The 60,404-nt window shown below is 40.2% G+C and overlaps 1 protein-coding gene across 1 annotated transcript; it reads left to right on the top strand.

The window, feature by feature from the left end:
• Window positions 1-31,997: 31,997 nt before the first annotated feature.
• LOC124286806 (cytochrome P450 3A13-like) lies at window positions 31,998-53,856 on the top strand. The gene is made up of 14 exons (XM_046723239.1): window positions 31,998-32,103; window positions 42,961-43,048; window positions 43,799-43,851; window positions 46,294-46,390; window positions 46,596-46,712; window positions 46,887-46,975; window positions 47,332-47,483; window positions 48,199-48,335; window positions 48,565-48,679; window positions 48,906-49,063; window positions 49,660-49,748; window positions 50,602-50,739; window positions 51,057-51,207; window positions 53,685-53,856. The coding sequence occupies exons 1-14, from the start codon at window positions 32,030-32,032 to the stop codon at window positions 53,760-53,762; spliced, it is 1,536 nt and encodes a 511-aa protein (XP_046579195.1). The 5' UTR covers window positions 31,998-32,029; the 3' UTR covers window positions 53,763-53,856.
• The last annotated feature ends 6,548 nt before the right edge of the window (window positions 53,857-60,404 follow it).

Here is a 60,404-nt window from a genome sequence, read left to right as displayed (position 1 = left end):
CATTCCTAATTAGGACTGCCTGTGACCTGTTTGTGAAGTACGACCCAAACCACTGAAGCACTGTCCCTGAAGGTGTTCTCGAGACGAGCAGTATTATGCTGTGATCTATGGTATGAAAAGCAGATGACAAGTCTACCAATACCAGCATAGCAATAACCACTCTGTCAACAACATGTGTACACTATTCATCACACAGTTCAATGCTTTTTCCTTAATGTTGGCCTATCTGTATGCAGACTGCTACTTGTGAAGTAGATCATTTGAGGTCAGGTCGTACTGTCTCTTTACTATCTTCTCTAGGATTTTGGAGATGAACGATAGGTTGGAGACTGGCCGGTAGTTCTTGAGTAGGTGTGGATCTAAATGTGACTTTTTCAGTTTGACATTGCTTTTTAAAAGTAATCCGGCACAACACCCGTGGATATACTGACATTGATTATGTATGTGGTGGTGGGTAGGAGAACATCCGGCCAGGACCTTCAATATGAACTTGGTGGGTACCGGATCGGCTTGGCCCCCAGGATGGTTTTACGGACTTCATGTTCTGCTACAACCCGGAATGAGCTAAACTTGGTGCCTGTGTAGAGGGGATGAGATTTCTCACAGATTGCCTGCAAGCTTTGAAGATTTGTCTCTGAATCTCCAGCTGGGGGAATTCCTCCACTGGCTTTCTGCTGCAATCCGTATGCTTTTGGCTTCCCTAATCTCTGCCGTGTGCCATTGGGATATTATCCTTGGTCCCGAACTCTGGTCGTGACAGGAGCATGTTTATCAACAACAACTCGCTGACCAAGGTGTTTACATCGTCCGGGGTGGTCGTATCTTCAACGCTTTCGAGAAATCATTTGAAAAAGAGTTTATGTCAGCAGATTTGAAGTGTCGAATATTCACTGTTCCGGCTGCTGATGTGGGCTTATTGAATTGAAGGGTAAATTTCAGAAGAAAATCATCTGAAATTTTGTGATCAGTTACTTCCACGTCTTGAACAGTATTGTTCGCAGACAGAACCAAATCTATCACATGACCGGATCTGTCCGTGGTTGATGTGACATGCTGATCATATCCATGAACGTAAAGGAGTTCTAATACGTTCTTGGTCAATGAGTTTTCGGCGTTGTCATAGTGAATATTGAAGTCACCTAATATGACTGTATGATCTCCTGTCCTGTCGAGGATGCTGAGCAGATCGGCAAATTCCGTGCAGAAATCTGAGTCTGATACTTTTATTACCACGTGATGGAGGTGGTCTGTAAATGCATACAACCTTAAGTGATTTCTGATGTGAGGAGAAAATACATGTCATTAGTTCAAATGATGAAAAAGATTGTTAATGAACTAGATTCACTTGCAAGCCGTCTTTAAACAAAATGGCTAAACCACCACCTCGTTTAATTGGGCGGGGAGCATTTGATTTTGTATCCTTTTGGTGTCATTTCCTTTATTTTCGACTCATCTCCAGAATGGCACAACCAGGTCTCAATCACCGTCCTGGCTTGCGGTTCGATGTGAATAGCCCTCTTTGAGAAATCCACAGAGTGGATATCAATTTCACATATCACAATTGCAAAATGCCACAAAGTCAACATTCTGAATGAAATTTCACAATTTTCATCATAACGTCTGGTTTTAGGAATCCCAATGCAGTTGTGTATCCAAAATACAGGTTGAAAATAATTGAATAAACCAGTGAAAACTCAAAATTTCTGAGAGGATGTGGGGATGTAATGTCCTTGGTCTCTGTTTATGGCCGGTCGGAGCCTCTTGGTGTCAATCACGTATGGTGCCCTGTGCAATTGTCGAATTGTGAAACCGAAGCGTTGTCTTGAAAAAGTAGAACATTACGTGTTAACATTTCACAAATCTTTTAGTAAATTAAATTAGCTTTCTACTGTACATGTATTTGTAATTTTCGGTGGCAAATAATCAATCAGTAATATGCCTCTTGCAACCCCAAATTTGGTGAACATTACCTTGCCAGTCGATGGTTGAGTGCGTAACTTTAGAGGCGGAGAAATGGCATGCTTTCATTGCATGGATACCAATTTAGTTTCTGGGCCCCAGTCCAGTGGTGGATCCATGTCTCATCACCTGTCACTAGACGAGAACGAAATCCGGCTTCATCAGCAGTATAGAGATCCAGGAGCTATCGACAACTGTCAGCTCTCTGATGGCGAACTTGAGCTTGGAGGTTTCTAGATACCCATCTTGCAGATACCTTGGACATACGAAGATGCTATTGAATAATGGTTTGAACAGTTCCACCTGATATTTGAATTCCCTAGAAAGTTCAGGCATATTTATTCGTCAGTCAGACAATTATTTCCTTTCAATAGCGGCTATAGTTACCGATTGGGTGGCATCTGAAGGCCTACGTGACCTTGGGTCATCGTCTATGGACTCCGTGCCCATTTTAAACTGTAGAGACCAACGGCAAACTATGGAATGGTCAGGATCATCTTTACCCATCACTTTACACATGCGATCATGTATTTCTTCTGCCTTTTTCCCTCCTTGGTAAGGAACTTTATACAGCTTATTGTTCATGTTTAAGAGAATCCACAATTGTGACCACCTTTAGGTGAATGAAGCTATCATATCTAATTTTTTGTTGCGTCTGAAACACGCGCTGGTGCTATGACTAGTGTCACACCTGCCAAAAGTCGACATTGTTTGTGTAAACACAAATGCCCAAGTTGCAAAACTTATTAAACGCCCCTCGTAGCCTTGCCTGCAGTATTGTGCATCAGTCGCTTGATAACAGGGTTAGTAGATACACTGAAACGTCGCTCATATTAATATATAGTTGTATATCCACAGAACTCTCCTCGTTGTTTATCACCAACTTCTAAATGCCACTCAAAGAAAAAACATGTAACACTATACTGTCACGTATCTGATGCAGATCTGTCCTTTTGTCATTAGATGTATTATATCTACCATTTTCATGCAGGCATGTCTGTGTCTGTCTCATTTAATGCTTCTATGTATGCCGGTTTTACAATACTACGACCAGTCTGTTGGTATTTGGGTTATCACTTTGGATTCTAGATGTGCACTGCCATCCACGATTGCTCAAAGACCTCACAACTAACTTCTCTAAAGTCATTGGGAAAAAGGAAGGTGTGATCGTGAAAGAGTAAGTATCTTGTTGACATGTCAACTGTACTATATGTTCGACAAAATGCGAAGGAATAGATATGTTTGCCCTCGATTATCACATTTTCAAGCACAAATGCTTTTAATATTTTAAGCCTTTGTATTTACGATTTTCTTGTACATGTTTCTTTCTTAATGTGAACACCTGTACAAACGATTAAAACATCCAATTTCATCTTAAAATTTTGTACGCTATTCCATCCCCGTTGTTAAACTCTAAGTACTTGTTGCAGAACATGGACTTGGCAGTTTATAATGTTAACTTGGTGCTGTGCGATCTTGTATTTTTCTCGTTCAAAAACATAAATCTGTTGCAATATTTTTCAGCTACTTTGGAGCTTACACCATGGACGTGATTTCACGGACTGCCTTTGGTATCAAAGTCGATTCTCAGAACGATTTGAACAATGCATTTGTCACTAATGCTAAGATTATGTTTACAAAGTCAAATCCAGGAAGACTACTCGCAATACTAGCACGTAAGTTACATACTTCTTACAGAAATTTCTTTTCATTCAATGACCTTGCTTAAAAATTCTCTTGTTTGAATTTTGGGCAGTGGGCGAATATATCTGTTTTTAACAGGAAGGCATGGGGTATGCACTTACAACGATATATGTTGTTAACACGTAGGTACGGGATATCTGTTGTTAACACGGAGGTATGGGATATCTGTTGTTAACACGGAGGTATGGGATATTTGTTGTTACTGCGGAAGTATGGGCTATGCACTGATAGCGATATTTGTGTTAACACGAGGATATGGAATATGTACTTAAATCAACACCTGTTCTTTAACACGAGGGTATGGGTATACACTTACAACACTATCTAGTTTTTAACACGAGGGTATGGAATATGGAATTACATCAATATATGTTTTCAACACGACGGTATGGGGTATGCATTATAACAGTATCTATTTTAAACGCGAGGTAGTGGATATGCACCTATAATGATGTCTATTTTTAACACGAGGTAATGGATAGGTGACATATCAAACATTGCCACAATTTATGCAACCAGTTATAACACCAATATCAAGTCACACAGAGTACACTTTTTATCATTTACTGGGCCTCGTCGCCATCTACCTTACTCGACTGGAAGAAAATGGTTGGAAGTTATTGTAATGCAGAATATTTAGGTATTGTTCAAAATTGAAACATGGTTTTTCACAATTTATTAGTGGTTGCTTTAGACGTCCACGTTTGCTGATGAATATCTTTTAATCCGCTTTTGATAAGCGTTTAAACCAAAATATTCGTAAAATATTTTGGGATTTCCAGATAAAACTGAATCTAAGATCGTCGAAAATTCTCTTAAGGTAGATTATCCATTTATGTTCACATTTGCCAAATACATAATCGTTGAATATCAATTTATATATTAAGAAGCACAATTTTGACGATTGTCAAAAACAGACTTGACATTCTGCTTTTAATTAAGAAATAAAGTTCGCTCTACCCCAATGTGTTTTGTAATAAAGTATAGTTTTGCCCTGAACTATTATAATTAAAGCACGAGGACGGTAGTCCGAGTGCTTTGATGTTATAATAGTTCAGGGCAAAACTATACTTTATTACAAAACACATTGGGGTAGAGCGAACTTTACATCTTTTCTAAGATGCTAAATGACATTTACTGGTATCTTCCTGATTTTAATTATCTTGAAAAGCAATAATTATTGTTCGGATCGTATATTATTAATCCATGAACAGGGCCAACTGACCGCTTTTCCATTCATAGAACCCACCCCTACGGTAAAAACATCTTTTTTTTGTTTAAATTCGATAGATTTATTTTTGCGATTGAATTTTGTCATTGATTTAATACGGGATTTTATTTTCTTGTTAGTTTTTCCCTTTTTCCTCCAAAAATATTAAACACAAACACCGCTGTTTTTATAAACATTTTAATTTCAAACACTCATGTCGTGCGATCATGCAGTTCATTCTACACTATCCATATATGGATAATCACGTGACGTAACATTCCAAATTGAATTATGGGTAATGTTTTGGTAGGAAGCATGATGATGCACTCAAAACCGACTCAACTAGATCTAATGCTTGCTGCTGTCATAGAAATTGAAGGAAAAAGTACCCCCGCTAATATTAGCCGACTCCAGGAGCTTTACACCATGAAAAGGGGTACTTACTGAACTGGTTGAACTGTATGACACAGCACCAGGCAGAGACATTTTACTCGGACCGACGTCGCAAATGCTCCGGGGCTCCGTGACCTGACATGAAACAACGTTGTCACTCGACAAACATGGCGGAAGAGCATTGATTGCGCTGTTGTTGCCCTGCAATATGTTACTGTATGCCCTTCGTTGAGCTACCGATGGCGTGGTAATATAGCTTTTAAGTGATTGCTCATTCCTGTGGCCTGTGACTGACATGATTCCAAGTGCCCCTACCCCTGCTTCAGACAGCCTTGTCGCCGTGGTTGCACGTACACAGTGGTTAGTGTAAGTTTGCGACAAACCAGCCGCCCTAGATATGGTCGACATCATTTTATTCAGGGTGTTTTCGCCTATTGCCGATTGTGCAAACCAGCAATCGGATTTTGGAATGGCAAGTGGACGCTGAAAAAAAGCACTGACTGAATTGTTTCGCTTGGAAAGGTACAATTTCAAACTTTGTACAGGACAATTTATACCACCAGTTTCATACATACGAGGCTTTTTGGATTGTTCCCTACTGTCTACCCCATGATGAGTTTTGTCAGCCTCATTATAGGCCATTTGGAAATACTCTGCCCCAGTGTCATCCTGTAACAGAACAAACGAGTCCCCGCGTAGACCCCGAAGACCCTCAATGCCACGCCTCCCAAAATGAAGGGTCACCTCGAACCACACTTTCCTGACAAGTGAGAGAGGGCACTTATCGAACAAAGAACCGCTGGAGTATAAACTCTCAATGTCGCCAGATGAAATAGGATCATGGAGTAACATCCTTGCCAGCCCGCTTCATCTCTTTAATCAGACCTACAAACACATGGTTCGACGACATGAACTCTTTGTCCTGCATAATGTTTATTTGCCGATGAAATGGAGGTGATGTCAGATGTCTATTGATTGCCGCACGAATTGACATTAGAGCCGATTTTGAATATTCCTTCCCATTTCTTGTTCGAACTTCTGCGTAAAATCGTCTGAGGGTTCCATTGAGTTCAACAACGGGTCTCATCTCAAATTCCAAGGGCAAACTGTTGCTCTGAAGCCAATCTGGAAAAAATATTGTGTTTGTGTCATTTCTATGATTGGATATTACTGGTTGGGAAGTCAGAATATAAATCTTCGCTTCAGGTAAGTTTCCTCTTTAAACTCTTCAGTGGTCAAAATATAGGTTTCTATTCTATTTCTATATTGTTTCATTAAATTACACAAATTGTTATTTTAATGATATCATTTCAAAATGATTTAGGTGTTCAGTTACCGACTGTTTATATAAAGTATAGGCTACTGAAATATTCGCAATTGTCCGTACCTCTAAATAATTTTAACGCCCATTTAGTGCTGTTCTCTGTTGACTTTTCATTCCTACTTTTAGCCAGTTGTTGTAGCCTGCTCTCGTCTGCACTTGCAAACCTTGTTGTTATATCCTCGGCAGGTATATTCGGCTCCGGTAAATCAAACGCAGGTGTAATTTCAGGAACGTTAAGTAACATATCATCGTCACTGTCATCGAAGTCAAGTTCGTGTTTATAAACACTCCTACGACACCCAGTTCTCAGGTTTTCAATAATGAACTTCCTCGCCATATTTCTTCCTGGTAAATGGAACTCAACAACTCGACATAGTTCTCCGTTGAAAGAAACATCATCGCCAAGCGATAGGTGATAGGGATGCGCCATGTTGATTTACAGAACAGATAGATCAAACGTTACCATGGACACACGTGACTACGAGGGGGCAGCGGGGAACAGCGGGATAACGTCATTCAATTGTTACGTCATCAAAAACTATACCTTTATTGTCTGATAATGTTTGTTTTTTCGATTGTTCTAACCACTAGGCATCTTAGAATAACATTTGCAAGTGGGAATCTACCAAACTGGGCCATATAACATAAAGTTAGGTGTACGTTTCCTGAGTGATGCTAAATATTTGAGAAAGCGTAGGTTGACATTTTCAAAACAGGACGTATTTTCAAAACCCCAGACCTCACATCCATATAAAAGAATTGGGGTGACAGTCAAACAATCCAGCCTTCCAATGATGAACCGTCCTGATATGTTGAGTAGAAGTCCATCACGTCTAAATTGTGTACATATTGAAGATTCAAAAAGAGGCCATACCTCCAGTCTTACCATTTGATAATGCACAGACGATATCGACAGAATTGTACACTGTGTTAGGCTTATAGAACATATGTCTTACGATTGTGGAAAGAGTTTTGTTGCTTATAATTCGACCCAATCAATATTTCGGTATCCCACATTATTGTTTTATTTGTTGTTTTACGCCGTTCTGTTCTTTTGGAAACATTTGTCTATATGACGGTGGTTTAAATACATTCGTGTCTGGACCAGAGAGGTCAGTGACTGACATCATGAGCATCGATATACAGAGTTGGGAAACGGTGACATACGTCAATCAAGACCGCCCGATCCCCTCAGTCGCCTTTTACGACAAGCATGGTTTGCTGAAAACCCTGATCTTTACGGGGTCTCCTCCCACACTAAGCTGTCACATAATTATTTTTCCAAGACCACAATCATTGAGACAGAATTCATTCGTCGTTATCTTTTGCAGGTATCTGTCCACCATTGGTGTGGGTTACCCGGAAATTCGGAGTTGGGGTATTTCCAAATAGAGTCATACACTTTTTTCAAGCAAACATCTTGGAAATGATCAAACAACGACAGAACGACTCAAAGGAAAATCGAGAGGTAAGATATAACTTAGGAACACTGGCGCTTTCTGATGGTCTATTTCTGATAATTTGTGTTGATATGATGTGCAAATCATTTTCTCTTGAACCCAGAACTTAGACATTTCTGATAAAACATTTGTAATGAAAGATTACATATTTTTTTGGTCATGTGTCGTGGCCGGGAAGCATGACAAAGTCATATCTGGTAAAACAGTGAAACATTTATTTGCTCACTTTGTCAGTTGACGATATATGTTATATCGTTGATTACACTTTTTAAGTAAAGTACAAATTGTAGTACTTTTGTGGGGTTGAGTCCCACCCCACACCCTCAGAGTCACGGCCGAAAACTATGAATACACAATGCCATTTAGAAAGTGGTGAAATTCACCATATGCTATATTTGTGATTACACTTTCTAAGTAAAGTACACATTCTAGTACTTTTGTTGGGTGGAGTCCCATCCGGGATTCGAACCGATACCCTCAGAGTCAGGCGTGGGAGCTGTGCCAGTATACACTTCTCAGAGAGGCAAACAGAGTCCGCGGTCTAGATTACCAGATGTCCGACTTCCATTTTTCGTGGAAGCCATGGTAGCCGAGTGGGTTAGGTGCTGGTGATCAGGTGCCTGACTCTGAGGGTGAAGGTTCGAATCCCGGATGGGACTCAACCCAACAAAAGTACTAGAGTCTGTACTTTACTTAGAAAGTTTATAGCATATGTTAGACTATCTTCTTTTTTTAAAAATATTTTATTCATTCTATGTTAGACTATCTATATCGTTAGACCACTCGATACAGAATGTGTTAGGTAACGAATCGGTAACTAGGTTGACTAAATAGAAGCAACTATAGAGACAATTTCCATGACGTTAATACATATATGAACATTTCTCCAGCATTGAACTTTGTAATCGTAGATCAGTATTACCCAGTGATTCTATTCCACAGTCTGCTTGTCTCGTCATGGTTACCGCAGATGGGTATCACTGTCCATTAATTCCAACCTGTATTAGATTTATAAACATTAATTCAGTATCAGATGAGCGCTCACGCTGGAGAACAGATCTTTCAGATTGGTTTCGTGATAATGCGAGTCCCTTGCAGATGTAAAGTCCACACAGTCGAGCAGAATATGCTTGACGGTGAAAGCCTCATCGCAGGAGAGACATATGGGGGGTCCATCCCCATCCGTTTTTAGCAGATAGTCATGAGTAAATCGACTGTGGCCAATACGACATCGACGTAAAATTACTTCATCACGTCTTGACAGGCAACCCAAGTAGGTATAACCGATTGTTGGCTTCAATTCATGGAGTTTGTTTCTTCCTACCTGAGTGTCCCACCTTTTTTGCATCAGGTCCCGAGCATAGCTTTTGATAGTGGGTTTGAAATCACTGTACGGGATTAGCAGTGGAGATAGGGGCTTTTCAAGAGCTGCTTTTGCTGCAGCATCGGCCTTAGTGTTACCTGCTATGCTGACGTGACCCGGCAACCAGCAGAGGACGATGTCATATTGGCCAGTAGAAAGGTCGTTGTAAAGTTCTAATATGTCCAGGATGGTTGGGTGACTTGAAGTCACGTTTAGAAGTGCTTGAAGGCAGGATAATGAATCTGTAAGAACGATGAAGTTTTTGGACTGATTTTGCTGTTGAATGTAGGTCAAAGCTGAGATACAAAGTCTGAAAGGGTATGTACATATTGTAACTTAAACAATAGGAAGGTCCGTACCATTTCTTCTTTATATGTCCACCCTTACACATACCCACAGTCATCCCTAAAACGAAATGTACCTTCATGAAAAATAATAACTCTAAACAAAGTTAAAGTCCTGAAATCGAAAATGAATGTATGCATGTTATACGTTGCAAATAAGAAATTTGTGTTTTCTAGTCTTCACTGTTTCAAGGTCTTCACTCAACCTCGATTTCCTTACTGCTGTCAAGACAATTTCAACCGACCACGGGCTCATAGTGACATGTACGAGTATAATTATGTAAGATCATTATGCGAAAACGTTGAGCTCAAGATTCTTGGGTCAAAATGAAAAGAAACGCCATTTCTGTTTGTGTTCTTGCCATTACCAGGGATTTCCTCAGGAAATCTGCAGCAGTTCGGCAGTGTTTCCGACAATATCATGTATCGTGTGTGAATGTCAAAATGTGTCGTTCATTCACTTATGACAAAGTGAAAAAAAGTTTTATTGGATAAACATTGTCGTTTCATTGGATATTTGTTGATCATCGACCATTAATGTCAGTGACGTCAGTCGGAGATGGATCTAGTTTTTTTCAAACAGGTTATTGTGTGATAAAACGCTAACATAGGGACACACAAAAGGGATAGATACATTGTGATAGGCATATTTCAATGCAATATTGTCAGTTATATTTCAAGCGGTTTTGTTTAAATAGATTTTCAGTTTATTTCTTTCTTCGTTTATGTTTGTTGGTGTGTGCAGTGTATGGTAGTCTGTGATAATGATGCATGGTTTTGGTCAAGAAAAATAGAGTGCTTATTGTAAGCTAAATACCAGTCGCTCCAGTCCCTAGATTTATTAAGGACGTATATGTAACAACCCTAAAGGCACTAATAACTACACTAATCATCACTAAACATTGTGCAATTAATACATAATATTAACTATTATCAATTTGTGAAGTACTTTCTATGCAGACACTGGTGCACACACCCACAGTCACCCCTAAAACGAAATGTACCTTCATGAAAAATAATGAGAACTCTAAACAAAGTTAAAGTCCTGAAATCGAAAATGAATGTATGGATGTTATACGTTGCAAATCAGAAATTTGTGTTTTCTAGTCTTCACTGTTTCATGGTCTTCACTCAACCTCGATTTCCTTACTGCTGTCAAGACAATTTCAACCGACCACGGGCTCATAGTGACATGTACGAGTATAATTATGTAAGATCATTATGCGAAAACGTTGAGCTCAAGATTCTTGGGTCAAAATGAAAAGAAACGCCATTTTTGTATGTGTTCTTGCCATTACCAGGAATTTCCTTAGGAAATCGGCAGCAGTTCGGCAGTGTTTTCGACAATATCATGTATCGTGTGTGGATGTCAAAATGTGTCGTTCATTCACTTATGTGTCACGGTCATATCACCGACCACTCGTCCAATGATAAAACTGTATGTCATGTGAAGCTCACATTGTAAAATATTCAGAATTGATCGTTTATTCCAGATTAAGTCGCAGAGCTTCTGAGAATATTCAGATCAAAGGCATGACAATCTTTGAGGGTCAAACTGTCTTCGTGCCTACAATTGCACTACCGAGAGACCCTAAACTTTTCAAGGATCCCGACTCCTTCAAACCTGAAAGGTATGCCACCCATCAAACGTATCTAATGACACTGCTGTAGTGACTCCACAAACCAGGCAGTTGCTCATCCATTCTCTCACTGGCAATGTGACCTGCTCGGACACACAATGACGCTGTTCACAGTTTGTGTCAGATGTTTTACAGATCCCCTTTCTTAGCTCAGTGTGCTTTGTTTCAGTTCAGGCTGAGACTGAAACACTGAATACAGAACTTCATTTATCTGATGGTGTCAGCAAAGAGGATGTCGTTAAAATAAATATAATTAAAGATTATGCTTTTTCATTTCCAGACATATTGTGTCCCATCATATTAACCCATCAAAAGTTTAGACTCACTTAAAGCACTCACTATATGTTATGTATATATATGTGGTTACATCGAAGATGAATGTCCCCACTAACCTCGGGGAACCAACTGCAAAGCTTATGCAGATGAATTGCACGTGGATCTTGCACCAAATTGCTGAAAAGCATGTGCAAATATCGTGCATGTGAACAGCTGCGTTTTGAGTGAAGTTTTGTTAAGAATTCGCCAATTTTCACCGAAATTCATCATTTGTTTAACTCATTACAATAATCTTTTCAACGTTACAAATTTGTTTTACAATACATCAGTTCATATGTTAAACAGTACCTTTAAACAGTATGGAACTTTTGCAAAATCTTGTTTAGAACAGTTGACTGAAGTAAGTGTCTACATTTACACTAATGAGTCTAAACTATTGATGGGTAGTATATTACTGAAGATGCTATGCAGCCCACAGATTTCAGTATCGTGTTTGCTGTGACATTTTTCAGACATGATGAAAAATCCAACCCATTGTCCTTCTTGACGTTCGGGTACGGTCCGAGAATCTGTATTGGGATGCGTCTGGCTCTGGTTGAGGTTAAAATAGCGTTGGTTAATGCTCTGAGAACTGTGAAGTTTGAACGTATGCCGGACACACAGGTATACATTTTGTATTCATCATCATCATCATCATCATCATCATCATCATTATCATTTTGTCATCCGCATCATTGTCAGCACAGGGAATCCAAACTCCGAAGGCATGCAGATATAATTATCTCATCTGATCTCAGACGTTTGGAACAATCGAGACTGAGAATTCTCTGGCGTTTCGTACTTTTAACAGTATGCGTTTTCTCACCTAACATTCAGGATGACAAATATTTGATGTTGTAGACAAATATATATATCCACTGACGTGAAACCCTGTAGTTGTAATGTAATGATCAACTTATTCCTTCTTTATTTTTTTTTCGGAGAGAGCACTTCTTACTCAAAGTATCACTAAATCCTTACAAATTGCACTTGCATGATTCAAAAGTAGCTCACAGGATCTCTTTATCAGGTCGGGGGGATTGATGTCAGTTTTGTGATTTCAACAAATATCATTTCTTACTCATATGTCCGTTGTATCCTGATCCCAGAAAACAGTTAATTGATAAACAAAACCGTTTTGTAGGAACGACAGCACTGCCATTGTACATGCTATGACGCCCCAAAACTATCTGGATGCACTGAAAAACAGAATGACATAGAATGTTTTTCTAAGCCTAAAGAGACAAGAATATTGTGTTCCTCACGCAATTAAGTGTGTTTACGTCACCTTTAGTAATATTGTTGTGATGCTTCACACACTGTATCCATGTGAACACATATTCGGCTTTCCAAGTATTTTGTTCTGTTCTGTCAGAAGGGTAAATCCACAACTTAGTCTGTTCTTCTCGATGCAAGTACCTAAATACTTCATCACGATGCACGTACCTACTCTGTTCATCACGATGCACGTGCCTAGTCTGCTCATCTCGATGCAAGTACCTAGTCTGCTCATCTCGATGCAAGTACCTAGTCTGCTCATCTCGATGCAAGTACCTAGTCTGTTCATCACGATGCGTGTACCTAGTCTGTTCATCTCGATGCACGTACCTATTATGTTCATCACGATGTGCGTACCAGGTCTGTTCATCAAGATGTACGGACCTACTCTGTTGACCACGATGCACGTACCTCGTCTGTTCATCTCGATGCAAGTACCTAGTCTGTTCATCACGATGTGCGTACCTAGTCTGTTCATCACGATGCGTGTACCTACTCTGTTCATCACGATGTACGAAGCTTGTCTGTTCATCACGATGTACGGAGCTTGTTTGTTCATCATGATGCACGTAACTAGTCTGTTCATCACGATGCACGTACTTAGTCTGTTCATCAAGATGCGCGTACCTTGCCTGGTCATCCCGATGCACATACCTTGCCTGTTCATCACGATGTGAGAAGCTTGTCTGTTCATCACGATGTACGAAGTTTGTCTGTTCATCACGATGTATACAGCTTGTTTGTTCATCATGATGCACGTAACTAGTCTGTTCATCACGATGCACATAGTCTGTTCATCACGATGCCGTACCTGGTCTTTTCATCTCGATGCACGTACCTGGTCTGTTCATAACGATGTACTTACCTAGTCTGTTCATCACGATTCACGTATCCAGTCAGTTCATCACGATGTCTGAATCTTGTCTGTTCAGTGCAGTGTACGAACCTGGTCTGTTCAGTTCAGTGTACGAACCTATTATGTTCATCACGATGCACATACCTACTCTGTTCAGTTTAGTGTACGAACCTAATCTGTTCAAGTATAAGTACCTAGTCTGTTAATCACGATGCACGTACCTACTCTGCTCTTCACGATACACGTACCTAGTGTGTTCACTACGATGCACGTACCAAGTCTGTTCATCACAATGTACAAAGCTTGTCTGTTCATCATGATGCACGTACCTAGTCTGTTCATCACGATGCGCGTACCTAGTCGGTTCATCTCGATGCACGTACTACTCTGTTCATCACAATGTATCAAGCTCGCTGTTCATCACGATGTACGAAGTTTGTCTGTTCATCAATATGTACGAAGCTTGTTTGTTCATCACGATGCACGTAACTAGTCTGTTCATCGCGATGCATGTACCTACTCTGTTCATCACGATGTACGTGCCTAGTCTCCTCATCTCGATGCACATACTTATTATGTTCATCACTATATGCGTTCCTGGTCTGTTAATCACAATGTGCGTGCCTACTCTATTCAAAATGATGCACGTACCTAGTCTGTTCATCACGATGCACATACCTAGTCTGTTCATCACGATGTACGAAGTTTGTCTGTTCATCACGATGTATGAAGCTTGTTTGTTCATCACGATGCACGTAACTAGTCTGCTCATCACGATGCGTGTACCTAGTCTGTTCCTCTCGATGCACGTAACTATTATGTTCATCAATATGTGCGTACCTGGTCTGTTCATCACGATGTACTTACCTTGTCTGTTCATCATGATGCACGTACCTAGTCTGTTCATCACGATGCGCGTACCTAGTCGGTTCATCTTGATGCGCGTGCCTAGTCTGTTCATCACGATGCACAGAGCTAGTCTGTTCATAACGATGCACATACTTAGTCTGTTCATCACGATGTACGAAGCTTGTTTGTTCATCACGATGCACGTACCTAGTCTGTTCATCACGATGCGCGTACCTAGTCGGTTCATCTCGATGCGCGTGCCTAGTCTGTTCATCATGATGCATAGAGCTAGTCTGTTCATACGATGCACATACCTAGTCTGTTCATCACAATGTACGAAGCTTGCCTGTTCATCACGATGTACGAACCTACTCTGTCGATCACAATGCACGTACATAGTTGGTTCATCTCGATGCACGTACCTAGTCTGTTGATCTCGATGCACGTACCTATTATTTTCATCACGATGTACGAAACTAGTCTGTTCATGACGATGTCCTTACCTAATCTGTTCATCTCGATGCGCATACCTAGTCGGTTCATCTCGATGCACGTACCTACTCTGTTCATCACGGTGCACATACCTAGTCTGTTCATCACGATGTCCGAAGCTTGTCTGTTCATCACGATGCACATACCTAGTCTGTTCATCACGATGTCCGAAGCTTGTCTGTTCATCACGATGTACGAAGTTTGTCTTTTCATCACGATGTCCGAAGCTTGTCTGTTCATCACGATGCACGTACCTACTCTGTTCATCACGATGTACGAAGCGTGTCTCCTTCATCACCATGCACATACCTAGTCTGTAAATCACGATGTACGAAGCTTATCTGTTCATCACTATGTACGAAGCTTGTCTGTTCATGACGGTGCACGTACCTAGCCTGTTTATCAAGATGTACGAAGCTTGTCTGTTCATGACAGTGCATGTACTTAGTCTGTTTATCAAGATGTACGAAGCTTGTCTGTTTATCACGATGCAAATACCTAGTCTTTTCATCACGATACAAGTACCTACTCTGTTCATCACGGTGCACATACCTAGTCTGTTCATCACGATGTCCGAAGCTTGTCTGTTCATCACGATGCATGTACCTACTCTGTTCATCACGATGTATGAAGCGTGTCTCCTTCATCACCATGCACATACCTAGTCTGTAAATCACGATGTACGAATTATCTGTTCATCACTATGTACGAAGCTTGTCTGTTCATGACGGTGCACGTACCTAGCCTGTTTATCAAGATGTACGAAGCTTGTCTGTTCATGACAGTGCATGTACTTAGTCTGTTTATCAAGATGTACGAAGCTTGTCTGTTTATCACGATTCAAATACCTAGTCTTTTCATCACGATACAAGTACCTACTCTGTTCATCACGATGCACATACCTAGTCTGCTGCACATACCTAGTCTGTTCACCACGATGTATGAAGCTTGTCTGTTCATCAATATGCACGTACCTAGTCTGTTCCTCACGACGTACATACCTACTCTATGTACAAAGCTTGTCTGTTCATCACGATGCACGTACATACTCTGTTCATCACGATGCACATACCTAATCTGTTCATCACGATGTACGAAGCTTGTCTGTTCATTACGATGCACGTACCTAGTCTGTTCCTCAGGCTGCACGTACCCACTCTGTTCATCTCGATGCACGTACCTAGTCTATTCATCACGACAGACGAAGCTTGTCTGTTCATCACGATGCACGTACATAGTTTGTTCATCGCGATACGGGTACCTGGTCTGTTCATCTCGATGCAGGTACCTAAAATGTTCATCACGATGGACGTACCTAGTCTGTTCATCACGATCCACGTACCCTTGAAGAGCAACCTCCTCGTGGTGGGTGCTGGGTAACGCCAATGGCTCTTCGACCCCGTGTGGACCCGGGGTCGAATAGGTTCAGAGCACCCCATTGCTGGTCGTAAGAGGCGACCAAATTGGGCAACCCGTTTGCCGTGGGTTGCATCCCTGTGTAGTCAGAGGAAGGGAGTCTGGTGGTTGAGGATGACAGAACCGGCAATAGTGTTCAATAATCCAACACACCACTTCGACCCTAACTTTGCCTAGACGGGTGGTAGAATAGGCCCGATTCTACCAATCGGCTGGTCAGGCCTTGCCCTGTGCATGGAATGTCTATACAAAATTTGGTATTACATAACACTTTTGGCAATGTTCAAAATGTTAACTAATATTCTACCAAAACAAATTAGCCTCGCAGACCCATGCACAGAAGGCGGTGGCTCATGGGCCAATCTGGTGATGCTGACCTCCGATTTCTGTACGTCTCCAATTGATTGTCATGGACAGAACCATCCTGACCTTTAATCTGGTAGGCAGCTACATCATTTCATGTCAAATTCGCTGGAGTATAACACCCCCTTATCCCTGGTGTTTGCAGCTTGGAGATCCGCTGCAATATAAGATCGTCCTTGTTGACACTCCACGGTGGGTGGGGAGAGGGGATGCCGAAGCACATTACTCACGACATGGCTTCCCAATACCCCGGTTCAAAACGAAGACACATGGATACTGACAACTCCTCGTCTGACGAGTAGCCCCTCCGACCTGACTACTGGCCACGCTTCCTGATCATTGAGGCTTGTGACAAGCAACCTTTGCAATTGAATCCTTTTGCAATCTCCAAAGGTATCGCTGGTATCTGCGGAGAGGTTGCCAATGTTACAAAGCTCCGATCTGGTTCTCTCCTGATAGAATGTACCCGGAAACAACAATCCTTGAATCTCCTCAAAATACAAGGATTTGTCAATATCAAGGTCGCTGTCTCAGCACACAAAACACTTAACTCGTGTAGAGGCATTGTACGGGACAGAGCTCGATGCCTGTCTGACATGACTGAAGAACAAATTGTCTAGGAACTCTCTCAGCAATCCGTCACAGCTGTAAAACGATTCACCTTCAAAAAGGACGGTGTTGTTCAACCAACGAACACCTATCCCTTCACATTCGCGCGAGCAAACATTCCTGACTCGATTAGAGCTGGTTATTGTAGCATTGGTGTGGAGGTGTATGTCCCCAATCCACTCCGGTGCTACAACTGCCAAAAGTTCGGACATGGATCCAAGTCCTGTCGTTCCTCTGCTGTTTGTTGTCGCTGTGGTGACAAGCACGAGGGCAACGACTGTACTAAGGAAGTGAAGTGCACAAACTGCGGTGGTAACCATATGGCCTCTTCCAAGTTTTGCCAAGTGTGGCAACGTGAATCCGAGATCCTAAAGATCAAGCACAAAGAAAATATCTCCTTTCATGAAGCAAAGAAGAGGGTTGCAAGTTTAATTGCAGCCCCTTCAACCATCACCTACTCTTCTGCTGTCTCCCGTCCTTCTATCACTACTGCAACCATCTCATGTCCGACCGACCTGACATGGATCATGTCTTCTCAGCCAACTCAACTCAACACAACTCAGCCCATCTCAGCCACTCCATCTCCAACGCCAAAAGTCAAAACCTCTGAATCACAAACACCAGAACAAATGCCAAAACCAGAAACAGAAACTGCATGCAGAAAAGGGGAAAAAAAGATGCTAGAGAGACTAAAGCAACTTGAACAACCGCCAAACACAAAACCAAAGGCCACCTCTCCCCCAGAGGTCCCCATCGAGGTCCATAACTCCTTTGGCCCTCTGGATATGGAGGTAACTCCATCTCCTCCAGACACCAATAGAAGTTCATCAAACGCTTTCTCACGTTCACGTGACATGTCACCAGTGGAAGCACCATGAATCCACAAAACATGATCCAATGGAATTGCAGAGGACTTGCAGGAATAATTATAATGAATAACAGTTATTGATTCAAGACTTCAAACCATCCGCGTTTTGTCTCCATGAAACCTACCTAAAAAGGACTGATAAATTTGACATCCGTCGGTACTGTTCCTACCACCCCTTTTCTCCTCCCGGTGTAAAAGCTACAGGAGGCACTTCTGTCCTGGTGAGGCAGGGCATCCTCCATAGCCCTGTCCCACTTAACACCAACCTACAAACTGTTGTTGTCCGCATGACTCTGAACATAGGGTTTACACTATGTTCCCTCTATCTCCCTCCCACCTCAACTGTTCGCCTTTCAGATCTTCAGAACTTATACGATCAACTCCCAAAGCCCTGCATAACCATGGGCGACTTCAACGGCCATAACCCCCTAGGGGGGAGTACTGATACAAATAGTAAGGGAAAGGTCCTTGAAGAGTTTCTCTCCAATAATGATGTATGCATCTTCAACGATGGATCAAACACCTACCTCCATCCTGCCACTGGATCATACTCTGCTCTCGATCTATCACTTACAGATTCTAATCTTTTAAATGAGTTTGAATGGTCGGTCCATGACGACTTTTGTGGAAGCGACCACTTCCCAACAATTCTTACTCCTATCAACCCCACGGATGAACCACCATCAACAAGATGGAATTTTACTAAGGCCAACTGGCCTTTATTCCAAACCCTATGTTCAGAAAAACTTAAGCCAGACAACTTCAGGAATGTTCCTGACCCCATGGAACTATTTTCAGACGTCCTAAATGCCATCGGAGACAAAACTATTCCTAAGTCCTCTGCAAACCCGCACATACGCAAACCATGGTTTGATACAAACTGCAAACAAGCTAGGAAAACTAGGAAGAAGGCGGAAAAATATTTCCGACAACATCCTACAGTGCATAGGGGCGGTGGGGTAGCCTAATGGTTAAAGCGTTGGCTCGTCACGCCGAAGACCCGGGTTCGAATCCCCACATGGGTACAATGTGTAAAGCCCATTTCTGGTGTCCCCCGCCATGATGTTGCTGGAATATTGCTAAAAGCGGCGTAAAACCAAACTCAGTCAGTCAGTCAGTCCTACAGTTCATAACCTGAATGCTGTTAAAATGACAAATGCCAGGGCAAAACGTACCTTCAAACAAACTAAACGCCGGTCATGGAGGAAATATGTGTCAAAAATCAACTCCCGCACACCCATGTCAAAGGTGTGGAACATGATTCAAAAGATTAAGGGCAAAGGGTCAAAATCAGGAGTTCACCACCTGAAAGATGGTGACTCTCTCCTAACAAATAAATCTGAAATTGCAAACAAACTTGGCGAAACTTTGGCAAACCACTCCGCCTCATCAAATTATAACCCTCAGTTCCAGAAATACCAAACACAACAAGAAAAGAAATCAGTCAGTTTTAACTCTGATAATGGGGAGGATTACAACGAAACGTTTTTCCTCCATGAATTACGTACTGCCCTAGGACAGGCTCACGACACTGCGGCAGGAGCTGATGAAACACCATTATCAGCTTCTGAAACACCTCCCTGACTCAGGCTTGGAAACACTACTAAATCTATTTGATGACATCTCGACATCCGGACACTTTTCCCCTTCGTGGCACAATGCCATTATCATCCCTATACCAAAACCCTGCCGCGATCATACTAATCCCTCAAACTACCGTCCTATATCACTAACTAGCTGCGTTTGCAAAACCATGGAGCGCATGGTCAACAATCGATTAATCTGGTACTTGGAGACCAATAATCTCCTCAGTGACCTCCAATGTGGTTTCCGAAAACAACGAAGTACCACTGACCATCTGGTGCGTCTGGAATCATTCATCAAAAACTCCATTGTCAACAAACAACATACAGTATCTATCTTTTTCGTCTTAGAAAAAGCATATGATACAACGTGGAAACATGGTATCCTAAAAGATTTACACGAGTTTGGATTGAGGGGGTAGACTACCTCAATTCATATCTAAATTTTTAAACAACAGACAATTTCAAGTTCGGGTGGGTTCCACACTGTCTGACTATTTCCACCAAGATCAGGCCGTCCCCCAAGGCAGCATCCTGTCTGTCACACTTTTTAGCATAAAAATTAACAGCCTCACTAACATCCTGAACAGTTGCGTTGATGGGTCCCTTTACGTGGATGACTTCAATATTTCATGTCGTGGTAAGAACATGCACACAACAGAAAGGCAGCTACAACTCTGCCTTAACAAAATCCCAAAAATGGGCCAATGAAAATGGTTTTAAGTTTTCAACATCTAAAACAAATTGTATTCACTTTTGTCGTAAATACAAACCACACAAGGATCCAGACGTATCTTTAGATGGTACTCCCATCAAGGTAGTAGAAGAGGCCAAATTCCTTGGACTCATATTCGACCGACAACCCGCTCTATCAAAACTTGTTTCCTAAACTGCCAAGCCTGGTTCCACCACTTGGAATCAGGATCAAACCACACATATCTGCAGCTAAAATTGATCCCAACATCATCGCACCTTACCGACTTCTGTCCTCACCACCATGGCAAATGGTGAAACCACAGGTCGATCTTACCCTCACCAAAATCCTTTGGTGTTCCAACAGGAATACAACCATTTACGTTCGAAGTATAACACCCATAGATCCATTTTCACAGACGGATCCAAGGACGATGGCCAAGTTGCCAGCGCTACAGTCATTGGATCCAAGACTGTCTCCTCTAGGATCCCCGACAACAGTTCCATTTTCACCGCTGAAACCAAAGCTATCTTCTCAGCTTTGACCTACATTCAACAGCAAAAACAGTCCAAAAACTTCATCGTTTTCACAGATTCATTATCCTGCCTTCAAGCACTTCAAAATGTGACTTCAAGTCACCCAATCATCCTGGTCATCTTAGAACTTTACAACGACCTTTCTACTGGCTAATGTGACATCGTCCTCTGCTGGTTGTCGGGTCACGTCGGCATAGCAGGTAACACCAAGGCCGATGCTGCAGCAAAAGCAGCTCTTGACAAGCCCCTATCTCCACTGCTAATCCCGTACAGTGATTTCAAACCCACTATCAAAATCTATACTCGGGACCTGATGCAAAAAAGGTGGGACACTCAAGTAGGAAGAAACAAACTCCATGAATTGAAGCCAACAATCGGTTATACCTACTTGGGTTGTCAGTCAAGACGTGCTGAGGTAACTTTACGACGATGTCGTATTGGCCACAGTCGATTTACACATGACTATCTGCTGAAAACGGATGGGGATGGAGCCCCCATGTGTGTCTCTTGCGATGAGGTTTTCACCATCAAGCATATTCTGCTTGAATGGGTGAACTTATCGTCTGCAAGGGACTCACATTATGATGCAACAAACCTAAAAGATCTGTTCTCCCGCGTGAGCGCTCATCTGATAGTGAAGTACCTGAAGGAAGTTGATCTGTATCATAAATTGTAACTGCGAAATGTAACAACCATAAATTGTAACTATGAAATGTGACTAACAAATTGCCTGCCTTTAAATTTGATGCTATGACTTTCTCTGCTTTTAAATGACAATGTAATCAATATATGTCTTTGAAATAAAACTCATTCCGATTATGTACTTACAATGTTTACTAATGCAAACTTGTTCTCATCACTATATGGCTTGAATAATGCCGATGTGACGTAAAGCCCAACTCAACTCAACTCAACTCAACCTACTCTGTTCATCACGATGCACGTAGATAGTCTGTTCATCCCGATGCACGTAACCTATTATGCTCATGACGATGTGCGTACCTAATCTGTTCATAACGCTGTAGTTACCTCTTCTGTTCATCTCGATGCAAGTACCTAGATACTTCATCATGATGCACGTACCTACTCTGTTCATCACGATGCACGTGCCTAGTCTGTTCATCACGATGCACTTGGCTAGTCTGTTCATCTCGATTAAAGTACCTAGTCTGTTCATCTCGATGTGCGTACCTAGTCTGTTCATCACGTTGCATGTACCTACTCTGTTGATCACGATGCAGGTACCTACTCTGTCCATCTCGATGTACGTGCCTACTCTGTTCATCACGGTGCAGGTACATAGTCTGTTCATCACGATGCACGTACCTACTCTGTTCATCACGATGCATGTACTTAGTCTGTTCATCACGATGGACGTACCTACTCTGTTCATGACGATGTACGTTCCTGGTCTGCTCATTATGATGTACGTTCCTAGTCTGTTCATTTCATACGATGTACGCACCTGGTCTGTTCATCACGATGTACGAAGTTTGTCTTTTCATCACAATGTACGAAGCTGGTCTGTTTATCACGATGCACGTACCTAGTCTGTTCATCACGATGCACGTACCTAGTCTGTTGATCATGATGTACGTACCTGGTCTGCTCATCATGATGTACGTACCTAGTCTGTTCATCACGATGTACGTACCTAGTCTGTTCATCATGATGTACGTACCTAGTCTGTTCATCACGATGTACGTACCTAGTCTGTTCATCATGATGTACGTACCTCGTCTGCTCATCATGATGTACGTACCTAGTCTGTTCATCCTGATGTACGTTCCTACTCTGTTCATTACGATGTACGTACCTGGTCTTCTCATTACGATGTGCGTACCTGGTCTTCTCATCATGATGTACATACCTAATCTGTTCATCACGATGCACGTACCTAGGATGTACGTTCCTAGTCTGTTCATTACGATGTACGTACCTGGTCTTCTCATTACGATGTGCGTACCTGGTCTTCTCATCATGATGTACATACCTAATCTGTTCATCACGATGCACGTACCTAGTCTGTTCATCACGATGCCCGTACCTAGTCTGTTCATCATGATGTACGTACCTGGTCTGCTCATCATGATGTACGTACCTAGTCTGTTCATCACGATGCACGTAACTATTATGTTCATCATGATGTACGTACCTAGTCTGTTCATCACGATGTACGTACCTAGTCTGTTCAAAACGATGCACGTACCTATATGTGCATCACGATGCACGTACCTAGTCTGTTCATCACGATGCACGTACCTAGTCTGTTCATCACGATGTACGTACCTGGTCTGCTCATCATTATGAGCGTACCTAGTCTGTTCATCACGATGTACGTACCTGGTCTGCTCATCATGATGTACGTTCCTAGTCTGTTCATTACGATGTACGTACCTGGTCTTCTCATTACGATGTGCGTACCTGGTCTGCTCATCATGATGTACGTACCTAATCTGTTCATTACGATGCACGTACCGAGTCTGTTCATCACGATGCCCGTACCTAGTCTGTTCATCGCGATGCCCGTACCTAGTCTGTTGATCATGATGTACGTACCTGATCTGCTCATCATGATGTACGTTCCGAGTCTGTTCATCATGATGCACGTACCTAGTCTGTTCATCATGATGCACGTACCTAGTCTGTTCATCATGATGCACGTACCTAGTCTGTTCATCATGATGCACGTACCTAGTCTGTACATCATGATGTACGTACCTAGTCTGTTCATCATGATGTACGTACCTAGTCTGTTCATCATGATGCACGTACCTAGTCTGTTCATCATGATATACGTAACTAGTCTGTTCATCATGATGAACGTACCTAGTCTGTTCATCATGATGTACGTAACTAGTCTGTTCATCATGATGTACGTACCTAGTCTGTTCATAGTCTGTTCATCATGATGTACGTACCTAGTCTGCTCATCATGATGCACGTACCTAGTCTGTTTATCATGATGTACATACCTAGTCTGTTCATCATGATGTACGTACTAGATATTTGACGAAATAAATACTGATAAATGTAATATAAGTGTCACGTATTACGCCACGATGAGCGTACCTAGCCTGGTCATCATGCTGTACGTACCTAGTCTGTTAATCATGATGCACGTACCTAGTCTGTTCATCATGATGCACGTACCTAGTATGTTCATCATCATGTACGTACCTAGTCTGTTCATCATGATGTACGTACCTAGTTTGTTCATCATGATGTACGTACCTAGTCTGTTCAACATGACGTACATACCTAGTTTGTTCATCATGATGTACGTACCTAGTATCAATGGATAAGATCAGCGAAGCGCAGGCTGGCTTCAGACAGGGATATACGACAAAGTATTTTTCAAAGGTATTTAAACTCTAAAGGGGGAAAATTTGTAGATTTGTCAAAAGCTTTTGATTCTATTTAATACCCACGGTCTCAGTGGTAAATTGAGTAAACTTTATGCAATATGTATGAAAATGTTAAGGCCTGTATTAAAAGTAATCATAATTTTTCAGAAACATTCGACTTGCAACTTGGTGTAAGACAAGGATGTATACTAAGCCCATTTCTATTTTCCTTTTTCATAAATGAGTTAACACGACAAGTCGAAACTAATTGTGTACACGGGATTCGACTCCACCCTGATATAGTTCATATTTTCCTATTGCTATTTGCAGATGACATTGTTTTGTTCTCAAGCACGATTAATGGCTTACAGAATCAGATTAATGAACTTGAAGACAGTTACTGCGATAAATGGAAATAAACTGTAAATAGAGAAAAAACGAAAATTGTTGTATTCAAAAATGGAGGCAAACTGTCTAAAAAGGAAAACTGGTTAAATAAAGGTATGAAGCTGGAGTGTATTGGCTTTTATAAATATTTGGGACTTTATTTCACAAGTGGCCTGTCATGGACGATGCATGTAAAATATTTGTTGCCAAAGTCAGTCCAATTTTATCATATGGGTCCGAATTTGGGGAATAACAAACATTGACGAAATTGAAAAAATCAATTTTTTACGCATGCAAAAAATTCCTCGGAGTTAAACTTAACATTATCAACGCAGTGATTTATCGTGAAAGCGGTAGGTATCCAATGCACATTCTTACAAGCATTACAGTTATTAAATACTGGCTTAAACTGTTGACTATGTCTTCAAATCGCTAACGCAAGAAGTGTTATAATATGATGTTGTTATATGATAAAAGTGGACAAAAAACCTGGGCAATTAATGTAAAAAACTTTCTATATTCTGTTGATTTTGGAATTACATGGAATACACAATATATCGAATCGCCTACATTATTCATACAATCCTTAACGACAAGACTAAAAGATATGTATATTCAAACATGGTGTGAAAGGATATCCTTATCAAATAAATGCATGTATTATTCATTGTTTAAAAATGCCATAGTCCTTGAGTCATATCTATCCTGTGTTAATGTTAAAAAGTTTAAAATAGCACTGGCACGATTCAGATGTTCTTCTCATGATTTGTTGATTGACAAAGGCAGATATATGAATGTAAAAAAGAAAATAGTTTATATACACTTTGCAATTTAAACAAAATAGAAGATGAATTACATTTCCTCCTAATATGTCCATTTTATGATTTGTATTCGTATATCATCCCGTAATACTGTTTCTAAAACATGTACACTCTGTGACAAACATGCGTATGATTGCGATTGACATGTGCTATTGCACTGTGAGAAACTTCTGCAAAGCAGAAACAGATTGTTTTTCTTATGTAATAGATCACCTAGATGTTGAAACCTATGTCAAATTTGAAATGCTGGACTCTCAAATAAATAAAGATTATTATTACCTTGACAGAAAATGAAATGAATTCTGAATAAATATTCTTGCACCTTCTAGTGTCAGTGCCCTGTATGTGTACTGAATGCCAGATAGGGTAAACATGTTGAATACCAATGCTACATTTAAACTGCGGTTTTTTACCGTGTTTGTCGTACATGTAACTATATATGCTTATTTTGAATAAACTCGATTTTGCGCTTAGCAGAGATTTGTTCTGGATGTGGAAATTGCCTTTTCGCTTTTATTCGCTTTGTCAATTCCATCTAAACAACAAGTGTATTGAACACACCCAACTATATGCCAGGAGTCTGGACCAGACAATGTAGTGATAAACCAGGGATAATCTACAGCAGGGATAGGTCACTCGCTTGCTTTCTCTACCATTTCTACTACTTAGTGTGTGCCTCGTCATGCTCCAGCGCACACAGTGACTTGGTTCGTTCCCAGCGCAACTTTGGTTGCGGTTAACAGAACTTCAGCCAGTTTATTATATCAGTCGGAAACTATCGGCATACTTTTTGCAAGCATAAGCTATACTGTCAATATGATCATGCATGTTTCCTTAAATATGTACACATATGTGTACAGTGCTATTATGATATATGTTTGAATTGATCTGTTACGCAATTAAAATGTCCCACTATGTTTCAATGCTTTTCTGTTTATGTTGAACGCTTATGAGTTCCCCTTGCCTCTTTCAATTTCTAACTTATCTTCCAAATTTTGCAATGAATGAATGAATGAATTAATGATAGCAAGACTTAAGAGCAAGAATTATATGTGAATGAATTAATGAAAGAAATAAAGAACAAAAGAAAGAAATACATATGTGAATGAATAAAAGAATAAATGATAAAACCCGGTCACTCCTCCCCAAACATTTTAAAGAATACAAAACTATCGCTAGAACACATGTGTTAACATCAGCTGTCAAATTTTTTAAAATCTACTTTGAGACGATTTTCACATTAGTAATTTAACCTTCAGATATCTTCCTGCATGTGTGGAATGGCTTGGACATTGACAGAATGTTAATTGAATCTGTCACACACACACCTCAAATACAGAAGGTTTAAAACTATCACAAAGCATTGTAAAGACCTTTCCAGTTTTGTCAAATAGTAAGATCAACAAGAAAGAAAGAAGTTTTAGAACTATAACACTCAAGCATCACAAGCATCAATGACGCATCAAAACATATCGGCGACATGTCATATTTTTCACAAACACCTCAAATACACCCTAACAACTTTTTTAAAATCATGAAACTATCTCTATTACTCGCAAACACCTTTCACCTGATGGTATATTCCCTCATAAAAATTAAAGGTGTATGTGAAAGAAGTTTTTAGAATAATAACTAGAAACACTCACACATCGCCCTGTAGTATTTCACTGGCGGTTCAGATCAGATCGGCGATATGTCATATTTTTCACACACCTCAAATACACCCTAACACATTTTTTTTTAAATTATAAAACTATCACAATTGCTTTCAAACACCTTTCAACTAAAGGTATATTTCCCTTCTAAAAATTAAACGAATATGTGAAAGAACTTTTTATCGATAGAATTTAGTCTTTCTTCGCTGTGTATGGAGAATAGAAGCCAGTGAGCTACAACATGCCGACTTGAAACTTTACTACAAATGTACTGTACTAATACTGACACTAATAACAAATATTTGACTTAAAATGAAGTGACAGAATAGGTGACTTTCCTTCTACATGTAGGTTTTCAGTTGTCACAACACTCAGCGAATGTAATCAGCTCTTGAAAATAAATCAGATTCAATCGTAAACATTAAGCTGAAGCCATATTGGCTAAACTGGTCACGTGACCAGTCGAGGCATACCCTAAGAGGCTTGACGAGGAGAGACCACTCCCGTCTCCTATTCTCCCTGGATAAACATAAAGAGCGTCGAGCTACACTTCGGTTGTGTCACGATTTAGAAATTACTGAGATAAAAGGTGCGTGAGTCCCCTTTAAATCAGCAAGATAAAACGCAGACAAATCTATAATATTCATACAAACAGTGAACGTTAACAAATAGTGAATGGCAGTACAGATTTCTAATACAATACAGTTGGGTCACAACACTAACATATTATCTAAATGTCTATAGTGACCAGAGTCTTGATCCTGGAAGATGTACTGATTGACGTTTGTTGTCAACTGTTCAATGTCGACGAGGCCTTGAAACGTTAATGTTGGAAGACAGATGAGCGTAAATCCAAAGTCGTCCCCGTCATGCATCTCAGCAACCATCCCTTATATACCTGTTGTACAGTTCTAGAGTGTTCTAACAAAGCCATGCCACACCACCAACTTCTCATAGCTTCCAGAACCAAACGAAGACGGAAAGCCAATCCAACCAAGGTAGGAAACTCCTCAGCTTACTCTTAACAGGTGAAAATACATAGCCTCACTGTGTGAGTTCAAATCCACATTCGGGCAGTGGGGTAGCCCAGTGGTTACAGCGTTGGCTCGTCACGCAGGAAGACCCGGGTTCGAATCCCCACATGGGTACAATGTGTGAAGCCAATTTCTGGTGTCCCCCGCCGTGATATTTCTGGAATATTGCTTAAAGCGGCGTAAAACCAAACTCACTCACTCACTCAAATCCACATTCAGCGCTTTAAACTTTTGTGACCCATAATAACTAAAAGTTAATTAATGTGACACCACAATTAACAAAAACACACCCTCATAACAGTTGCTTAAGGTGGTGGTTTTTTTTAGAAAATCTCCTTATTCACAGGTTAGGACTTACTAATTCGACAGGGGAAAAATATTGTCATTGATTGATTCCAATTATTATCTGGCTGGTGTTTTCATGGATCATTTCATGACCCTTCTACATTTTCAAAGAGAGTGCTAAAAATTGAAATAATTTAGTTGTTGAGGAACCAGTTCTAGGCAGGGAGCAGTTGGTGAGGTTACGTTGAGAAAATACAGAACTTTTAGAACAAGCTGGCACGGCTCCAGTTTGACAATTATTTGAAGGATAGCAGTCATCAGATGTGCCTGCTAATAATGAATGGAAGTTTTTTAGATATAATGTATTTTGTTTAACATCTACGAATAGTTTCTTTTTTTTTCAAAAATAGAACAGTTTCAGAGAGTGGTTCATAAACACATGTTCACGTAATAGTCAGAATAGTACAATCGATTTTGTTCTAAGCAGTGATTTCCTTTTTGATGCGGAAAGTGTATGTAGGTTTTAGTCGCCTAGCGTTTAAGCATTTAAGTACCTCTCAAATCAGTTAAAGTATCTCTCAAATCAGTTAAAGTATCTCTCAAAATCAGTAAAAGTATTTCTCAAATCAGTTAAAGTATCTCTCAAATCAGTTACTGAAATGGTGTATGCGTATCTATCTGGCAATTACATCATACTGACATCAGTTGTAAATCCCTGAGCAAAGAAACATGCTATTTCGGCCGGAAAGTATGAAATCTAAATAACATATGGAACATAAGAGAACCCATCAACACCTCCTGATGACGATTTTTCCACACGAAAGTAAAGCGGTACGATATGTCGGTATTCATTGTGTGGAACTGGTGGATATCTACATAGAATATGGTAGATGTGAGAGATTGTACGTGCGCCTCAGGTGTCTGACCAGTGATCTTCTCGGCAGTTTGATTCTCGATAGTTTTCTTTGAAGTGCATAGATTGTTACCTTGACGCGACCCTTCCAACACAGCAATGTGATCATTTAATTGTGTTATATCTTGTGCAAAAAGTTGGCAAGATGCATACACTGAAATGTGGATCAGGTTGTCAGGATACATAGACGGAAATGGGTTTCAGGCTGTCAGGATACATTTACTGAAATGGGAGTCAGGTTGTCAAGAAATACATGTTTTAATCAAGTTGTTAAAACAATTAAAATGCAAAACCTAAATTATCCATACACATTGACCTTTTCACCCATGACTTATTGCATGAAAACAAGATGTATTGTTAAGTTTTAATCAAATTAATGTTAATGAATAATATCTATAAGCTCAATAAAACACATTAATTATTTCCTGAAATATATGTATAATTTCTTCTCATTACACACATTCTGTATGCATTGATATCCATTTTTTGTTTAGATTGATTAATAAATCATACAAACTACAAACAATGCGCCTCCGGGATGACCTTAGCAATGAATTTGAATTACAGCCGTTAAAAAGGAAAAGTTTCACACAAATAATGCATAAAGAGAAATGTTGTCGAGTACATACGCCACTGGATAGGACGCATTTTAACTGTCAACGCAAAAATGTTACTTGTTCCAAATCCCGGTACGGCCAGTTCCTCTTGATAACTGACGCAGAGGGGGCACGAGTTTTCAGTGATACATTCACATGATTTTCACAGCTAATTGTCCCGTTACACCAAACGGAGGTTGTTTCTGAAGGTGGTTAGCTAGGTTTTCTGTTGCAATGACATTTTTATTTAAGTAGTTTCAGTAACGGGTAAGCAGTCCAGACATATTGGAAGTGTTGCCAACTGTCATACTGAAAGCCTTGTTCCTGTATTAGAAACACTATTTCCCATCTACATGATACAGATAAGAGCCATCGTCTCCACGTGCCGACGAGAGCATTGATGAGGGTAGGCCCGCCAGCTTGGCGACGGACCCATCTAGGTTGTTGAGACGAGGGGCGTTATTCACGTTCGTTATTCACGTTCGCTTTGTTCACGGATAGGTCAAGGATGGTATTAACCGTGATGCTAGGTTGGTCAGGGCTGTTTTTCACCTCTTTGATGTATGAGAGCGTTTATCCCCCTTTGACGATAGACGGGTGTGTGTGTGTGTGTGTGTGTTGTGCACCTCTTGTGCGATAGAGAGATGTGTTTGCAGGCGATAGAGAGATCAACAGCATATGTTCTTTGTGTGGAATGAGATTTTAAAATATACTTCACACAAATTAGGAGATGACATTGAGTACAGAAGTTATGTAATCCAAAACTTTACACTTCATGTGTTTTAGCGTAGAGCAAATACATCATCATCCAAAGAGATACAGGTTAGCTGTGTCCTGAATTATCGTATTTGCCGAATTAAGAGTCATATAAGCATTAACCAATTATATGTAAACATACTATTGTTCATTGATGTGGACGTGGACGTATGTAAAGAGCCAAGTATGAAGACCTCTGCTCCACAACCACAGGCAGGCTCGCTGACTTGGTTGACACATGCCTTCGGTTCCCAATTGCGCAGATTGATGCTCATGCTGTTGATCACTGGATTGTCTGGTCCAGACTCGATTTTTACAGACCGCCGCCATATAGCTGGAATATTGCTGAGTGCGGCGTAAAACTAAACTCAACTCACTCACTCACCCACGACCACAGCTTTGTCACATACCAATTACTGAAAAGTGCTCGAACCCTACAGGTTACACACCACCAAATGTTTTCCATAGACTCCTATAGTAACCTTATAATTTTTTTTAAAATAGACAGGCTATCAACAGCCATTCCATGTACACATGGGTACACTCTGGCCTTTAAACTACCATAAAACACAATATCTGGCCAACTTGTCCGGCTCGTTTTGCGAGCACAGGAAGCGAAACATCAACCCCAGTTCCGCACCAAATGTCACCTACTGGAAAATATCTGTACACACAATAAGCATAAGTGATGGTGATAAAAATGACAGCACTAAATACTTAAAATTGTGGTCAGTTTTAATTACTGGTTGGATGTGCTTTTAAAAAACAAACATCTTACACTATTTCATCCAATCACAGCTGTCACATGTCTCTGTCTCTCTTGACTTGTTTACATACGGACCGGCTCAGCGAGCAAGCGATACTGATTTAGTGTAGTGGAACCGGCTCAGCGAGCAAGTGATACTGATTTAGTGTAGTGGAACCTTGATATTGCTGTGTGTTTTGGCAGCTTTGCGAAAGAGCGACGACTCCCTTCAACATGGAGATCTTGGGCCTCGTGGACGTCCCGTTGTATGTCCTTCTAACCCTGGCGGTGGCTGTGCTGATCTATATGTGGGTAGACAATATATGTATTACTTACGTGGACCACGTATCTCAAGACGAATGTGACAGGCTCGTGTGTGGTAATCAATAGAGACTGCGTAGGCAAGGCATCGTCAGGATGAGTCGCTATGCACGATCCGAGTTCTCGTCAAATGTACGTTTAGAACTGACATGCCCCGTTAATGGAGGTACAGAAGTAAACACTGGTGTGTACACTCATTACACTGAGCTCATGCAGCGCTTTGGAGCAGTCTTCTGAAGACTGGATATTAGCGCTGTATGTATGTCTGTCTGTCTGTCTGTCTTTCTGTATGTGTCTGTATGTATGTATCTGTATATATAGAGAATACTACACGAGGTCTCATTACATACGAATTATACGAAACTCGTGACCTTCCTATGTTATAATATGTGTTTCCAACAGGTGACAATATCTGATTTAGAATGTTTCATTATATCTGTAAATGTATTAGCGTATATATTCATGTATTCATTTGTCCTGGCAAAACAAAATACTGGTGTACTCTAAACAAAATCGTTACGCTCCACTCAACTGAATATTGCCATCAGGTACTGCCACAGATGTCAGATAATTCTTTCGCGGGAAAGTTTCATTATTTATATCATTCTATGCAGTATCAAACATAATGAATTCCTGTGTAGCATGACGTCTTCTTTAAAAAAGCATTTGTACCGTAGACACAAGCTATGTTAAATGGTTTTAGACCAGTTGTTAATCATCGACAATACTTCATGACTACGAGTGAGTGAGTGCGTGCGTGTATGCGTGAGTGCGTGAGTTACTGAGTCCATTTTTCCTAATATTCTCAGCAATATCACTATGGCGAAAGGGTTACCCGTACTGAGAATCAAACCCTGGCCTTCCGCACGACGAGCCAACGCTTTAACCACAAGGCTACTCCATCACCACCGGTCATGCGCGTCTGTTTCAAACTTTGTGTAAACCCTATCATTGTTTGACACTGAAGCGATGTGTAGAGCAGTTATCACAAAGCTATGGGACATAGTGCACAGCCTGTTAAGTGGGATACATCGATGTGTACGATGCATGTGAACGCCGGGTTTTTCTCACAGTCTCTCATCCATAATATTTTCCGTCCACCCAGCTCCACTTGTAATGCAAAAAGCCCTTACAAAAATATTGGTCCTGCATGATTTTCCTCTGGCATGAAAGAATACATGATTCGTTGGTTACAACTTGTGCCTACCCACAAACATAAGTGCTTTGTCACGGGTTATGGAGGTACGTGATGCATACATACATACCCGTGAAACACTGATGATGGTTCTTTCATAATGTTTCCTTTGGGTTGGGGTTTTAAAAACAATGTTTTAATTGTTTTTTCTCGATGTAACACGTTTTTCCTAGTTTGGCCTTTTCCCCGAGGATTTACAATCTTCAAAATTGCCCTTTATATTATGTGATACGGTACTGACATAGAGAATACTACAATCGGTCTCATTACATACGAATTATACGAAACGAGTGTCCTTCCTATGGTATCTGACCGAGCGAAAGCGAGGTCAGAAACCATAGGAAAGTAATGAGACTGAGTGTGGTATTTTATTTATTACCCACGTCTTACATGCATTGAATAGACAAAATAGCCTTATTTTTCTTATTATGGTTTCATAAAGAGGTTGCGGAAGATTTTTGTTCTGTCGTACACTTTTGCATGACGTCACACTGTATTGACGTCACTACGCCATTCTCGTCTGTCCCCTTGGTAACCGACGTCACGATGCATGTCAGTTGTCATCGCCTCTCGTACAGCCTCCTACAGTAAACTACTCCGTAGCACCCCGTTTCTTGGTTTGCAACTGCTTCACTCGGCTAACATTACTGGTGGAAACATTGCGTTTATGTTTTTCGACGGATATAAGGTCTCAGTTCGACTCACAATATTAAACAGCGACACGGCAACGTTCGCAATGTTTACATTCCCACAATGCATCTAAGTTGTAAAATGAATGAATTCACGTGTTTGTTATGAATGAACAAGTAGTTCCGTCACAACGTGACCTAACTGAGAGGTCATCGGTTATCCAATCAAATCGTTAGAATCTCAGGTCAAGTCGTTACGACACAGGTCAACGCGATACGACACTCGTGTGACGTACGAGATTAGTATGCAACTGCCCATACGTTGACCACGTGGGTAATAAATAGAGAATACTACACGAGGTCACATTACATACGAATTATACGAAACGAGTGTCCTTCCTATGGTATCTGACCGAGCGAAAGCGATCGTATAAGTTTATAAGTTTCGTATAATTCGTATGTAATGAGACCGAGTGTGGTATTTTATGTATTACCCACGTCTTACATGCATTAAATTGACAAAATAGCGTATTTTTGTTATTTTTGTGGTTTCATAAGAGGTTGCGGAAGAGTTTTGTACTGTAGTACAATATCTGCATGACGTCACACTGTAATGACGTCACTGCCTTGGTAACCGACGTCACGATGCATGTCAGTTGTTATCGCCTCGTACGGCCTCCTGCAGTAACCTACTCCGTAGCACCCCGTTTCTTGGTTTGTAGTTGCTTCATTCGGCTAACATCACTGGTGGAAACATTGGGTTTATGTTTTTCGAGTTTTGTACTGTAGTACAATATCTGCATGACGTCACACTGTAATGACGTCACTGCCTTGGTAACCGACGTCACGATGCATGTCAGTTGTTATCGCCTCGTACGGCCTCCTACAGTAACCTACTCCGTAGCACCCCGTTTCTTGGTTTGTAGTTGCTTCATTCGGCTAACATCACTGGTGGAAACATTGGGTTTATGTTTTTCGACGGATATGTATGTATGTATGTATGTGTGTGTGTGTGTGTGTGTGTGTGTGTGTGTGTGTGTGTGTGTGTGTGTGTGTATGCATGTATGTACAGTACAACCAGAAATTATTGAGAATTTAAAGATTGTAAATTTTTTATTGTCTTCACTCATTACTCACGTATTAAATGTGAATATTAGCAGAACAGACCTCCAGATTCAAGGACAGGTGAACAGTTAGTATTTTGTCAAGTATTTTGCAGGCATCAATGCGGCGGGGCATACTACTGATCAAAGAAGTTAGAAAGTCGTGGTCCATGCTGTCCCAATATCGGACCACCTCTTCTTTCATTTCAGCAATATATGTCAGATTTTTCTTATTTACACTTTCCTTCATAAGTCCCCAAACATTTTCTATTGGATTTAGGTCAGGGCTATAGCTTGGCCAATCTAATAATGTCATATTTTGGGTCCGAAACCAGGCCTGTGAATGCTTTGAACGATGTTTTGGGTCGTTGTCCTGCTGGAAAATCCAAAAATTTCCATAGAACACGTGAGCAGATGAAAGTGAGTGAGTGAGTTAATATTTAACGTCACATCGGCAATATTTCAGCCATATCGTGACGAGAACATTTGATATTGAAGTGAAAAATATGTATATTATAAAAAAACCTGCCAACGAAGGGCAGTAAAACAACTAGAATATCACATATACAGATAAAACTAGTAATAGAGTCTAAAACATTTTAACCACAGGGGACAACACAATATAAAAATGGGCTATAGATCACCAACAACTGAAAGTAGGTCACCATACTAGGGTCCATGGGGACTTACAGTACCTTTGCTACCTGCATGGACCCTAGTCGGATTTACACCATCCCTTCAACCGCTGGTGATTGTAGGATAATTTAGCCAAAATCTAAATGAACGAAAATACTACGTTTAAAACTTGGTATGTGAAAATTCTACTTTTGAAGTTTTGGGACTTACATACCCTCTCAGGAGGACAATAATTTTACGCTACTTCAACCCCTTTGAGGGTACAGCCACTAACAATCTAAGTTACTAATCTAAACTACCAATCATTAAAATACATCTAGCTACAGAACATGTTAATCAGAATTCATCAATGAAGTCAATTTCTTTTAAAAACCAATAACTAAATGAGAATTAACAGTAGTAAAAGATCCTTAAGTGTTTTACACTGAAATACTTATCCCTTATGATGGAGAATTCAACACAGTCAAGCAGGATATGCTTGACCGTAACTCTTTCATCACAAGGGATACAAAACGGAGGATCTTCACCTTTTAGCAAGTATTTATGAGTATAACGCGTATGGCCAATGCGACATCGTCGCATAATGACCTCTTGAAATCTGGACTGGCAACCCAAGTAGGTATAACCGATGGTTGGTTTAATTGCATGTAATGTATTGATACCTACTTGGGCATCCCACTTCTTTTGCATAAGATCACGGATGTAAGTTCTAATGCGAGCTTTATAATCAGAATATGGAATAAGAAGTGGTGTCACCGATTTGTTGAGGGCTGCCTTGGCAGCAAGATCAGCCATTGTGTTCCCAGAAATGCCAACGTGGCTGGGTAACCAACAAAAGACGATGTCGCATTGGCCAGTAGCAAGATCATTATATAATTCGATTATTTCAATTAAAAGTGGATGTTTGCAAGAGAGATTTTTAATAGCCTGAAGGCAAGAAAGAGAGTCAGAAAATATTCTATATTGTTTATGTTTGGGATGGCTTTGAATAAATTTAAGAGCTGTTAAGATGGCGTTTGCTTCTGCTGTAAATATAGAGCTGTTATCCGGTATTCTAGAAGATATTGTTCTGGATCCAATAACAGTGGCACATGCCACTGCGCCACCATCCTTGGACCCATCTGTAAATAAGGATTTATATGTATTATGTTTACTTTTTAATTGATTATATTCTTGTTTATATTGTAATTCATTAGTTACAGATTTCTTAAACTTTGTCAGAGTTAGGTCAACTTGTGGCCTCACCAGTTGCCAAGGCGGAGAAGAAAGAAGACGGGAAGGAGCTATATTTGCGAGCTCAATGCCGGCAGCAGGAATAAAGGGCTTAATTCTGTGCCCAAGAGGCGGAACAAGAGAAGGTTTTTTGTTGTATAAATCCTCATAGAGGGGATTAAAGACACAGTTAAATGCAGGATTAGACTCGTTAGAATAGAGTTTTGTTATATACTGTAAAGATAGTTTGATACGACGTTGGGTAAGGGATGGCTAATCAGCTTCAACATAGAGACTATCAATAGGAGAGGTTCTAAAAGACCCAAGACAAAGTCTAAGGCCTTGATGGTGGACAGAATCAAGTAGTTTTAGGTTGCTTTTGCAGGCTCCACCATAAACGATGGAACCATAATCAAGTTTGGAACGTACCAGTGATCGATATAGATGTAGGAGGGTAGCTTGATCCCCTCCCCATTTAGAATTGGAAACGACTTTCAACAAGTCTAGTGCCTTCAGGCATTTAGTTTTAAGGGCTTTAATATGTGGTAGAAACGTTAAGTGTGAGTCAAAAATAATACCCAAGAACTTGGCCTCCTTCACAACTTTGATGGGTGTGCCATTTAGAGATAGTTCCGGGTCGTTATGCGGTTTGTATTTACGGCAGAAATGTATACAATTAGTTTTGGATTTAGAAAATTTAAAGCCATTTTCGAGACACCATTTATCTATCTTGTTTAAACACAACTGCAGTTGCCGTTCAATAGTATGCATATTTTTACCGCGACAAGAAATATTAAAATCATCCACAAAAAGTGATCCATCTATTGAATCATTTAAAACCTTGGATAAACTGTTTATCTTAATGCTAAACAGTGTGACAGACAAAATACTGCCTTGAGGGACACCCTGATCCTGATTATAATGGTCAGACAGGGTAGAACCCACTCGGACTTGAAATTGTCTGTCATGTAAAAAGTTGGATATAAATTGAGGCAAACGGCCCCGTAATCCAAAATCATGTAAATCTCTTAAGATACCATGTTTCCACGTAGTATCGTATGCTTTTTCTAGATCGAAAAAGATCGACACTGCATGTTGTTTATTAATTATGGCATTTTTAACAAAAGATTCCAAACGCACTAAATGATCAATTGTACTTCTGTTTTTACGGAAACCACATTGTATATCAGTTATTAAGTTGTTGGTTTCCAAGTACCAAACTAATCGATTATTGATCATGCGTTCCATGGTTTTGCAAACGCAGCTAGTGAGTGAAATTGGTCGATAATTAGAAGGATCGGTATGATCACGTCCAGGTTTTGGAATTGGAACAATTATTGCATCACGCCATGAAGAAGGAAATTCACCAGACGTCCAAATACTATCAAAGATATGTAAAAGTGTCTCTAAACAGGATTCTGGTAGGTGCTTCAGGAGTTGATAATGTATGTTATCAGCTCCTGCAGCAATATCGTGAAACTTGGTCAAGAGCTTTATGAAGCTCATGAATAGAAAATAATTCATTATAGTCTTCCCCATTATCCGTGTTGAAATTAATAGGATACTTTTCTTGTTGCTGTTGATAGTTTTGAAATTTAGGTACATAGTTAGAGGAGGAAGAGTGCTTAGCCAAAGTTTCACCTAGTTTATTTGCAATATCTGAAGTATCTGTTAATAATTCATTTCCATTTTAAGATGGCGGATGCCAGTTTTAGAGCCTTTACCTTTGATTTTTTGTACCATATTCCAAACCTTGGACATGGGTGTACGTGAATTGATGTTTGATACATAATTTCTCCAGGATTGACGTTTACTTTGTTTTAAAAGTACGCCGAGCTTTGGCATTTAAGATCTTAAATTTATTGAGATTATGGACCATAGGATGGCGACGGAAATAGTGTTCAGCTTTTTCCGTGCCTTCCTTGCTTGTTTACAGTTGTCATCAAACCATGGTTTTCGTATGTGAGCAACAGCAGAGGACTTAGGAATACATTCATCAGCAATTATATTGAGTTCATCAGAGAAACATTTTATGGGATCAAGAGTGCCCATGAAAAGTGCAGGTTTCAATTTGCTAGTGCAAAGCGTTTCATATAAAAGCCAATCAGCTTTTTAAAATTCCATCGTGATGACGGAGGAACGTCAGATGGGGACACAGGTTTCAAAATGGTTGGAAAGTGGTCACTTCCACAGAGGTCATCGTGGACTGACCATGTGAATTCATTCAACAAATTTGAATCTGCAAGAGACAGAATCTAGTGACGAATACGTACCTGAAGCAGGATGTAGGTAAGTTTCTGAGTCATCATTAAAGATGCACAGGTCATTATTAGATATAAAATCCTCGATCACTTTTCCTTTTTGATTAATGGATGGACTTTCCCATAAAGGATTGTGCCCATTTAGATCCCCATGATTATACATGGTTTTGGGAGCTGGTCGTATAGCTTTGAAGCTCACTCAGATGAAGACCCAAAGAAGGAGGAAGATATAAAGAGCAAAGTGTTAATGTAATATGCAAGGTGAGCCGAACTGCCACAGCTTGCAGATTTGTATTTAGGGAACAGGACTATGAATGATGCCCTGTCGCACCAAAATAGAAGCGCCTCCAGTAGCCTTATCACCAGGAGGGGAAAAGGACTGAAATGAAATGTATTGCCTCAAATCAAATTTATCTGTGTTTTTGAGATATGTTTCTTGTAAGCATATAGCTGAGGGATTTATATCTTGAGTTAATAATTGCAATTCATTAGAATTATGCCTAAGTCCTCTGCAATTCCACTGAAGTAGATTGGAATAGGTCATGGTGGTTCGATTGGAGTCCTTTCACGTGAACGTGAAGAAGTGTTATGGTAGGTAGATGGAGTAACATCCATCTCTAATGGCTCAAAGAAATTTTGAAGTTCCACTGATGTTTCAACAGGAGTGGCAATCTTCGTTGTAATTTTCTTATTTTGTTTCTTCTTTTGTTTTTTGGACAGGTCAGTTGATGATTTTTCCAGATCTGATGTTTCAGGAGCTGGAATGGACTGAGATGTTGAAGGGATGTTACGTTGTTGACTGTCTGTAGAAATTGCTTGACTGTTCGACGATTTAGAAACAGGCTGAGGGTGTTCGGATTTTGCCCATGTCAAGTCAGTTTGACATTCTACAGATTTAGTGGAAGGTGCGTGAGAGTGAGAGACAGTTGCAGCATAAGTTTGCGTTGAGGGAGGTGAACGGCTCGTGACAACTTTTTTAGCTTCTTGAAAGGAAATGTTGTTTTGACATTTCACTGTCAAAACGTCCTTTTCAAGTATCCACAAAGGACAAGATTTAGAAGCAGCGTCATGTTGACCCTTACAATTCACGCATTTCAGTTCTGCTCTACAACCACTGCCTTCATGATTACCTCCACACCGAGGGCACGCAGAAGGTCGATTGCAGAATTTTGAACCATGTCCAAATTTCTGACAATTGTAACACCGGAGCGGATTGGGTACATATACATCCACTCCGATGTTGAAATAGCCAGCTTTAATGGATGTCGGGATAGCAGTCAGTGAAAATGTGAACAAATATGTATTTGTTGGAACAGATACATCTCCATCTCTTCTCATGAAGCGTTTCACTGAGGTAACATATTGTCCAGAAAGTTCTTTTAAGATGTCTTCCTCAGTCATTTCCGCGAGACAACGGGCTCTGTCGCGGATGATCCCTCGACTCGAATTTAAAGTTCTGTGCTCAGAAACTGAAACTTCAGTGTTTGCAAATGTGGAACATTTCAAAAGGTTAATAGCTTGCTGCCTCCGTGCACACTCAATCAAGAGGGAGCCGCCTCGGAGACGTGAAACATTTATCACCTCACCACAAATACCTTCGATTGCCTTGGAAATTGCAAACGGGTTGATCTTTAACGGAAGACCATTCTTAGATTCAACAACAACAAATCGTGCCCAAGAATTAGAATTTTGTGGAAGAGAAACATCATCATCAGACGACAATATCTCAGCTTCCAAACGTCTCTTTTTTTCATTTCGGTTAGAACCAGAGTGATTGTGAGCCATGATTATATCAAAGAGATTCGACAACCCTGCTCCCCACCCACCATGGAGTGTCAACGAGGACGGTGTCTCACAGCATTGGGTCTCCAGCATGCAAACACCAGGGATACAGGGGTGCTATACTCCAGCAAATATGACATGAATTGCTATATCTGTGTAATAAGTTCACTGTCAGGCTGGTTCTGCCCATAACAATAACTTATAAACATACAGAATTCAGCGGTCAACATCACCAGATTGGCCCATGAGCCACCGCCTTCTGGCATAGGACTCTAGGCAATATAATATCATGAATAACTGAAATTTTGAAAAGCCAAGACCAAATAACAAATCAAATTTGTGCAATTATACCCACTATGCACAGGGCCTGGCGTGACCAGCCGATTGGTAGAACCGGGCCCATTCTACCACCCGTCTAGGTGAAGTAAGGGTCGAAGTGGTGTATTGGGCAAAGGAACGCTGTTCCTGGAACCCTTGCCCTCAACCACCAGAATCCCGTCCTCCACCGACACAGGGGCGCAACCCACGGCAAACGGGTTGGTGGACCAAATTTCCCCCCCGGGTCCACAACGGGGGTTGAAGGGCGCTTAGCGTTACCCAGCACCCACCACGAGGAGGTGGCCCTTCATGGGTGCCACAGATGAAAGTAAATGTCCCTCTAGAATATCTGTGTACCGCTCACTGTTCATATTCCCTTCAAATACACAGAGGGGGCGTTGCCCCTAACACAGATATGCCACCCCACACGTTAAATTTCGGACTGTACTTTGGGCGCTGATACATAGGTTTTTCAGTTTGTTTGATCCAGAATTTCAGTGTATTAGGAAACAGCCACACAGAACTTTCATCTGAGAAAATCACATTGTCCCAGTTAAACTTTCTATGCTGTAAGCACCAGTTCAACCTTGGCACCTTTTGTTCAGGTTTCATGATCGATGATGGAAACTGTCGACTTTTCTGCCAACCCATTGCACGCAGCTCTTTCCTCATTGTCTCCTTACAGACAGCCACAGTTCCTCTATCAATCATATCAAGCCTTAAGTTTTCTAAACTCCTTTTTTGTTTTTAGAAACAAGAATACCAAGCCGCCTCCTGTCACCGACAGTCAATTTTCTGGGCCTACCTGCGCCTCCCTGGTGCTCAATGCCATATCCATTTGCAATATTTTTCAAAACACGATAAGGGGCGGTGGGGTAGTCTAGTGGTTAAAGCGTTGGCTTGTCACGCCGAAGACCCGGGTTAGAATCGCCACATGTGTACAATGAGTGAAGCCCATTTCTGGTGTCCCCCGCCGTGATATTGCTGGAATATTGCAAAAAGCGGCGTAACACCAAACTCAGTCAGTCAGTCAGTCAGTCAGTCAGACAGTCAAAAGACGATAAACAGTGGACAAAGGCATGCCTTTTCTACTTGAAATCACTTTAGCTGATCTGATGTCCTTGATATAATTCTCTAAAATCAAATTCCTCTTCTCTAAATCCACTATACTGAGGATCACTGAAAATGTCGTCTGCTAGCAAGTAAACAAAGGGGGATTACTCTCACAAACTAATGAAAAAGGATTAACGGAGTTGTCTCTCTTGAATGAAACCAAGCACTTGATAGCTGGTCAAGGTTGTTTATATTAGAAATCCATTTAACCAAATTCCTAAAATTCTCAATAATTTCTGGTCATACTATATGTACGTACGTTACATGTGCTGGGATCGCCTTCTATCGCCTTGAATAGCACTGGGGTTATATCACGCCAATGGATGTAGACTTCGAAACAGACCATAAAAAGCTAGAAATGACATGAGGGGCGGGAATAGAGGCTCGCTAGTGTTTACCCTCCGTAAATACAGGGATCATCTGCGAAGAAGAAATTATCATCCAAACTGAATCTTTAGAACGTCGTAGAAATACGCGTCCATAGAAATACGCTTTCATTTGAACAACTTGTCTAAAGTGTGGATGTGACTTGAATTGTGGATATAATCGTAAGTTGGGACTTGTGCAAGACAATATAATGATGCATATTTTTCAGACATGGAACCTGGAACTTCAATTACTTCAAAAAACAGGGCATCTCTGGACCAAAACCGTTCCCTCTTTTAGGAAACAGCTTCTCTCTTGTAGGTTGAGTTAATTATTCGTGTAACATTGGTGATGAAATTGTATATATATATATATATATATATAAAACATTATCTTTAAAATGAATGACCAGATGTTAGGTTGTTTTTCACAGGACATGGCGACATGTTTGTGTATAATATAAAAAGAAGCAACGCAGAACGTTTCACGTTTGGGAAATCATACTTGCAGGTCTCGTCTGCTCTAGTGTATATGAATATCATGTTCAGCTTCAGAAAGCTGTGCTTGTATGTGCATTGTATAGATAGTTCTGCGTTTCACATTTGGGAAATCATACTTGCAGGTCTCGTCTGCTCTAGTGTATATGGATATCATGTTCAGCTTCAGAAAGCTGTGCTTGTATGTGCATTGTATAGATAGTTCTGCGTTTCACATTTGGGAAATTATACTTGCAGGTCTCGTCTGCTCTAATGTATATGAATATCATGTTCAGCTTCAGAAAGCTGTGCTTGTATGTGCATTGTATAGATACAGAAGTTCTCGAAATTGATGTTGATAAAACATGTTTACTCGCAGACCAAGTGACACTATGGGCAGCAGTTCATATAGTTAGTTCTCATATTTATTCCACAATCCTCGTTGCTGTAGTGAAAATATATGCATATCATTGTCTCTCTATATTGACATCTAAACTGCTGGTCATATATCCAGACGAGCTGCAGTCCATGGCGCCATTTTTCAGAAAGGACGTAGAATGCAGAAAACCTATGTTATTTTTCTATTTACAGTTATTCTTCCACAAATTCAAAGAATGGAACCGAAAGTACGGAAATGTATATGGGTAGGTGCATCTCATACACTTATTGATTTGTCTTCCGGGTAATCTGGACAGCAGAACCAGCATCCTGTTCTCGACATTGCATGCATTGCAATCGGCAACAATGCGCGAAGCTACTGGTTTGGTTACTAGTATGCAGAAACCTTTTCTCATCCCAGTTGTTTCTAGAATGAGTGACCCGACGCAAGGGAGACCTCAGACGTTAATAATGTAGGTGATAACTGGGATATGTGAAGCAAACCAACACAACAGGAACTTTCTTCACTCAAAGTCATATTGAGGGTTCTCAGAGATCAGGTAATACACAGGTGACATATGGCTATTATTGTTGTTTACATATACTCTGTTGCCTGTGTTTAAATTTCGTATGGTGACATTCTCAAAGTGTAAGTATTACTGTACATATGTATTCTCCTTTAAAATCTGTACTAAAATTCCTATATATGTGTGCAGACTTGGACTAGTCGCTATATGGCTGAAATAATGCCAATGCGACGACAATTTTTTACTGACACACTAAATCTACTAATAGTTTTCCAAAATGTTAGCAATGTTACATTTTAAAGATAATGTATCTGAAGTTTTTATGTCTTGGCCTCATCTACTTCTGTATACCTGAGGCTCTGCCTGGGAGCTTTTAGGACCTCTCCGGTAGACAGTCTATATGCAGAGGCTAACGAACCTTCCCTTCAACAACGCCGCATTAAACTTTCACTGCAGTATATCACTAAACTACGTTCAAATCAGTCCAATCCAGCATACAATTGTGTTTTCAACCCTCTCTATGAAAACTTGTTTGCTAAACTGCCAAGCCTGGTTCCACCACTTGGAATCAGAATTCAACCACACATATCTGCAGCTAAAATTGATCTCAATAGCATAGCACCTTACCGACTCCTGTCTTCACCACCCTGGCAGATGGTGAAACCACAGGTCGATCTTACCCTCACTAAATTCCAAAAGTCTGACACAAATCCCTTGGTGTTCCAGCAGGAATACATCCAGTTACGTTCCAAGTATGACACCCATAGATCCATTTTCACAGACGGTTCCAAGGATGAGGGCCAAGTCGCCAGTGCTCAGTCATTGGATCTTAGACTGTCTCCTCTAGGATTGCCGACAACAGTTCCATTTTCACAGCCGAGGCCAAAGCTATCTTTTCAGCTCTGACCTATATTAAACAGCAGAATCATTCCAAAAACTTCATCGTTTTCACAGATTCATGATCTTCGCTTCAAGCACTTCAAAATGTTACTTCAAGTCACCCCATCATTCTGGACATTTTAGAACTTTATAACGACCTCTCTACTGGCCAATGCGACATCGTCCTCTGCTGGTTGCCGGGTCACGTCGGCATAGCAGGTAACACCAAGGCCGATGCTGCAGCAAAAGCAGCTCTTGACAAGCCCTTAGCTCCACTGCTGATCCCGTACAGTGATTTCAAACCCACTATCAAAAGCTATACTCGGGACCTGATGCAAAAACGATGGGACTCAAGTAGGAAGAAATAAACTGTATGAATTGAAACCAACAATTGGTTATACCTACTTGGGTTGTCAGTCAAGACGTGATGAGGTAATTCTACGACGATGTCGTATTGGCCACAGCCGATTTACGCATGACTATCTGCTGAAAACGGATGGGGATGGACCCCCCATGTGTGTCTCTTGCGATGAAGTTTTCACCATCAAGCATATTCTGCTTGAATGCGTGGACTTATCGTCTGCAAGCGACTCACATTATGATGCAACAAACCTAAAAGATCTGTTCTCCCGCGTGAGCGCTCATCTGATAGTGAAGTACCTGAGGGAAGTTGATCTGTATCATAAATTGTAACTGTGAAATGTAACTATCATAAATTGTAACTGTGAAATGTGACTAACAAATTGCCTGCCTTTAAATTTGATGCTATTACTTTTTCTGCTTTTAAATGACAATGTAATGAATATATGTTTTTGAAATAAAACTCATTCCGAGTATGTACTTACAATGTTTATTAATGCAAACTTGTTCTCGTCACTATATGGCTGGAATAATGCCGATGTGACGCAAAACCCAACTCAACTCAACTGTTATCAGTTACTTGTTTCTGAAGGTAGACTCAAACCTTTCCATCATCACTACCAGTTGGGATTCCGGGATGGAACTAGTCCCCATGGAGTAAGCTAGTCGACTAAAATAGAACGGATGGTCTGGCTTAGTGACATAACAGATTGTGTGACATCTTGCTCGGGTGTCGTTTCTGGTCGTTGATTCACCTGGTCTGTATGTAATAAGTTGCGACGCGGCATGAAATAACTGCTGTATAACAAACTACTCATTCAATTAGTCAAGTTGTTACTGTCACAACTAGTTGACATTGTTGGAATGGCAAACCGTTATCCAATATATAACAAGCAAATGTAATGTTACGTTTTTTCATACCATGTTGTTTCTTCACCTTAGCATATTTATTGGAAGAACACCAGCCTATGTTATATCGGATCTGGACATTCTGAAGGAGGTGTTTGTCAAGAGCTTCAACACTTTCAGAAACAGGATGGTAAACAATTCTTTCAAGTATCTTACCTATGACATTGTCGCAGAGGCAATTACGCTATTATTGTAACGGACTATCTGGGAAAAATATATCTCCAATTATTAAATAGAGATCTGTTAAACGTGATATTCACTGTCATGGTGGGATTATTACAACTGAATGTTACATGCATGTCTTGTGTTAAAGTTGCTGTTCAATATGTTTCCAGAAATTCACACTCGTGGCCTATCCATTAAATTTGGGCTTGTTTTTCTTGAACGATGAGCACTGGCGGAGGGTGAGAAGCATCTTAACACCGAGCTTCAGCAGCGGCAAACTGAGGAAGGTGAGCCACTGTAGCTCTTTATGTAGGGTAAATATCCCGGTTAGAAAATCCGTATCAGAAACAAACATGTCACACTATACTGTCACGGATCTGACGCGAACCTGTCCTTTCGTCCATAGGCGTATTATATATACCATTTCAATACATTCTATAGGTTATGTTTTGGGATTCTAGATGTGCGCTGCCATCAACGATTGCTCAACGACTCTCACAACTAATTTCTCTAAAGCCATTGGGAAAAAGGAAGGGGTGATCATGAAAGAGTAAGTATTGTGTTAACATCAAATGCGAAGAAATGGATATTCTTTAACTCGAGTATTAGGTTTCAAGCACAGATGCTATTAATATTGCAAGCTTTTGTATTCGGTATTCTTCTTCTTCTTGGACGTGCGTTAAAGGGGCGAGATTGCATTATAGCAATGCTTTATCTGAACGCTGAACGCCCTGGCTAACGACTAAAACATTAATTTTCATCTTAAAACCATGTACGCCATTTCATCCCTGTTGTTAATTTATAAGCACATTTTGCAGAGCGTGGCCCTTTCTGATGTAAATTTGTTCCAGTCCGATCTTGTATTTATCTCATTCAAAAATATATATATGTTGCAATACTTTTCAGTTACTTTGGAGCTTACACCATGGACGTGATTGCACGGACTGCCTTTGGTATAAAAGTCGATTCTCAGAACGATTTCAGCAATGAATTTGTCGCTAATGCTAAGGTGGTGTTTACACAATCAAAGCCAAAACGACTACTACCAATGATAGCACGTAAGTTACATACTTCTTACAGACATGTCTCTTCCTTCAACAGCCTTGTCTGGATGGGGTGTTTTGTTTAATCAAGGAGCATATCACAATTGCCACAATTTACGCAAGTGGTTCAACCGATAAAAGAGAATAATGTAACAGTACACTAAATGATTTGACCTGAAGAAATCTTCATGGCATTTTATATTTCCATAGTTTCATAAAAACGACCCCATACAAGGAGAGAGACATTACAGGGGTCACCCAATGTAATACCAAATGATCGTGTCAAAGATCAACCAATACCCTATAAACAAATAGGGAATAACTTTCTGTACATTTACAGAAAATATTTCTGACAGAAGGAATTATTATATCATGTGTTCAAACCTAAGCTAGTAGTTTATCTGTGACTTGAAAACGCCCAACAAATTGTTGTATTTTACGTCGCACTGAAAAATATTTCTCCTATATGACGGCGGTCTGTAAATAATCGTGTCTGGACCGGACAATCCAGTGACTGTCATCATGAACAACGATCTACACAGTTGGGAAACGATGGCAAACATTAAAAGAAACCATCCTATCCCGTCAGTCGCCTTTTGCAACAAGCATGGGTTGCTGAAAGCCCGGATCTCCTCGCGGTCTCCTCCCACACTAAGATGTCACGTCGTCATAATTATTTGCCAATCCCACAATCGTTGAAACATAATTCACTTGTTTTCCTCTTTTGCAGTCTTCTGTCCACCATTGGTGTGGGTTATCCGGAAACTTGGAGTCCGATTTTTTCGGAACAGCGTCATGAGTTTTTTTCAAGCAAACATCGTGGAAATGATCAAACAACGACAGAACGACTCAAAGGAAAACCGAGAGGTTAGATATAACTGTGGAACGCTGGCTCTTTGTTGTGGTCTATTTATCATAATGTGTCTTGATATACAGGTGTGAATATAGGTTAATGGAATTGATTTTCTGTTCCACAGTCTGCTTGTCTCGTCATGGTTACCGCATAGGTTTATCATTATCCATTAATTCAACCTATATTAGACATTAAATACATTCTTTTATAAGAGTCCCACAAGAAAGCATATGGTATTTACAGCAGAGAATCGACTTCCTACAACTCTTGGTGGACGCTGAGATAACGGATGATACAGTTAAACAAGAAAACGGTCATGTAACCAATGGGCAGGCTTCAGAGAAACAAACAGTCAGACGTGAGTACAGAAACACCTCTGAGTCTGCTGAGTGTGAACGTGGCTTTGAACAGTATGTCACTCATGTGGCGGGCAGTGCCTTCGTGTATTGCATATCACCATGCATCGACAACGTGATCCACACTCGATTGTTCACTGCATTATATCTGTAATGAAACTGTGCGAGGCGTTAAGTGTCTAATAGAAAACCCTGTGTGCATATTCCATAGTACGATTACTTTTACAGGTTTAACAACGGATGAAATAGTTGGCCAAGGGATATTGTTCTTCGTTGCTGGATACGAAACAACGGCTTCCACGCTGAACTTTGCATCACACAGTCTCGCCATGAATCCGGATGCACAGGAGAAGGCATATAATGAAATCAAAGAGATGCTTGGGAATGTCAGTATGAACGCTTGGGTGCTTTGATAAGTTCACACTTAACCTTATGATATAACGAGCACACCCGCATTAGAGGGATTCATTCGGAAACATTATTGTTATTGTCAAGTGAAAAGACAATTGTAAATATTATATCGAAGTGACGATTTCTCCTCATCTAGTCATAGCTAGGATCGTCTCAGGGATTTGAGATTTATGAAATGTTCGTGTACTTCTCGTAATCCAAGATTGCAATGTAGGGTTTATGGTCGTTTTATCTCGTGAAACAACACGATGGTAGGAATACTTGTTCAGAAACTGAAGAAACAATGTCACAAGAAGTTCTGCCGAAGTGACGATTTCCCCTGATATAGTCAGAGCAAGGATCGTCTCAGGGATTTGCGAATTAGAGAATGTTCGTGTACTTCTCGTAGGTCAAGATCGCAGTGTTGAGTTTATGGTCGTTTTATCTCATGAAACATTGCGGAAACAACACGATGATAGGAATACAGAAACAGAAGAAAAAATGTTAAAAGAAATTCTGCTTGAAGCTCTCGATGAATCTCTCACATAAGGTAACAGTCAGTAGCAGACATAGTCTTTTTCCTCTATCCTAGGAGGAACCAAACTACGACAACACTGGGAAACTGAAGTATCTGGACAACATCATCACTGAAACGCTCAGACTCTACCCACCTGTTATTGCGTAAGTTAAAAAAAAAATAATACAAATTGAAGCCCAGTCGTGGCAGGTGCCATTTATGTTGGATAAGAAACAGGACACAAAGAATTGACTTGAGGGAGATATATTGAATATAGGCGTCTCAAAGTATGTTAGATGGCAAAGTAAAGTATGTTAGATGGCAAAGTTAGATGGCAAAGTAAAGTATGTTAGATGGCAAAGTAAAGTATGTTAGATGGCAAAGTAAAGTATGCCTATTTACATACAAGAAATGTTTATTGTTATATCTAAAAGGCAACAAACAATTGTTCAAGTTCCACAACCTGCGCGTATGAATAAAATCATCATAATCAAAGCCTCGACATCTGCCGTTTTACTTTGTTTAGCGTGCATTCACCTGCATGACAATAAAGTGCTTTTCCTGTTATTTACGGTGTGTAGTAGAGATGGGGTATTGTTTTGCAAGGGGGTGTCTAAGTCTATCATACACTTATGTGTCACTGTCCAATGTATTCATCCAATGGAAAAAAAGGTATATCGTGTGAAGTTCACATGAAGACAATATTTAGAATTTCAACAGTGTTTAGGAAGTCTTTGGTGAAATAGGGTTGGCAATTTAATCTATGCTCAGTGTATAGAAGTCCAATTCGTTTCTAATTAAGACATACATTACATACACCTTTTTATAAGTAAAATCTGATCAGCAGATATATCAATATTTACAGTGTGCAGTAGACACGAGATGGGATATTGTTTTGCAAGGGGTGTCCCAGTCTATCATACACTTATACGTCATGGTCATATTCGTCCAATGGAAAAACAATATACCGCGTGAAGTTCATATTAAAACATATTCAGAATTGATTGTTTATTTCAGATTGCATCGCAGAGCTTCTGAGAATATTCAGATCAAGGACCTGACAGTCTATGAGGGTCAAACTGTCTCTGTGCCTACATTTGCACTACAGAGAGACCCTAAGCTCTTCAAAGATCCAGATTCCTTCAAACCTGAAAGGTAATGCAAACCGCCAAACGTATCTAAATGGTACCGCTGTAGTGACCCCACGTATTGACCCGGCAGAAGCCCACCTACATGCATTGTTTCACCAGCATACATTCGCATGTACACACACCGATGCTGTGATCAGTTGCTGTCAGATCTTTAAAAGACCCCTTTCTTATCTCAGCGTGCTTCAACATATCCTCTTTCTTAGCTTAATATGGTTCAGTTCAGTTATGCCTTTACATCAGCAGACAGATTATGTGTAATACATGACTGGAGATATTTATCAGCGCATTTATCAATATTTTATTTACTGTGATATTTTTCAGACATGATGAAAAATCAAACCCACTGTCCTTCTTGGCGTTCGGATACGGTCCACGAATTTGTATTGGGATGCGTCTGGCTCTGATTGAGGCTAAAATAGCCCTGGTTCATGTTCTGAGAGCTGTGAAGTTTGAACGTATGCCTGACACACAGGTATAAGTATTTGTGTATTCATCATCATCATCATCATCATCATCATCATCATCATCATCATCTCTTTCGACATCTCAACGATTGTCATCTGCATCATTGTCAGCATGGGAATCCAAACTCCGAAGGCAAGCAGTGATTATCACATCTGATCTCTAGAGTTTCTTACTTTTAAAAGTAACCGTTTTCTAACATTTAGAAGTGTTTTAATGGTGTAGACAATTACATAAATGTACATTCAAATGATTCCTTAATTTGAAACCTTATACATCGAATTTAATGCTCAACATATTCCCTCTTTAAGAATATTTTCATGGAAAGCACTGCTTACCTAAAGTAACTATAAAACCCTATCACATTGAACTGGCGAGATTCAGATGTAACTAAAAGGATGGAACGATTTCTGGCGATCTGTCGAGAACACACAAGTTACCAGTTTTGTGATTTACAAAATAGCATTTCTGACTAATATATCCGTTGTATCCTCAAAACAGTTCATTGATAAACGTTATACCCGTTTTCCGAGTTTAGAGCTATCACAGTTAATGGCAAGTAACAACGTAGGGCGAAACCGCTTTATCAGTGGCTCAAGGGAGGTTACGCTCTCTCACGACATCGGACATGCGAATGTTGGCCCACATTCGAGTGAGTGAGTGAGTGAGTTGAGTTTTACGCCGCACTCAGCAATATTCCAGCTATATGGCGGTGGTCTGTAAATAATCGAGTCTGGACCAGATTATCTTGTGATCAACAGCATGAGCATCGATCTGCGCAATTGGGAACCGATGACATGTGTCAACCAAGTCAGCGAGCCTGACAACCCGATCCCGTTCGTCGCCCTTTACGACAAGCATGGGTTACTGAAGATCAATATTCTAACCCGGACCATCACGGGTGGCCGAAATTCGAAACTAAACAGCATTTGACACGTTGTCGACAAGAAATCACAGATATCTGACGAATTAAATACTGATAAATGCAATATAAGTGCCCCTTATTACGTTATGATGAACGTACCGTGTCTGTTCATCAAGCTCAAGCAATTTGGTTTTGCTATGTTCCAGTCTCACGATCCCCATTTTGTTTGACCTTTTATCTTGGTACCCTCAAAAAACGCAAAATCTACAATAAATGAATCAAAAACTTCAGGAAACAAAATATACAAGAAATATTTTGTGTTTGAGACTGATAGAAGTCCCCTAGAATCACACTTAGATATAAAAGTTCATAAATAAGCAATTTGAAATTACAATCGCTTGTTAAAGTGACTCCCCCCTTCATGTTGACTGAAAGAGCTTGTTTTGGGGACACTACCGATCCCCCTTTCAGATGACGTAATCATAAGGGCATAGCTTATTCTTATGTTTTCACTTATGCATACATGATGCCAAGGGTTCAAACTACATACTGAATGGTCACACAAGTGTCAGCTCACAATATATTGTAAACAGTGCCAGCTTGAATATCTGGACACAATGTTTTTGAAAGCTTAAAATGGGGTTGTCCTTAAAAAATAGCCCCCGACAAAATATAAATCAGGCAATCTAAATCTTTGACTGTTGATCATGACGGGACTGAAGATATTTTATATGACATTATCTAAAGGGCATACCATTATCCAGGAGGTATCAAAAAACAAATCGTTTTCATTTTTGTGTTGTGAAGACAAATATCTGGTTGACCACATTAACCACATAAGTGAAATTTATTGCTAACGATTCCTTCAAAACAAAATGAAAGCTTTTCAAACATTGGACATCGAGAATATAGTTAGGCTACGTACTTGATCGACCCTCGCACATTAAAACCATTCTTTCAAAGTCTTAGGTTTGTTATTGCTTATTGAAATAATTCTCCTAATTTCTAAGTGTTTGGGAAGGTCCAGTGTATGAAATAAGCAACAACACGATTAGCAGTGCACTGGACCATGAACTTGTTGTTAAAAGCTGTAGGGTTTATAGGCTGTAGGGGTTTGGAGATGTTACTGTTCATCACAGTATACATACCTAGTCTGTTCATCATGCTGTACGTACCTCGTCTGTTCATTACGATGCACGTACCTAGTCTGTCATCATGATGCACGTACCTAGTCTGTTCATTATGATGTACGCACCTAGTCTGTTCATCTTGATGTACGCACCTAGTCTGTTCTTCTTGATGTACGCACCTAGTTTGTCCATCACGATGCACGTACCTAGTCTGTTCATCACGATGTACATACCTAGTTTGTTCATCACGATGCACGTACCTAGTCTATTCATCACGATGTACGCACCTTGTCTGATGATCATAATGGACTTAACTACCCCAGTGTCGTGATGTCCTACTCATAACATGATACGCCTCTGTGGCGCAGTCATAACATTAAGTAGTCAATAATTAATTCTTACAATGATGTTCAGCATAATACGTGTTCTTCATAATTACGCGACTAAATGTGAAGATCAACAGAAATATAAACGTAAATATTTTGTTTACAGGAAGTATTGACGTTTAAGGTGTCCGGCATTCTCCAAACAGAAAAGGACATCAAGCTGAAAGTATCTCCAAGATGCTGAGCTATGGGAAGAGGCACCTGCAGTACTCTTATGATAAGAAGAAAGGAGAGAGAAAAGTTACAAAACTTGTAACTGTCTCATGATTCAGTCGATTGCTGTGAGGGGTATACCACTGCGCAGGCACTTCAATAAAGTCTAAAGTAACCCCTGCAATACTAGATAACATCCATTGATCTGAGGTAAACTCGTACCAATTGTAAAAAATTGACTGGTCTTGCCTACCATAAAATTCTCAGGCTATCAGGCAGTGAAGTATGCATGTTGAGTTCTCACCTCATGTACACTATCCCCTGTGGGGAGGTCAGTGTTCAGTTCCGAGGGTAGTCCCTCTGGCGTTTGCTTAAAAAGCATTATGGTGTTATCCTCTACCTCAGGCTGCTGATTTCCCTCTGTTGTGGGATGGAGTGTTCTTGTTGAATGTCTGCCCTTATCGATTGGTGGCATATGGTTTATATCTGGGATAGCTTTTTGGTTTTTCCCTGGTGTTTTGTTGGGAGATCTTCCTCCCGAGGTGATTAGCCTCAGATATTTCCTTTATCCGTTTGGAGAGGTCATCACCAAACGGATACTTTGTAGTTGGACCTGATGATGCGGAACAGAGTCTCTTGAATGGTCCACTGAGATCGTGCTTAAAGGTCTCTCGACGTTTCATGTTGAGGTCTGAATGGGATGCATGGCGTTTGTCATGGTCCCCTTCATGTCGAGTTCTTTCCCGTCTGTCACCACTGCCATCAGGGAATCTGTTATTTGCACCAGGGGAACCATAGCCTTTATGAGCAAACCTTGCAGGTATTGTGATTTTAAGTCCTTGGACTTGGTGTGGGCTTTGGTTTGATGCCAAATTTTCTCATTTGATACGGGGAACAGTCAAACCGTCACAGTTTTCTGGCCGTTTGTATCGACCCATAACTGTTTTGATTTTCGCCATGGTTGGCTGTTTGGACACACTGTCATTCACTGTTTGGGCGAGGTCGGTCCGGATTTTCTCAGAGGTGTCTTCGTCATTACCGAAGACATCCCTCTAGTCGCAGACAAGCTCATTGATGACACTAATGTCATCCTCGTTGTTAGTGTCATTATCAAACTTTTCTTGATAACAACTATTGAGCAAAGAGTCAAATAAGTCGCTCTCATCGGCAGAAATATCACTCAGTATCTGACCCCTTTGGGTAGCTATTGTGCTCACCACGACCCGTGGCCGTTTAGGTGAAAACGATAAAGTCAAATTCCTTCTTCTTGAAGTGACGATTCCTCGAACCAACTAGCACAATCGATCCTCGACAATATCCTAAGGCAATCAGCACAATGAAAATCCAAAGCCCTTCTTAATCACTATATAACTAATACAAAATGGTAAGCTTTATTCTTCAAGTCAAATTCCAAACCTTAGCAAAAGCGCACTGGTAGTTACGCGCATGCGAACATCTCATGGGATTCCGAGGTACGGAATAGGGACGTAGAATCTATAGTAAATGGGTGTCTGGTCGTCAAAATGCCTATACTGAGATGCCTAAATGAGAGTCAAATTGTGCAGATACACCCACTGCAAATGGTAGTCAGTTGTCAAGATACATAAACTGAAATCGGGATCAGATTGTCAAGAAACATACAATTAAATGGGAGTCAGGTTGTCAAGATACATACACTGAAATGGGAGTCAGGTGTTCAAGATACATACACATGAATAGGAGTCAGGTTGTCAAGATACATATACTGGAATAGGAGTCAGGTTGTCAAGATACATATACTGGAATGGGAGTCAGGTTGTCAATATACATATACTGAAATGGGAGTCAGGTTGTCGAGTTACATGCACTGAAATGGGAGTCAGGTTGTCAAGATACATATACTGATATGGGAGTCAGATTGTCAAGATACATATACTGAAATGGGAGTCAGGTTGTCAAGTTACATGCACTAAAATTGGAGTCAGGTTGTCAAGATACATATACTGGAATCGGAGTCAGATGTCACGATAAGTAGACTGAAATGGGACTCAGATGTCAAGATACATGCACTGAAATGGACTTCAGGTTGTCAAGATATACACGTTTTAATCAAGTTGCTAAAAACAATTGTAAACCAAAAGTGTTCTTTAATCTGATTAGTTGAAAAACATGATCGAATAGTATACCATTCCCGGAAATTTGCTGCGTATTAATACGTACAAACATCGCTCACATCATTGTATTGTTACGCCGTCAGCTGTGATGACGTCATTCGAATCATATTGTGACGTAAAGTCTGCATGACGTCACAATTGAGCAGTTCCAGATGCTATCATGGGAGACAGCCGAACGGCCGACTGATGACATTTCGATGCTGTACCCGTACTCGATGTCAATGTTTACTTTTGTGTTTACAATGTCGATAAACATCATGTGTGATTAACAGACTAGGTACTTATACTGCACTGAACAGATTAGGTTCGTACAATGAACTGAACAGACTAGGTATGTGTATCGTGATGAACAGACTACTAGGTTTTGCATTTTAATTAGGAGATAAACATCATGTGTTGGCCAATTTCCGGGTGTTATTGAGTATTTGAAGCACGGGAATATTTCATTTGAAACGTCGTCGCTTTTATTTGTTTATTTGTTATTTGTTGTTTAATCAAAGTGTAGATCTGATTCAGTTCTTATACCTTGTTTGCTTGTTTAATCTGTTTCAGTTGAAGATTGAATTCTTCTTTGGAGATTTCACTGTTTCTGAATTCTGTCAACAGTCTGTAAAGGGTTGCCTCATCTTTGAATGAAACAGTCTCCAAGAACAGACATGTGTTCACTTTTGTATGTTTCTGCTCCTTTAGTTTACCAAGGCTTAATAAATCCATGATCTCAAGGATGAGGCGATAACATCTGTCAGATGTTGCAGCTACTGCAAGGTGAACTTTGAAACGACCACCAAAATGATGCTGGAAAGGGAAAATTAAGTAAATTGAATAGAAAGAGCACACGTAAAAAACAATGGATGCATATATTAATAGGTTGAAGAACACAGGGGAAAAAAGGACAACAATGAATTATAAGTTGAACTGCTTCATTACATGCTCTAAGTGACACTTACACGGGATGGATCTGCAGGTTTCAACACCGCCTGGCACTGTTTTCTCCATTTATTATCTGCACTGCCAAGAGGGGTTGTCTCACTTTTACCTGATCTTGGGTGAAGGTTGCGAAAAGCCTGGATGAAATAAATAATGAAACATTTTACACACTGTACATTCATTAGGGCAGGAAGTATGTTTGGTCTGTAGTGTATAGAATTAAAGGGTGGGGATTTTGACTAATCAAAAAACTTGTTACATTAATCTAAACCATCATAAACTAGGGATGTGACAAGGACCCCATGCTTAATTTTGCATCAGTGGTCTGTGGAATGGATCAACATTGTATTAGTATAATTTACCAAGAAAGAAGTATTCAGTAAGAAAACCCCTGTCCAATAAAAAAACATGAATAACTTACCATTATTGTAGCTTTGAAATTTAGGGGTTGTACATCTGTAGGAGTGGTTTTCTGCCAGAGATGTATCCAGAAGGTTTTGAACCAGGTCAGCTCCTAAAGAAATAGGAGATTAAACTGATAACATTGTCAAGAACTAAATTATAATATCATTCAAAATATATTAAATAGTATTTCTACCTTGATATGTAACTTTATATACACCCATCAGCATGTCAAGTGTCTCCAGAAAGTCATCGGAATCCTCTCGTTTGTACAGGTCACTCCATAAGTTGTCAGTAACTGCATACTTGTGTATGGGGAACTCAATGTCGACATCATCATGAAGCTGAAATTAAAATCTTAACATTTAATACAAGTTTTAGACTTGTACCTACACATGCAGCATTAACATCACTAGCGCTACAAGCTGCGACCGATAAAACGCGATGTTGCCCTCTGTTTGTACATCAAGGTATGTCGAATACTTATCAATATTTGTAAACGCCTACCTCAGCCAAGGAAATGTGTTCGAATGCTTTGGCATTGCTGGTTAAATTCGAATTTCCGAGAGGCCCATGTCTACTAAGTTCCGAATGTAAAAAGTTCCGAATGAAACCATGACAAAGAATATTTACTATGAATGAATACACCTTCCTGCGTTTTCGTTCTGCATAATCTAGAGTAGTTCCCCTTGAGTTTCAAAATAGGAATCGAAAGACGAAAAGAAAATATCTGCTCATCAATTTTGCACCCATGTTTTAGAGGGGGTCGTCATTGATTTCGTACATGACATGGTCCACTATATATAGATTTAAGTGTCTGGGTCGGGGTGAGGGGCATTCACATTGTGCATTGTTCACCATAAGTATCATCATCACCCCACCCTCGCCATATATTATGTACGATCTCTTAACTGTACAATTGCAGGCTGCCTCTACCTCGGCGATGCAAGTCGATCTGAGGGTTGATTTCATTGAATAAATTTGGTAGGTGACGATCCACGCATGCGTAAAACAGAGAGTATTAAACAAGATACATGTAACCGAGTATTGTCATAGTTAGTAGTTAGTAGTCACGATTTTAGCCTTGCCGGCAATGAACCGTAAATACATGCTCATTTTGTTGTGTATAACAATTTGCAATCAACAGACATCATAATATGTCATGTGTACAAGTATCACACCTGCCTGTCTGTGTAATTACAGAATGTGACAGAGACCGAACTCGGGCCATAAATCAATGCGTTTTGTTTATGGTGTATAGCCTGATAGGTGTTAAGTTCAAATTGCATGTGGTCAGTGATCGAAGTTGTGTATTGAATAAACCTATTTCACTGCGCATGTGCTATGAGCGCAGCCCAGCTGTTGAAACTCCGATTTCGCGGGGTTTTTTTTATCGCGTTATTTTTCAACTTTATAAGTTGAATTTGCATTTTTGATGATTTGTTTCGGTAAGTCCATACCGAAAGCTATCAGAATCTGCAAAGTTGTGCTTTACGCTGCATGTGACCTTTAACATAACGTTAGGAATACTTCTTACCATCTTTTTAAAAATATTCGTTATTTTTGTTACAATCTATTTGAGATTTGATTATCCTTGACTTCGCTGTGTACTGGTCCGTGGTTGTGGTCTCCAGGAATTGTAGACATTATGTCGTTCAATGTTGAGACTGTTGCTCTGCAGTCTTTCTGACTGCATCCCCATGAGATCCATTCTCTCCTTCTCTCTTGTTCAGAATGAACATATACCGGTAACCATTTACACATAGATATCTTCAACCACGAAAAGTAGGAAGAAACTTCTAGTCTAACTGTGCATTTACCATAACTGAATTTGTGGAAATAATGGTGAAAACTGTCATTTCCAAATTTCTTATGGCAAGTTTCTGCAAGAAAATTAATACCTCACAACTTATGAATTGAGTGAACTAATTTATAAATCAAAGTGACTGTGTGAACTCACTAACATGGATTCAATCTCATACTGGTAGTCTGGTATACATGTCTTATTTCTTTCCTTGAGTGAACACGTTTTTTCATCTTGTAGAATCCCTTAAAACAACACCGTTGTCAAAACATCAAACATCAAACGATTTTTACCTTGACCCAAATGCCTAACCTACCCTTTAGCTCGATAATGATACAAGAATGAATATGGGAACCCTTCTCTATGCATCGACAGGAATACCTATCAAACAAGCATGGAGTTGCTATTGGCGTGGCGTCGTGTTCTCATTGCAGGTTTTAACATTTTCAAACGTATATAATTGTCACCACAGCGACACACCTATTTTACAGTTTAGTAGAAAACATAACAGAAGCATCCAACCTGACCTTACAATGAGCGGTGTGATAATTCAAGACATAGATAATCACAAGCATCTAGACTTGACCCTTCAAAATAACTGTAACTGGGAAATTAACATAAAATCTATTGGCTGGCTTATTATGAAATTAATGTCTTGTCTAAACTGGAATCTTTCAAATGAATATTTGTCTCTGGAATCATCTGTGAGCTTGTGGGCTGATTTCTCTTGATCTATAATGAATGTTTTATTAAAACATTATGTAATGTACTTCTTGTAAATGATCAAATTAATCTAGATACACTTATGATTCAGTAAAAAGGGAATTCATTTGAGTATTTGCTTCAATCCGCACATGTTTGGACAACACAACCAATTTTCTATTGACACGTTCATGAGATTTTCGTGAATACGCCAATTGCATATACCGTTATTGAGCACAAACTCAAATGGCCTCTCCCTTGTGACAGGTGTTAATTGGAGAATGTATTCTACTACGGTCAGTTCCCATGAAGCAGAATTGTAAAAACATAGGGTGATTACCTCCAAGACCTGGTGATCTCGAACAAAGGCCAGTTAATGTTTTAACAGGCACAAGGTTGATACGAAAAATTGAAGGGGTAAAGAAATGAAATAAGCCTAAAGTGATATTTGACATTTTCATGACAAAATACATTTGGTGTTGCCACAATTAATCATCACAAGATGAAACATATCATGTGAAATATATCTCAACTATCATTTGGAGGGCCTTTTCAACGACCATCTTAAATCTGCCATGCCAACACCCCAAGTAATAATAAGATACATAATTTTCAAATCATGTATGACCTATTTCAACTATTACTGACCCTACGAAGGTCACCCAAAACTCTAGCACTTTTGTTA

The sequence above is a fragment of the Haliotis rubra genome, unplaced genomic scaffold (assembly GCF_003918875.1).
Source record: "Haliotis rubra isolate DU_JTF1 unplaced genomic scaffold, ASM391887v1 Scf391, whole genome shotgun sequence".
NCBI lineage: Eukaryota > Metazoa > Mollusca > Gastropoda > Lepetellida > Haliotidae > Haliotis > Haliotis rubra.
The sequence above is the reverse complement of the archived record's forward strand: the minus strand, read 5'-3'. Positions and strand labels throughout refer to the sequence as shown.

Bases quoted from the DNA above. Each gene is read 5' to 3' on its own strand.
- LOC124286806 (XM_046723239.1), top strand. From the start codon at position 32,030: ATGGAGATCTTGGGCCTCGTGGACGTCCCGTTGTATGTCCTTCTAACC. The intron at 46,391-46,595 runs GTAAACAATTCT...ATATGTTTCCAG, and splicing joins ACACTTTCAGAAACAGGATG to AAATTCACACTCGTGGCCTA. The intron at 49,749-50,601 runs GTAAGTTAAAAA...TGTTTATTTCAG, and splicing joins CTCTACCCACCTGTTATTGC to ATTGCATCGCAGAGCTTCTG.